At 37.8% G+C, this 72089-nt stretch overlaps 2 protein-coding genes across 2 annotated transcripts; one reads left to right on the top strand and one right to left on the bottom strand.

Annotated features, from left to right (window-relative positions):
- Positions 1–40785: 40785 nt before the first annotated feature.
- LOC131276299 (olfactory receptor 14C36-like) lies at positions 40786–41529 on the bottom strand. The gene has a single exon (XM_058289251.1). It carries the CDS (start codon positions 41527–41529, stop codon positions 40786–40788), a length of 744 nt encoding a protein of 247 aa, XP_058145234.1.
- A 5237-nt stretch (positions 41530–46766) lies between these two features.
- LOC131276298 (constitutive coactivator of peroxisome proliferator-activated receptor gamma-like) lies at positions 46767–69048 on the top strand. The gene is given in 8 exon segments (XM_058289250.1): positions 46767–46781; positions 49561–50759; positions 50828–51479; positions 53043–53223; positions 65513–65532; positions 66718–66721; positions 67441–67518; positions 69032–69048. Coding segments are annotated over 8 exon segments (2166 nt in total).
- Positions 69049–72089: the final 3041 nt, after the last annotated feature.

The raw sequence follows: 72089 nt of genomic DNA, 5'->3' as shown, positions 1-72089 counted from the left end.
GTCTACATATAATAACATGACTTTAAAATGCTGTTTGACCTAATGTAAGGGGGAAATGGAAAGGAGAAATGAGTTTATTTGGCTATGAGTCTCTAAAAAAGAGTCTGGAGGTTGTCAGAAGGATTGCCCTTATGCACACCTGAGCAGAGTCTCAGAGACAGATAAAGTAGATACAACCCCAGGTATTGGTTCTTTTGAGGGATAAAGAGACCCACGGGTTCTATGGTCATGGCAGATGGGGTTCACTGCCATGTCAGATGGCCCTTCTTTGGAGCTGGTGTTTCTGCATGATGGAACTGGACTCAGATGGGATCTCTTTTCACAAGACTTTCATGCTACTTAACTGGAATTGTAGTTGGTGTTGGGGTTTAAGATATATTTAGGGGATTTGAATCTCTGGACTGACAATATGATAGCTAGGCCCTGAGCCTCAATAGACTTCAACTCCTACACTCTGATTTATTGGACTTACCCCACTCAGCTAACATGGAGTTGAAGAATGTCAACCACCACACCATGGAGCCTAGAGTGCCTACAACTGAAAGCAGGAGGATTGCATCCAGTATCCATGTGGAATCTAAGCCCCTCTTGACACAGATGTGCAATGGACACAACCAATCCAATGTCCACAGAGAAAATGTGGCATTGGTGTGGGAAGGGTGGCCATGGTGGCTGCTGGGTGCAGGGAATGGAAGGAAGAGATGAGATGTGGAGGCGTTTTTGGGACTTGGAGTTGTCCTGGGTGGTGCTTCACGGACAACTATGGGACATTGTAGATCCCCCCAGGGCCCACTGGATGGAACATGGGAGAGTATGGGCTATGATGTGGACCATTGACTATGGGGTGCAGCAATGCCCAGAGATGTACTTACCAGGTGCAATGGATGTGTCATGATGATGGGAGAGAGTATTGCTGTGGGGGGAGTGGGGGGTGGGGGCGGTGGGGTTGAATGGGACTTCATATTTTTTGAATGTAATATTTTTTTTAAAAATGAATAAAAAATTTTTTAAAAAAGACAAGAAAAAATACTCTTGTAAGCCAGATGCAAAGGCATCAACAAAAAATTACAGTCCACACCAAGAAACAGGAAGCTATGGCCTAGTTAAAGGAACAAGATAAGCCTCCAAATGATATAAAGGAGTTGAGACAACTAACTATAGATGTTCAAACAAATCTCCTTAATAAATTCAATGTGATGGCTAAAGAGATTAAGGATATTAAGAAGACATTGGATGAGCACAAAAATGAATTTGAAAGCACACATAGAAAAAGAGATCTTATGGGAATGAAAGGTACAATCAAGGAAATTTAAAAAGCATTGGAATCATATAATAGCAGATTTGAGGAGGCAGGAGAAAGGATTGGTGAGCTTGAAGAAATGGCCTCTGAAAGTGAACATACAAAAGAAGAGATGAAGAAAATAAAGAAACAATTGAACAAGGTCTCAGGAAACTAAATGACAGCAAAAGGCATGCAAACATATGTCATGGGTGTCCCAGAAGGAGAAGAGAAGGGAAAAGGGGCAGAAGGAATATTTAAAGAAATAATGGTAGAAAATTTCCCAACCCTATTGAAGGACATAGATATCCCTGTCCAAAAAGCACAATGTACTCCCATCCGAAAAATCTAAATAGACCAACTCCAAGACACATACTCATCAAAATGTCAAAGGCCAAAGACAAAAAAAAAAAAAGCCCTAAAGAACTGGAAGAACATTCTATTATGCTCATGAATTGGAAGACTAAATATCATTAAGATGTCAATTCTACTCAAATTGATATACAGATTAAATTCACTCCTGATAAAAATTTCACCAACATTAAAGAACAAAATAAAGAATTAATTCATTAAAGAATAAATGAAGAAACATGATCATTAAATTTATTTGGAAGGGTAAGAAGTCCTAAATAGCCAGAAACATCATAAAATGGAAAAGTGAATCCTCATGTCCGGACTTTAAATCATAATACCTACCTATAGTGGTAAAAACAGCATGGTACTGCCTAAAGACAGACACAATAGACCAATGCAACCAAATTTATGGTTCAGAAACATACCCTTATAGGTACAATCAAGTGATTTTTGACTAGCCTGTCAAACTCACACAGCTCGGGCAGAGCAACCAATTCAACAAATGGTGCTGAAAGAATTGGACATTCAAAGCTGAAAGAAGGACAGAGGACCACTATCTCACACCTTATCCAAAATTTAACTCAAAATGGATAAAAAAACTAAAAATAAAAGCAAGAACCATGAAAGTTCTAGAAGAAATTATTGAAAAATATCTTCAAGACCTGGTGGTATGTGGTGGATTCTTAAAGGAGATAAGAGAAAGACTGAGTGGACTACTGATGTTTAATGTATGTAGAAGTTTTAATTAGCTTTACTGTAAAAGTGTGAAAATGGATAGAGTGGATGGTAACATACAGTGAGTAGCAGCTAGTTTATAAATGCAGATGTGACTGAAAATGGTAGTTTAGTTATGTAAATGCCAGTTGACAGAATGGTTGAGAATAATCTAGGAACTGGATAGCACAGTAAACCAAGAGGTGGGTGAGAATTGTGGTTGATGGTACTGATGCAAGAGTGTCCTTTGTGAGCTAGAACAAATGTATATCACTAGTGTAGGGTGTCGGAAATGTGGAGAAGCATGGAAAACTACAGCTGTAGTGACCTATGGACTGTGGTTAGTAGTAATAATATAATATTCTTGCATCTATGTGAAAGATGTACTGTGTTGATACTGAGGCAGTATGGAAAAATGAGCCAAATGTATGCTATGGACATGGCAATAATCAGATGATATTATTTTATCTGTAGGAAATGACACACCACTTTGTGCCACACACATTGTGGTATGTTGATGGAGGGGTGCTGTTTGGGAATTCCGCACATGTGCATGGTTGTTTTATAAGTTTACAACTTCTGTCATAAAAAATATTTTTAAAATATTTAAAAAATAATAATAGGCTGGGTTGGGGGAAAAACACACCAAATGTAAGATAAGAACTATCATTAGTAGTAAGATTTTTTTTTTAAAGATTTATTTATTTATTTAATTCCCCCTTCTCCCTGTTGTCTGTTCTCTGTGTCTATTTGTTGCGTCTTGTTTCTTTGTCCGCTTTTGTTGTCATCAGCAGCATGGGAAGTGTGGGCGGTGCCATTCCTGGGCAGGCTGCACCTTCCTTCACGCTGGGCGGCTCTCCTTATGGGTGCACTCCTAGCGCGTGGGGCTCCCCTACGCGGGGGACACCCCTGAGTGGCGTGGCACTCCTTGCTTGCATCAGCACTGCGCATGGGCCAGCTCCACACAGGTCAAGGAGGCCCAGGGTTTGAATTGCAGACCTCCCATGTGGTAGACAGACTCCCTAACCACTGGGTCAAGTCCGTTTCCCAGTAGTAAGATTTTGACAGCCTTCTTTCATAGTTTCATAGTTTTGACAAACATCTCATGACAATGCAATATATTGGTGGAGGGTTGATGTATGGGGCCCCTGTATGATGTTATGCATGTTTGTTTGTAAGTTCACAACCTTTACTATGCACTTAATTGTTTGTGTATGTTCATACATAATCAGATTGGTTAGGGGAAAAATACTTTGTTTAGTAGTAATATTTTGACAATGCTCTTTAACCATTAGTTAAAAAGGTTTAAAAACAATGCAAGTTATTGGTGGTAGGGTGAGATGTTTTATATGTTTGTTTTGTAAGTTCACAACTAGTATACATTTATTGTTTATGTATGTTTATGTATGAGTGATATGTTTCAATAAAAAAGTAAAAAAAAAATGACACTATTGGGATGTATGAAAAAGTGGAATAAAGATTGTAAGCTTAAAAAAAAAAAAAGCCTAGGACCAGATGGCTTCAAAAGTGAATATTACCAATTATTTTTAAAAGATCTAATACCAATCTTGCCCAAATCTTCCAAAAAATAGAACAGGCAGAAACACTACCAAACTTATTTTATCCAGCCAACACCACCTTAATACCAAAGCCTGATAAAGATAACATGAAAAAAGAAAATTATAGACCAAGTTTTCTAAGGAATAGAGATGCAAAAAATCCTCAACAAAATACTTGCTAATCAAATTCAACAGCACATTGCAAGAATTATACATCATGATCAAGTGGCTTTTATCTGAGGTATGTGAGGGTGGTTTAACATAAGGAAATAAATCATTGTAATACATCACATTACTAAATTGAGGAATAAAGATGACATGATCATCTTGATTGCTGTGGAAAAGGCATTTGACAAAATCCAACATCCTTTCTTGATAAGAAAAAAAAACTCTCTGAAAGATAGGAACAGATGGAAATTTTCTGAACATGATAGAGTGAATGTCTGAAAAATCCACAGCTAACAATGTACTCAATGAAGAGAGACGGAAACTGTTCCTGCTGATGGGAAACAAAACAAGGATGCCCAGTTTCACCAATGTTACTCAGTATGGTGCCAGAAACTCTAGATAGAGCAATTAGGCAAGAAATGGAAATAAAAGGCATGCAAATAGGAAGTGAAGAAGTAAAACTTTCACTATTTGTTAATGACATGTTCCCATATTTAGAAAATCATGAAAAATCCACAAGAAAGCCACTAGAAATAATAGATGAGTTCAGCAAATTGTCAGGATACAAGATTAATATGCAAAAATAAATTTCATTTCTATACACTAGTAATGAGACATCTGAGGAAGGAGTCAGGAAAAAATCCTATTTAAATAGAGATTAAGTAGTCAAATATTTAAGAATAAATTTAACCAAGGACATAAAAGACTTCTAGTCAGAAAACTACAAAACATTGCCTAAAGAAACCAAAGAAGACCAAAATAAATGGAAGGATATTCCATGTATATGGATTGAAAGACTAAATATCATAAAGATGTCAATTCACACAATCCCATTAAAACTTCCAACAGTCCTTTTTCCTTTGTTTTACAGAATTGGAATAGCCAAAGGCTAACTATCAAAGTTATTTGGAAGAGTAATATGTTCCAAGTACCAAAAACACCTTTTAAAAAAAGAACAGGAAAGCAGACTTGGCCCAGTGGTTAGGTCATTCGTCTACCACATGGGAGGTCTGTGGTTCAAACCTGAGTACCATGACATGCAGGGGTGTCCCCCATGTAGGGGAGCCCCACTTGCATGGAGTGTGCCCCAGAAGGAGAGCTACCCAGTGCAAAAGAAAGTGCAGCCTGCCTGAGAATGGTGCTGCCCACACAGAGAGCTGACACAAGATGATGCAACAAAAAGAAACACAGACACTGACAACAACAAAAGCGGACAAAGAAGAAGATGCAGCAAATAGACACAGAAAACAGACAACTGGGGTGGGGGCAAGGGGAGAGAAATAAGTAAAATAAATAAATCTTTTAAAAAAAAAGAACAAAGCTGACAGGCTCTCACTTCCTGAGTTTAAAGCAGAAATAAAAGTCATATAAATTACTGTGGTAAAAAAACAGTATGGTGCAGGCATAAAGATAGACATGTAGACCAATGGAATAGAATTGAGTGTACAGAAATAGATCCTCAAATTTATGGAGAAGTGAATTTTGGCAAGGATGTCAATCCCACCCAGCTGGGCCAGAGCAGTCCATTCAACAAATTGTGCTGGAGAACTGGATATCCACATTCTAAAGAAAGAAATAAGACCTGTATCTCACACCTTATACAAAAATTAACTCAAAATAATCAAAGACTTCAATATAAAACCTACAACCATGAAACTCCTAGGAGAAAATAAAGGGAAATATCTTCAGCATCTTATCTTAGGTGGTAGTTTCTTAAAACGTACACCCAAAGCATGACCAAAGGAAGAAAAAATAAAGGAATAGGACCTCCTCATGCTTAAATACTTTTGTGCTTCAAAAGACTTTGCCAAGAAAGTGAAAAGAGAACCTACTCAATGGGAGAAAATATTTGGTAACTACATATCTGATAAGGGTTTGATATCCATGTTATATAAAGAGATCCTACAACCCAATTTAAAAATGGGCAAAAACTTTAGATATTTCTCCAAAGAGAAAATACAAATGACCAAATATTACATGAAAAAATGTAAAACATGATTAGCTATTAGGGAAATGCAGATCAAAACTACACTGAGATATCATTTCACACCTATATAATGAGCATTATTACAAAAACAGAAAACTACAAGTGCTGGAGGGTATGTAGAGAAAGAGGAACACTCCTCCACAGTTGGTGGGAATGTAGAATGAGGCTGCCTTTGTGGAAGACATTGGCGGTTCCTCAACAAACTAAAAATAGAACTGCCTTATGATCTGGTAATCCCATTACTAGGAATATATTCAGAAAAACTGACATTTGCTTCATAGCAGTATTATTCACAATTCCTAAAAGATGAAAATAACCCAAGTGTCCATTAAATCATAAATGGATAAGCAAAATGTGGTGTTCACATACAATGGAATACTTTTCAAGTGTAAGAAAAATGAAATAAGGATGCATATGACAGCATGGATGAACCTTGAGGACATTATGTTGATTGAAATAATTCAGACACAAAAGAACAAATATTGTATGTTCTCACTAATATGAACTAAAATGATGAGTAAACTCCTGGAGTGTAGGTTACTAACAAATTGTACATTAAGAATGGGAGCTGATGCTTAACATACATAAAATTTTTAATATTTTATTCTAAATGTGTGGAAATGAATAGAGTTGATGGTAATACATTATAGTGAGTATAGCTAACATTGCTGATTTATAAATTGAATGTGGCTGAAAGAAGTAGTTAGTGGATGTAATATTTCAATTGAAAGGAAGCTAGAGAATATTGTAGGGACTATATTACAGTGATTTCAATGATGGATGAAGATTCCGGTTAACAGTATAAGAATGTTCTTTTTTTTACAAAGTATTAAAAATACATTGATACATGGAAAAATTACAACTAATGTAACTATTTGATGATAGCTAAGAGCAATATTTCTGCAGCAATGGCAAAGGAGATATATCAATTCTAAGGGACAAAAATATGGGGGTATAGGTGGGTATGAGATTTTTCCTTTTTGAGTAAAGAAAACGTTCTAAAATTGTCTGAGGTGATGGCAGCACAATTCTTTGATGAATATGAGAACCACTGAGAGTACACTTTGAATGGATTGTATAAAGCATATGACAGTATAACACAATTTAATCCTGTGGTAGACAAATGCACTGTGGTTAACAGAAAAAATATGAGAACATTCTCATTAACCATAATAAGTATGTAATACTAATACAGGGTGTCAATAACCAGTTGGGTTAAGACTTTGGTTATAGGTGGCGGACTTTGCCCAGTGGTTAGGGCATCCGTCTACCGCATGGGAGGTCCATGGTTCAAACCCCAGGCCTCCTTGACCCATGGAGCTGGCCCATGTGCAGTGCCAATGCATGCAAGGAGTGCCATGCCATGCAGGGTGTCCCCCCATAGGGGAGCCCCACATGCAAGGAGTGTGCCCTGTAAGGAGAGCTGCCCAGCACAAAAGAAAGTACAGCCTGCCCAGGAATGGTGCCACACACATGGAGAGCTGACACAACAAGATGATGCAACAAAAAGAAACACAGATTCCTGTGCTGCTGACAACAACAGAAGTGGACAAAGAAGATGCAGCAAATAAACACAGAGAACAAACAACCGGGGTGGGGGGGAAAGGGAGAGAAATAAATAAATAAATAAATCTTTTAAAAAAGACTTTGGTTATAGCTAGCAGTAATGTTTTGACTTGTTCTTTTATAGTTTGTAACAACTGTTTCATGACAATGCAAGGTGTTGTTGGTGGGAAAATATATGGGAGTCCTGTAGCATAATATGCATGTTTGTTTTGTAAGTTTACAAATTTTACTATAACTTATTGTTTATGGGTGTTCATGTATGAATGATAAACTTCAATTTTAAAAGCTAAAAAATGTAAATTTTTAGGACTAAAAAGGAATTCTGAAGCAGAGGAAGTACAAAATCATGTTTTACACATGGCACTGTACTCTGAACCTTTGGTTTGTAAAGAAAACAAAAAGTATATCCACATGGTACTGCCATATATTCAGTAAGTTCTAGAAAATATGTCTAGATTCACTACCTGTGGGTATGTGAAGGAAAGGATTTAAGGAAATAATGCGTGTGTGTGTTCATAAGTAGATAAAACTGCTTTAGAAAGCCATCTGATAAAATATTAGCAAACTAAGACTGTTTTAGTTTGCAGTAACCAAAAAAATCTTATACTCGGGTCTGAAAGCAACAAATATTTCCCACTTAAGTCACATGTCAATTTTGTGTTGGCTATGGCTTTGAAGCCCACTTTATGTGCAAATTCTCTACTTGCATGTGACCCACATTCTATGCCTAAGATTTTTTAACAGACTGCATAAGTGATGTTACCGGTTCTTATGGAAGAATGAAAAGACATTATAAAGAATTTCTCATATGTTCTTATATTTAAATCCACACTCATTAGCTCATTTATTCAATCATATTCTATTGTTCAAAAAATGTCACCTGACCTTGTTTGATTTTAATGAACTAGGATTCTATTCTCCTCATGTAAAAAGATACAGCATATAGGGCCATGACAGAAAGTACAGGATTATTTTGGATAATAATGAAAATGAGGCTTTATTTATTAAACTGTATAGATATGTGCTATGACCCAGCATTTCCTGCCAGGATAGTGATTGTCTGTAAGATGGAAGGTGAGAGAAACTTTAAACCTCTAATATTGTGGGGTGTATACATTAAGACTATTTTAATAATACTCACTGAAATCTAAAAGTGATTTTGAAAATAGTAGATTTTCCTTATCCAAGTAACAATATTAGCTAGGTTACCCTGAAGAGTACTGATTAAATTTGTATAGAAGCTTCATTGAAAAAAGTGATCAAATACCCATTGATATTTATTCATTTCCTTGAAGTTACTCCAAAAAAGTTCCATATGATTGAGTCTGATTTCTGAAATATATTGATTTGAATTTCATGATTATTGTTTTCCTAAAAAGCGTAAATTTTCCTCAATTCATAAGGCAATCATACAAAAAAAACTATCATTTGCCTTCACCTCTTCAGTAGATAACCAGATTGTAAGGCAAAGATTTCACTAGATATTTATTCCTCCTGAAGTCATACTCTATTAAATTAATAATATTTAATATTTAATTAATATATGGCATCCTGCAAAGAATTGTTTCCATTCAGCATTATCTCTTCTTTTAGGAATAAAGAATATCCACCAAAAAAATCCATATCATAAGTTCAACTATTTTCATGTGCTTTCATTGAAGTATATCAAGTCAAGAAAAAATATTTTTTCAATTTAAATTATGATTTCACCAATACTTAATTTTTATCAAATTCTTTTGAATTATGTGGTGTGAGTAAAGAAAAAAGAAACCAATGCAACAGAATAAAGGGCACAGATACAAATTTATTCATTTAGTAACACAAAATATGACAGAGGTAATATGTGGCAATATCCTTTCAATAATATGTCCTTTTCAGTTAATGGTGCTTGGACACTTGGGGATTCACAAGGGATAAAAATAAATTTCACTCTTACCTTCACTATGAACAAATGATATAGAATAATGACTATATATAAAAATCAAAACTATAAAATTTTTAACTAAAATTACAGCACTGAAGAAATTCATATGCAAATTGTAAATACTGAAAAATTAAAAACCAATATTTGACCAGCACCTACTAAACTAAAAATAAAGGAATGAGTGCAGGCAACATTCAAGAATCAATTATAAAAGGAGAAGAAATTTTTAAAAAAGAGGTTTGGCACAGATTAGACTTACCAAAAGTGGATTGAATGCATCCTCCAACATGGGAAGTGATCAAAAATCTTGGGTTGCATTCAACATGCCAAATTTTATGCTTCAAAAGACATTCTTAGAAAGGGAGACAATTTGTAGTTGTTCTGAAGTTTTTCATTAATGACTACCAATGTGGAAAGAACCTTTGGGAGGGGTTAAGAAGCACCAAAGAAATCTTGGAAATGAAGACTCAAATATAGAAGTCTACTTACACCTCCAGAATACCAACATAATTATAAAATTCAGCCAGCAAGTTTGGAGAGTGGAGCTAAGAAGTCAAACATTTGAAAGCCGAAATCCCCTTTTACATTTTGAAAGACTTCTTTAATGTTGATTAATAGAACAGGGCTGGATTCTAAATATTTTTTTTTTCTTTCAAGCTTTGCAACATGATTTTCTGGTTGAAAGATATGAAAAGAAATGTGGATTCACACAAAAGGAATGTTTACAAAAATATAGTTAAAAAAGGAAAGGAGAAAATAGGAAAAAAAGGTAAGGAGTATTTTAATAGCACTTTCAAATATATATCTTTATTCTTTCATGATTCTACAACAAAATTCAGCAATTTTTTTAAAGACTTGCAATTTGTAATCTATAACCATATTAATGAATTTTTCACACTTTGTTAATTTAGGCATTTGAATGACTCCTTCACACATGCCTGCTTTCATACATGAAGTTTCTCCTGGAAAATATTGGATCAAAGAGCTCTGTATATCATTCAAATTTGATATAATTCAAATATATAAAATTCATATATATTATATAATTATGTAATTACACAATACTAAAATAATTCAAATTTATTAATATCACCATGAATCCTATCAGAAAAGTCTTTAAGTTTTGAGAAGCCTTTTTTTTAAATTGTCCTTTTCTTTTTTAAGATAAGTAGATCACACAAAATATTGCATTAAAACATTGCATTTGGTGAATACACCCTGGAGCACTATAACACCATATGGATCATAGTTAACATTGTAGTTCACACTCTCCCCCAGTCCATCCAGTGGGTAATGGCAGGATATACAATGTCCTGCATCTGTTCTTGCAATGTCATTCAGGACAACTCCAAGTCCTGAAAATGTCCCATATCACACCTCTTCCTCCCTCTCCCTGCCCTCAGCCACTCTCATGACCACCATCTCCACATCAATGATATAATTTCTTCCATTGCTAGTCACAACAGTTCGATAGTAGAATAACAGCAAGTCCACTCCAATCCATAATATATTCCTCCATCCTGTGGACCCTGGGATGGTGATGTCCACTCCATCTGTAAGTTGAGAGGCTGGCTTAGATCCCTCTTGACTGATGGATGTGATTCTCCTGCTTGCAATTGTAGACACTCTCAGTTTCCTGGTGTGGTCATTGACCATTCTCATCTCCCTGTCAGTCCCTGGGTAAGTCCAACAATCTGGAGAGTAGGTGTTGTAACTCTGCTAAGGCTCAGGGCCCAGTTGGCACGTGGACAGTAGTTTTGGGAAACTTTCTTATGTGGAGGCCACAAGTTCTCTAAAATCCTAATTCATGAGAATCTCAATTTCTTACATTATTAAATAATTTTGTTAGGATTTTTTTACTATTCTTTTTTCTTCTTTTGAGAAATTGTGTGTTTATAGAACAAACATGCATAAAATACAGGATTCCCATATACCACCCTAGTATTAATGCCTTGTATTGGTGTAGAACATTTGTTGCAATTGATGGTAGTACATTTTTGTAATTGTACTCTTAACTATAGTCCATGGTTTATGGTAGGGGTCACTGTGTAGTGTAGTTCCTTGGATATATATTTTTAATTTTTATTCTGTTAGCATACATAAAATCTACCATTTCCTTTTTTAATCAAAATCAAATATATATTTCAGTGCTGGTAATTACTTCCACAAAGTTGTGATATTGTCACCACCATTCATTACCAAAACATTTTCATCATTCCAAATAGGTCCCTTGTGCATTTTAAGCCTTAACTTCACATTCCCTATCCAAACCTCACCACCTAATAACCTATATTTTAGATTCTGTCTCTGTAAGTTGCTTATTCTAATTGTTTCAAAGCAATGAAATCATACAATATTTGTCCTTTTGTGCCTGGTTTATTTCACTGAACTTGTCTTCCAGGTTCATCCCTGTTGTCATGTGTATCAGGACTTCATTCCTTCTTGCAGCTGAATAATATTACTTTGTGATATTATACACACACACACAAAGTAATAATATATATATATATACACACACACCACATTTTAAGTATTCACCAGTTGATACACACTGAGGTTTCTTCAGTCCTTTGGAAATCATGAATAATGCTGCTGTGAACACCGACGAGCAAATATCCAAATATTTTCTCCCATTGTGTTGTCATTTTATTTTCATGGTAAAGTCTTTAGAGGCACAGAAGTTTTAATTTTAATGAAATCCCATTTAATCTACTTTTTTTCTTTTGTTGCTTGTGCTCTGAAGTCCAAGAAACCATTGTCTAACATAGTGCTCTGAAGATTCTTCCATACATTTTCTTCTTAGAGGAGTTTAATAGTTCTGGCTCTTATATTTAATTCTTCCATCCATTTTGAGTCCTTAATCTTATCAAGTCTGAGACAAAGATCCTTCTTTATTATGTAAATGAAAATGCAGTTTTCCTAGCACCATCTGTTGAACATACATTTCCATACCAATTGAGTGGTTTTTGCCCCATTGTCAAAAATCATTCAGCCATAAAATTGACGTTAGATTTGTAATGTCTTAATTCCATTCCTTTGGTCTATATGTCTGTCCTCTGCCAGTATCATACTGGTTTGCTTACTGAGTTTTGTAAAAACATTATTTTTACTATTATTATTATTATTATTATTATTTTAAATTAGAAAAGTTGCAGTCTTATACAACAATCATGCATAATCAAGACTCCCATACATCACCACATGACCAGAACCTTGCTTGTTGTGGAACATTTGTTACAAATCATGAAAGAACATTATACAAATGATGGATAAATAGCAAATATTATCTATAGTATATAGATTATATTTGGTGTATTTTTTCCATAAATCACCCTACTTTTAGCACCATGTATTGGACATTTGTTATAATTCATGAGAGAACATTCTCACATTTGTTCTGTAAACTACAGCCCATCAACCATCACAGGGTTCTCTGTGTTATACAGTCCCATATCATGAATAACCATCCAAAGTGTACAGCTAGTGGCTCTCAATTACATCATAGGGTTGTGTTGTCATTTCTAGAATGCTTTCATCACTCCAAAAATAAAAATGCCATATACAAATTTACTCCTTTATTGTTAACCCGTAATACTGGTACAGTACCTTCTTTACCCCTAAAGCAAGAATATTAAAATATTTCCATAACCTGTAGTCCATAAATTATATTAGTTGTATTTTCCCATGAATCACCATATTTTAACACCTTGTAAGAATGACCAAAATTTGTTCCAGTTCACAAAAGAATATTCTTGTATTTGTACTATTAACCACACTCATCATCCACCGCTGAGTACATTATAAGACCCTAGGTTATACTACAGCTTTCTTTCTTTTATTTTTTTGCTTTCCTTTATTTTATTTTGCCTTTTTTAAAAAAAGATACATAGATCACAAAAAATGTTACATTAAAAATACATTAAAAAATATAAGAGGTTCCCATATATCCCACTCCCTACATCCCCCACTACTCCCACATCAACAACCTCTTTCATCATTATGGCACATTCATTGCATTTGGAGACTATATTTTGGAGCACTGCTGCAGAGCATGGATAATAGTTTACATTGTACTTTACACTGTCCCCCAGTCCATTCAGAGGGTTATGGCAGGGTACATAATGTCCAGCATCTGTCCCTACAATATCATTTAGGACAATTCCAAATTCCAAAAATGCCCCCATATTACACCTCTTCTTTCCTCTCCCTTCCCTCAGCAATCACTTGGCCTCTGTCTCCATATCAATGGTACAATTTATTCCATTGCTAGAGTCACAATAGTTCTATAGTAGAATACCAGTAACTCCACTCTAATCCATATTTTATTCCTCCATCCTGTGGAAACTGGGATAGTGATGTCCACTCCACTTCTAAATTGAGAGGGGGTTTAGATCCCACATGACTGATGGAGGCAATTCTCCTACTTGCAGCTGTAGGCACTCTCGGTTCCCTGGTGCGGTGATTGGCCATCTTCACCTCCCTGTTAGCTGACCTGGAGAGAAGGTTTTGCAACTCTGCTGAGGCTCAGAGCCCAGCTGGAACATGGCCAGTTTAGAGATTCAAGTCTCCTAAATATACACTAACCACAGCACCAACCACAGGTTCACTAAAAGTGAAGAGGCATGAGTAGAAAGGTCATACCTGAGTCCAACTCCATCACATGCAGGAGCACAAATTCCAAAGTAGGGCCCACTGATAAAGCACTGAACTCTAATGCCATCTGCCATGACTGTAGAACCTGTGCATCTCTATAGCCCTCAGGAGCACCAATACCTGGGGTTGTATCTACTTCGGCTATCTCTGGGATCCTGCTGAGACTTGCAGAGGCATGACCCCTCTGATGACCTCTCTACTCATTCTGAAGTCTCTTAGCCATATAAACTCATTTGTCTTTACCACCTCTCCCTTTTATTCAAGGTCTTTTTCTAGTTTCATCACCAGTTGGTGATTGGTAATAATCCCTCAATGCCAGGGAGTCTCAATCCTTGGAGTCGTATCACATGCTGGGAGAAAGGTAATACATTTACATGCTGAGTTTGGCTTAGAGAGCAACATGGAGGCTGTCAAGAGGTAACCCTGCAGCTCTAAGCCTAGTTGAAATTTCAAGCACACAGGCTCATAAGGATAGTCATCAGTATCAAGGGCTCATAACTGGATCATCCTTCTTCACTGATCTTTGCTCTTACACTTGGGGGAGTGTTGCTGTTCCATTGGGGAATGTGACAGAGCTCCCCTGCTAGGAACTCAGCACTCCCTCAGTTGTTGTTTGTAACTCTAACTACTATGAAAATACCCAATGGACATCCAAACACTTTTATATATTCTATATACATGCCCTGGAGAACTTCCTCCCAACCATGTGTCCCCCATCAAAACACCCCACACCAGTGTTCCTCCCATGCCATACTTGAACCCCTCTGTGATCCAAAACTTCTTCAAAAGTGAAGCCTAATATATTTATTATTGTAAATGGTATTTGTTTCTTGATTTTCTCCTGAGCTTGCTCATTACTGGTGTTCAGAAATGCCAATGATTTTTGGACATTGATCTTATAACCTGCAACTTTACTGAACTAATTTATAAGTTCTAGGAGCTTTGTTGTAGACTTCTTAGGGCTTTCTATGTATAGGACCATGTCATCTGCAAATAGTGAAATTTTAACTTCTTCCTTTCAAATTTGAATGCCTCTTATATCTGGTTCCTGCCTCAGTACTCAAGCAAGTACTTCTAGCACAATGTTAAATAGGAGGGGTGATAGTGGGCATCCTTGTCTTGTTCCTGATCTTAGAAGAAGGATTTTAGGATTTCACTATGGTAAATGATGTTAGCTGTGGGTTTTTCATATATATTCTTTATCATGTTCAGAAAGTTTTCTTCTATTCCAATATTTTGCAGTGTTTTTATCAGGAAAGGGTGCTATATATATTGTCAAATGCTTTTTCTGCATCTATAGATATGATCATGTGATTTTTTTCCTTTGATCTATTAATGTGGTGTATTCCATTGATTGATTTTCTTATGTTAAACCATCCCTGCATACTAGGGATGAAATCCAATTGGCCATGGTGTATAATTCATTTGATGTGCTGTTGAATATGATTAGCAAGTATTTTGTTGAGGATTTTAGCATCTAGTTTCATTAGAGAGATTGGCCTGTAATTTTCCTTTCTTGTTTTGTCTTTATTTGGTTTTGGTATTAGGGTAATGTTAGCATCCTATTATTACTTACACAATGTTCCTTCTATTTCAATTTTTTGAAAGAGTTTAAACAAGATTGGTGTTAGTTCTTTCCAGAACGTTCAATAAAGTTCACCTGTGAAACCATCTTGCCTAGGGGTCTTCTTGCTGGGAGGTTTCTTCTTGTGATTGGTTTGTTGAGATCATCAATTTCTACTTTAGTCAATGTCAGCTGCTTATGTGTTTCTAGGAATTTGTCCATTTCCTCTAAATTGTCCTGCTTCTTGCCATATACTTTTTCAAAGTATCCTCTTATGATAGTCTTTATTTCTTTGGGTTAGTGGTGATATCCCCTTTCTGATTTCTTATTTTGTGTATTTGCATCTTCTCTTCTTTTTTGTTAGCCTAGCTAAGGGTTTGTCAATTTTATTGATTTTCTCAAAGAACCAGCTCTTTATTATGTTTATTTTTTCTAGTACTTCCTTATTTTCTATTTCATTTAGTTCTGCTCTGATATTTGTTATGTCTTTCTTACCTCTTACTTTAAGGTTAGTTTGTTGCTTTTATACTAATTCCTCCAAGTATGCAGTTAGGTCTTCAATTTTAGCTCTTTCTTATTTTTTGATGTATGAATTTATGGCTATGAATTTCCCTCTCAGTACAGCTTTTGCTGCACCCTGTAAGTTATGACAGGATGTGACATATGTTGTGTCATCATTTTCATTAGTTTCAAGGTAGTTACTGATTTCTTTTGAGAGTTCCTCCTTTGACCCACTCTTTGTCTAAGAGTGTGCTGCTTAACTTCCATATCTTGGTGCCTAATCTGGGTCTCTGGTCCTTCAGATTTCCAGCCTCAAACAACTGTTATCAGAGAAGTTATTTTGTATGATTTCAATCTTTCTGAATTCATTGAGACTTTCTCTATGGCCTAGTATCTTGGAGATATCTTGGAGATATCTTGGAGAATGATCCATGTACACTTGAGAAGAATGTATATCCTGTTCTATTTGGGTGTAATATTCTGTCTACACCTATTAGGTCCAGCTCCTTTAATATATTGTTCAAAGTCTTTGTTTCTTTATTGATTCTCTGTTGAGATGTTCTGTCCAATGGTGATATTGATGTATTAAAGTTCTCCCACTATGATTGTAGAAGCATCTATTCCTTGACTTAGTTTTTCCAGTGTTTGTCTCATGTATTCAGAGGAACCCTGGATGGGAGCAAAAATGTTTATGGTTGCTCTTTTTTCTTGAACAATTACCCCTTTTACTAATATGTAGTGTCCATCTTTGTCTCTCAGAATAGTTTTGCATTTAAAGTCTATTTTGTCTGAAATTAATAGAACTACTCCTGTCGTTTTTTGGTTATTGTTTACTTGTAAGATGGTTTTCCAGCTGTTCACTTTCAACCTTTTTGAATCTCTGGGTCTAAGCTTATAGATGGATCATATTTCCTTATCCATTCTTCCAATTTGTGTCTCTTGGCAGGTGAGTTTAACCCATTGACATTCAGTGTTATTATTTTCAAGGAATTTCTTATATGAGCCATATTTTCTTTGGATTTGTGTTGTCATATGTTGTTTTTTTTTCTCTTTTTGTCTTTTCAGTTGTACTTACACTTCCCTCCAACTCTGTCTCTCCTGGTTTTTGTTTTTTTTTTCTCTTTCCTCTTGCAGAACTCCCTTTAATATTTCTTGAAGGGCAAATTTCTTGTTGGCATACCCTCTTAGTTTCTGTTTATATGTGGATATTTTGAACTCTCCATCATTTTTGAATGCTAGCTTTGCTGGATGGAGTATTCTTGGTTGGAAATTCTTTTCTTTTAGTACCTTGACTATGTCATACCACTGTTTTCTTGCCTCCATGGTTTCAGGTGAGAAATGATCACTTAATCTTATAGAGCCTCCTTTGTATGTGATGGTTCTCTTTTCTCTTGTTGCTTTTAGTATTTTCTCTTTGTCTTGTGCATTGGATAATTTGACAAGTATATGTCTTGGTGTATGTCTTGGGGTAGGCCTGTTTGGGTTTATGCTGTTTGGGGTGTATTGTGCTTCCTGGACATGTACATGCATGTCCCTCAATTGTTTTGGGAAGTTTTCAGCCATTATTTCCTCCAACACCCCTTCTGTCCCCTTTCCCTTCTGTTCTCCTTCTGGGATGCCTATAATGTGTATGTTTGCATGTTTTCTGTTCTCATTCATGTCCCTAAGTCCCTGCATGATTTTTTCTCTCTTTTTATTAATCAATTCTACTATCTGTTTGATTTTAGATGTACTGTCTTCCACATGACTAATTCTTTCCTCTGTCTTTTCAAATCATCCATCTCCCTCAATAAATTTGGAAAGTTTTCAACCATTATTTCCACCAACACCCTTTTCCCTACTCTTCTCCTTCTGGGATGCCTGTAATGCATATGTTTGTGCATTTTGTGTTGTCATTCAGGTCCCTAAGTCTCTGCTGGATTTTTCTATCTTTTTATCCATCAATTCTACTATCTGTTTGATTTCAGATGCACTTTCTTCCACATCACTAATTCTTCCCTCTGTCTCTTCAAATCTGCTGTTATTTGCTAAGAGTGTATTTTTGATTTCTTGGATTGTGCTGTTTATCACAATCATATCCATTATCTTTTTGTGTTATGTTTACAATTTCTTCTATATGTTCTCCACGTGTTTTCTTAATAAACTCAATATCTTTCTTGACTTCATTAAATTGGTCCATGATATTTGTTTGGAGAGCTTTGATTAGTGGTTTGATGTTCTGCTCCTCTTCCTGGTTTTTAATTTGTTCATTGTAGTGGGTCATTGGGTTTTCCTGATTATTGGTATGGTTTGTAATTTTTTGTTGCTGTTTGACTATCATTATATCTTGATGGGTTTGTTCAGTTGGTTAGCTTCTCTGTCAAGTCTCAGGATTTATTTAGGTGCCTTTTTTGTGTGTATGTTATGTCTTGTCTTTGTCACTTTGTTCTTATTCTATTTCCTTGTTGTTGTCTAAGTTCCCTTTAAGGAAAATATTAGGGCCAGGGAAAGCTAAATAGGTAAGAAAAGAAAAAGTATAATAGTAGTATTTATAGTAAATATTAACAGAAGAACCATGTGAGAAATAAGAGAATGAATATTAAATTCATGTAGGCTGTGTAGAGATATAATAATAAAAAAAGTGAGATGTAAACTGAATATGGAGAAGAATATAGTATGAATTAAAAGGCCAGTGTGTTCAGGAGAGAAGGAAAGAGAAAAGAAAGGAAAACAACATAAAGAGTGAATAAAAGATAGAAAACAGAATAGAGGTGTTAGAAATAAAAAGTTAGAAAAATTGGGGGCTAAACAAAGAAAGATGGAATGTAAGAGCAACAACAGAAGATGGAAGATAGAAAGATGTAAAGGAAAGGGGATAGCATTAGTTGCCAAAATCAGTCCACAGAGAAAAGAGAAAATCGAGGATGAAGAAGCACAGCAAACAAGAAACACTGCCTGCAGCACCTAATAGAAAAAAAGAAAAAAAAAATGGTGGTGGGGGGACAAAGAGGAAGGAAAGACAAGAAAACAAACAAACCAAAACCAGACAAGGCATCAAACAAGGATCCTCTTGTAATTGAATAAACTGCTTGGGAGTCTATCCTCCCCCTTTTTACCTTCCTCACTTCTCTCTCTCTCGGGGTAGCAGGAAGCCCATGTGAGACCTCCCCTCTGAGATTCAAAAGGGACCCTGGTGAACCAACTCACCACAGAAAATAATGATTCTTAGTCTCTTTGAGAGCGAGCACCCACACCTTGCCAGGATCCCTAAATATGCTATTGTAAGTCTATCAAGCACATTCTACTGTCCCCCTCCTTTAGATGTGTTGCACAGGACTAGTTAATTGCCTGACTCCACCTTTTCCCAGATGAGTTCTCCCTATCTCAGGGCATTTACATAAATCAGGCTGTCTCAGGAGATTCACTTCTCCTCTCTTGCAAGCCTCTCTGCAAGCCAGCTAGTATGCTCATCCAAGCTCAAAAAAGGGGGGGACCAGATAATTAAACCTCAACTCCTCAAGGCTCTCTGCACTCCTCACAAGAACCCTCCCACTCTCAGAGTTTGTCTGTGACCAGTGGGCTAGGGGAATGCTGGGGTTCAGGGAGTTCTAGGTTCAGGGAATGTGGGCTTTGGGAATGTGGGCTCGGAGAATGTAGGTCTGGGGAGCAAAGGTTATGGGGAGTGTGGGATTCAGGAATACGGGGTTCAGGTAATGTGGGTTTGGAGATTGCGGGTTTGGGGAACAAAGAGCTCAGGAGTGCCACTGTACAACCAGCAGTGTTGAGGGAATGCTGTGGCTAGCGGCCCTAGGGGAAGGATTTAGCCTTCTCACAGTTTCCAGCTCAAGTGCCAGAAACCCATAGTTTTACCTTGAGCAAGCACTCCTTTTGTCACACTCTCTCCAGATTGATGTCCAGAAACTTCCTACTTTGTGGTTCACAAAACAGCTCACTTAGGCAGGATTCTGTCCCCACTAAGCCAGGTTTTTTTGCAGGAGAGATGATGAGGGTGCACTCACTTGGATGCCATCTTGCCCCATCTCCTATAGCTTTCTTTCAATTGGCATTTATGTCCCTACCCCACCCTTTCACTCACAATTATATTTATAAAACATGAGTATTAGTTATACTCACTGTAATGTGTTAACATCCACTCTATTTAAAAACCTTTAAAATAACCTTATTAAATATTCTACATATATTAAACATCAGTTCCCCTTCTCTACCTTCATTCTATCTCTCAGAAACCTATATTCTAGATTTTAACTCCATGAGTTTATTCATTGTAATTAGTTCATATTTCTGATACTATACAATATTTGTCCTTTTGTTTCTGGCTTATTTTACTCACCATAGAGTCCTCTACTTTCATCCACATTGTCATTTTCATCATGATTTCATGTTATCTTATAGCTGAATAGTTTTCCATCTTATGTATATACCACATTTTATTTATCCATTCATTGATTGGTGAACACTTGGGTTTTATACACCTTTTAGCAATTGTGAATAATGCTGCTTTGAACACTGGTGTGCAAATGTCAATTCACATCCTTGTTTTCAGTTCATCTGAATTAATTCCTAGTAGTGGGATTGCTCAATCAAATAGCAGTTCTTTGTCAGATCACACAATAGTTCTACAATTTAGCTTCCTGAGGAACCACTAAACTGGATTCCACAATGGCTTCATCATTTTACATTCCCACAAACAATGAAAAAGTGTTCCTCTTTCTCCACATCCCCTACAGCACTTGTATTTTTCTCTTGTTTTTTTTTTTTTTTTTTTCAGACATGAGACCAATTTACTCAGAGAATTCACATTTCAGTTTGGCAAAGTATACCCAGGGGCAGAGAGTTTAGGATAAGCATTTCATGGAGGCACTCACATTTACTAGAGCTATGAAGTCATAGGTTAGTATCTGAATAAAAGAAAGCAAAACTCCTTTAAATGATTTAACAGGGGTGGTGGAAGATAACCGTAATTGAAATTTCACAGAATAAACAAATGAAACAATCAGCTTACACAAGTAAGGCCTGAAATATGTTAGTGCTAGTAGTACACTTTTAGTCAATTTAACTCAATGTACATTTAACATCTTATTAGTGTAAGGCACTGGACTAGGTGCTGGGGTTGAGATGGAAATACAAATCACAGTAAAATAAAAAATCTACAAGATGCAATCCTGTCCTTATAAGTGAGGTACACATAACTGCTCCAATAACAGGGAGGAGGGTTTACTTCCTGGTAAAGGTTAAAATTGGGAACTGCTTACATGTGCACACAATGCTGTGGGCCACAGTCCAACCACCCTGTGCACTGTTGGTTACCTATGGGGTGTAGGGACAGGTCAGACCTTGTGGGAGCCTTGGATCTGATGCTGAAAGGAATGGGAAATCTTTGGAGGGTTTTAAACCTGAAGGTGACAAAGTCTGTTTTTCACAGAATTTCAAGCCCCTCCTGGTGTGGACTGGGAAATGAAACCAAGGTGGTCATGATTTTCTCAAGATCATACTGCCAGAACTCAGCCCTGTTTCAAGTTGTTTCCTGCTGCTTCCATCCCATCTTGTACTTCTTCCTTCTCTTCATTTGTGCATTGAGACCATGCCTCAAGTTTACTAGTAATTTTCTCCCATCCACCTAATGGGAAGTGTAAGCTAGATTTCATCCCTTGTGTAGCAGGGGAAACTTGGGTGGCCCTGAGAGACACATAGACATGTCCAGAGTCACAGAACTGGTAGGAGGAGGAAGGTTGTGAATCCACTTGTCTCCTCAGATAGTTCTTGATGCCACTGGCCCTAGCGGGGCAGCCTGGAGGGCTGTATTTGGGAAATTCTGTACAGATGGGAATTGTCATGGGAAAGGAGGGCAGGGGGTAGGCATTCAGCAGCCCAGAGGGGACACTGAGGAGTTGTTGTCCATGGAGGGGTCACAAGAAGTGGATGCAAGAAGTTACCTCACTTCCTTGGAGATAGAACACAACAGAAGTTTGAACTCTGGTAACCAGGCACCCACATTCTAAAGTCTTCTCCTAACAGATCACTCAGGCATAGATGCTAAAGGGAAGATGTTTTCTTGTTGCTGTCTACCTGATTCCCATGGCATTGGCCACAGGAAAGCCCACAGCAAGAGCTTTATCCAATGCTGCAGGCATTGGCTCAACCCTCACCTTCAAAGATTCTGGCCATTTACTAAAAGGAAACCAAAGGTGATGCAGGGACCCCATGGAAGGATAGCAGGCCAGGCTAATCCTGTGATTCTTCCTGGGCAGCCTCAGCACTTCCCACTCCCAGTATGGATGTATGGAAAGAAGACATGATTGTGGACTAGGGCTGAGCAGAGAGAGGTGATTGGGGGTGAACACCTGGTAGGCTCGTCACATTTACATCCAGTTCATGGCTGGCAGTATTAGAAGGGGAGGCCTGGGGTTGGTGCCATCTACCCAGACATTGGTCCTGAGCTGTGGAGCTGTCATTTCCCTCCTGGAAGGAGATGTATACATCAGGGAGTAGAACTTCATGTAGGGCTATACCTCTGGATACTACCAGGCTGAGCCTTGAAACCTCGTGGCCCTGCTGATGACCCTGTCTTTGCAGCACTCCAAGCAGACCAGCTCAGAGCAGGATGATGGTGTCATCACCACCACCTCCCTGACCAGAACACCTGAACACATGGCCACCAACAGAGGCCAGAACAGCCCTGAAGTGAGATGAGATCTGAGGGTTCTCCACACACAGGTCCAAGACAGCCAGGAGACTCCAGAACTATCCCTATTCTGGGAGAATCTCTCGGCTCCCTGCCAGGGATTCCCCTTGTTGGAACTCAGTCCCATTCTCTGAGGAATCTGGAACTCCACCCCAACCCCAACACCCAGCCCCACTCGTGACCAGGTGCAATATGTGTTAGAATATCAGAAATGAGGCTTTTATAATGATTTATCTGCATGTTAAACCATGACAGTCTTTGTTTTTTATCCTGCCTTGGTGGTTTGATCTACCTGCCTCTAGGTGTTCCCATCCTCAGGTGTCCCATCTGCATTTAGATAGACTGTCTCTCAATACCTTCTCTATCTTTATGCATCCTCATGTTTCCTAGGTTGTTTTCATCCAAAAAGGGTGAAAAGATTATACTGTACTTCATATTTCTCTGGAACTTGCAAACTCATATAGTTCAATACATAACTCTTGCAGGCCAGGTGACAGGGCTACAATATGTTTTAAAGGTGAGGCCAGGAACCTCAAATGTCCAGCTTCACTGCCCTTGGAACTAGACAGGATTTCTTCCTCTTGCCATTTCAACAGGGCTGCAGGGAAAGTCATGTGATCATGAATATTCTAATGTTTCCAGTTCTCCCAGTATGGACTCCCAGGAATGGGATGGCTTGTTTGAACATTAGACATATTTAATGATTGAATGGCTGGGGCCAGATTCCATGAAACAATTCAGACATCCAAGAGCAGGCAATGAAGTGCTTGTTTCTCTTCAATCCAGTGTGACCTTGGTTGTGAAAGTCTGAAAATTTGCCCATCTGGTGTCAGCAAGGCACAATCATATTTGCAATTGCCCCTTTAGAAGGTGATCTACACTTGAATATTTTCAAGACTATTTGGAATTTCTCTTCCATGTGGTATCAGCTCATTTCCCTGGACAATCCAGGGTCTTCCTCCCTCTTGGAATCTCCAGAAATTTAGCCTTTACAGAATTTGGTAGCACCTTAGCTTCAGATCTTCAAAACTCCCTTTAATTTGAAAGTGAGGAGTGAAGGTTTTTGAGGTCTTTGAAATCAAATGCATGAACACAGGATGGGTCTCCCTATGTCCTGTCACCAACTTAGAGGGACCGGCAGTACCTGGACACATGCAACATCCTGGGGAACAGTCAAGCTTTCCCTCCCACCCAACAAACAGGGCTACAAAGGGTCAGCAGGTGAGCACAGCACCGCTTCCACAACCTTGACTCTGCCAATCTTCTCCATGGGACTTTGGAGGTCAATTAATTTCTCAGAGCCTCAGGCGGATCCTTAGAAGAGTACAGGGTTAGAGGACACACAGCAAAGGGTTACTGAGTGGATGGAATGGGATGAGACAGAGAAAGTGCTGACCAAGGCCAGGCCATGCATGATCAGCTATCATAGGGGCTGGGGATGGACAGAATTATTTTCCACTCACCTATAGAAAAGCCACTGACTAAGCCCTCAGTTACCCCAGGGCAAGGCACAGATGAATTTTCCTATTGTAAAGGAGATTGAAGATTCCATTCTGGAGGTCTTCAACCAAGGTCTAGTCAAAAGGCATTGTGGGGGCTGGAGAAGCAAAATGAGTGAAACCTGATACCTGGGAGTGTGATGATTGGGCTCAATCAACAAATAAAGAGTGGGTGACTGTGTTATTGCAAAATTTAGTAGTTGAAGCAATGAAGGAGCAAAAATGCCTGCCTCTCGGACTTCCATTCCATGGGAATTCAGATAAAAACAATGAACTCACAAGCATAGTGAGAACACAGCATGTTAGATGTGATGCACTATGCCTCTCTCTAGGTATGGGCAAATCCGCTAGGACTATGAAGACCAAGGAAGATTTCTGGACATAAAAACATTGTGAGTGGGCACTATGTCAAGAACGAGGGCACCAAATGACACAGTTGAGTAAGAAATCTGTGGCAGGGAAGTAGTTGGAAAGTTCTTGTCAGATCCCTATGTCCCATAAATTTTGTGCTTCTTATCTTAGATTAATTTCTCACCAACTGCTCCATCCTGCAACTGGAATCCATGGTCACAGGATAATACATGTGTTGAGCCTACTGCTACCCACTCCCCATGGATGCCCAAATAAGGGTGATGAGCATTAGGCAAGATGGGGTCATGCAGTGCCCATGCCAACAAAAAAAAAAAAACTGTATGAAGGGAATGAGAAAATCACAAACCCTCAAAGAATATGGCAGTTCTTGGTATCTTGGCCTCAGGCTGAACAAGAGTTAGGACCTGGAAGATGAGTAGGAGGTCCCCATTCTGCAGGTACTTAAGAGCACCTAATTTTTAAAAAAGAGTGTAATGAACAGGGCAGTCTCGGTCTTTCAATGTCTTTCTGCAGCCCAGATTCTTATGGAGGGGGGAGGGAAGACAGACAGAGATGTATCAAGGTCCCTGATATAGGTAAGAATTGATCAAATGTTGGACAGGAGCCTTCTATGATCAATTGTCCTCAGTCCTCAGTTAGGGGACAATCAGCCACTGCCAGGTCTGAGAGTTTGGGGAGTTGGTTCAGGGCCTGGGATGGGCACTGGCATGCACAGGAGCCCTTTGCAAATGCACACATGATTACCTTCAGAGGGAAAGTAGACTGAAAGGGAAGGCCTTTCTGATCTACTGTCTACAATCCTCTCACAGTACTATTGGCTCTATTCACAGAAATTGGGTGGGCCACCCCAGTAGGGACTTGATCTAGCCCCAGGGATGTCTTATACAAAAGGACCTGGTGGTGCCCATGGCAATGAATATTATGGGATTGTCATTTAAACGGAGGTTCATTCCTGCAATTGCCCAGCATGAGTTTCATCAACGAAAGGAATCCAGCCAGGACATGAGGATTTTTGGGAGTGAGTGCCTGTGAGCCTGGGCAGACTGCATGGATTGGAGAATCCAGGCAGGATCTCCAGGGCTGGGGCTGTCCATGAGTAAGAAGAAACTCAGAAGGGGCATCGCTTGAACCACTACTCAGGAAAGCTTCCTGGTTTGGGTGTGGTGAGTTTGGTTTTTTTCACCTGAAAGGTTTGGGGATATTTTCTGCCTTGGAGATGAAGGGTATTAACAAGACACAGGTGGTCATAAAGAACAATTTGAAAACATGAGAAGAAAAGTAACAGATGTTAAGGGAATGAAAGTCAAGTTGGATGAGATTAATAACATATTAGAGGTACATAACTGCAGATTGGAAATGTGCAAAGACAGAATTAGTGATTTTGAAGGCAGAACATCTGAACTGGAAAATACAGGAGAACAGAAAAAGAAGAAAAAGGAAACAATGGAAGAGATTTGAATGACAAAGCAAAATGCACAACGATACGCATTATTGATGTTCCAGAAGGGGTAGAAAGACTATTTTTGGAAATAATGACTGAGAACTTCCCAGTCCCTATGAAGAACATAAATATCAAATCCGAAAAGGGCATCTCACCTCAAACAGAATAAATCCAAACAGAACTGCCCCAAGACACCTTCTATTAAGTATTACAAATATCATAGATAAAGATAGCATGTTGAAAGGAGCAAGAGAAAATCAAAGAATCACATAAAGGGAAAACTCAACAAGATGAAGTGCCAGCCTCTCATCAGAAACCATGGAGAAGAGAAGAAAACTGATGTATTTAAGGTAATGAAAGAGAAAAACTGCCAGCCAAGAATTCTGTATCCAGTAAATCTGTACTTCAAAAATGAGGTGAGTTCAAAGTCTTCACCAACAAACAAAAATTGAGAGAGGTTTTCAAAATACAGATATACAAGAAATAAAAAGGGAGTGCTACAGTCTGAAAGGTAAAACAAGGGTGAGAGAGTTGGAGAAGTGTGTAGAAATGAAGATTATTAGGAAGGATAAATTACATGTTAAAAAAAAACAACAACAGACAATAGTATGATATGTAAACAGAAAGCCAAAGGACAAAATGGATGACGTATGTAATGCCTTTATAGTATTAGGTTGGTGTAAAAGGAACTGCAGTTTCAGGCAATGAATTTTAAATAATTTTAAATAGGCTCAAGCACATCTTTATTAACCAAAATAGGAACCATTACAATCAACACATTTTTGCCAACAAGAGATAAGTGTTTTTTATTCCTATAGGTCAAAATCCATGCTTTGGGGTTTGACAAACACTTGAAAAGCATTTTCTGCATCCTATTGGTTGTGGAAGCATACCATGCACTGCTACTCAGCTGAGAGAAGGAATATATATAGTACAAACACATAGGATTACATGGATGAATCTTGAGAACGTTATGCTGAGTGAAGCCAGGCATTGAAGGAAAAATACACCGTGACTTCTTTGATATGAAATAAGCAAACCAAGCTGTCTCAGAGAGCTAGAGACTGGATCTAGGCTTATAGGAAATTGGGGGGGGGGCGGGGAGAGGAAGGTTGTGAGCTGATGCCTAAATGGGTGAAATCTATGATAAAATGGAGATAAGCAGTTGTACAGGGAAGGGCAAGACATTGGGCATAGGGATACTATTGGGTGGGGCTTTGCTTGATGGGAGCTAGAGTTGGAAGGATGGGTCAGATTGGCCAAGGAATTGGGGGGAGGGTGGGGGGAAGCAGATGAACATGGGAGAATGTCATTATGTGATTGAAACTATAATATTGAGAAAATTCTTTAGAAAATATAATAAGGAAGAGTGACTTTTTTAAGGTGCTTAATGTGGGGCATCTGGCACAGGGGCAGGCTTCCAGGGAGTGTGTGAGTGCTCATCTTGTCATAGTGTGTTATATCATTGGATGGAGACCCATATAATGAGTGGGAAAGTGTACCCCCTTCCTGGAGAGGCCTGATATTCTCAAAAATAGGGAAGGGTGTCTCAAGAGAGAATTGATGGTTCTCAATGGGGGAGGACAGTCTAGTATGTCAAGCCCTCAGCATTGCTGCAAGTATCTGTGAATCTGGTCCTTCAAGCAGTGAAGCTTGGTTTTCATTGTGGGCCCAGAAGAGGAATAGAACAGATGAAAGCAGGGGTAACTGGGGGGCAATGGAAGTGTTGCACAAGATCATGCAATGATAGATATAGAACATGTTAAATTTCACCAAAAATTTATAAAAATTTATAGTCTAAAATGTAAATGATAATGTAAACCATAATGCAACTAAAATTTACAAAAGTGAACTGTCTAAAATATAAACCATAATGCAAACCAAAATGAAACCATTATTAGTAGCTATGTTTCCATATCTGTTCATCAGCTGCAGCAAATATAACATGAACATGTAAAGATCATTGCTGGAGAAGGAGGAAAAGGGTTTGATGTTGGATATATGGGAGTCTCTCTATTGTATAGGTGACTTTAATGTGATCTAAAACTTTTTTGAAGGCAAAATTAAAAATTAAAAATAAAGGATGTAGACACTGAGGAAGGAATGAAAGAAATTGGCTTGCCACTGTACATACAAGGCAACACCTATTAGAGTAATTAAAAAACAAAACATCAAAATCAAAGTTTTGTGATATTTTTTCATTTTAATACCCCAATTTATTTTTTACTTATTTTAGTTTTTCTAAATTAGTATGCATTCTATTTCTAATCTTTAAGGCTATCGTTAATATTTCATTTTCCTAATAATTGAATTTAGCAATATATTAGGCTTCATTTTTGAAGAAGTTTTGGACCACATAGGGGTTCATCTATGGTAGGGGTGGAATGCTTGTGTGGGGTGTTATTGATGGGGGAACACATGGTTGGGAGGGAGTTCTCCAGGGTATGCATATAGGGTACATAAAAATGTTTGGATATATGTTGGGTATTTTCATAGCAGTTAGAGTTACAAATGACTACTCAGGTACTGAGTTCCTAGCCAGGGGGGGCTCTGTCATGCTCCCCAAAGGAACAGCAACAATCCCCTAAGTGCAAGGGCAAAGACCAATGAAGAAGGAGGGTCCAATGATGAGCCCTTGATACTGATGACTATGCTTATGAGCCTGTGTGCCTGAAATTTCAACTAGGCCTAGAGCTGCAGGGTGCCTAAGAGTTACCTCCTGAGAGACTCCATGTTGCTCAAATGTAGCCAATTTCTAAGCCAAACTCAGCATGTAAATGTATTACCTTCCCCCAGCATGGGACATGATTCCTGGGATGAGTTTCCCTGGTGCCGAGGGATTACTACCAATCACCAGCTGATGATCAACTTAGAAAAAGACCTTGAATGAAAGGGGAAAATGGTAAATACAAATGAGTATATATGGCTAAGAGACTTCAAAATTAGTCAGGAGGTCACTGGAGGGGTCATGCTTACAAACATCTCAGCAGGATCCCAGAGACAGCCAAAGTAGATCCAATCCCAGGTACTGGTATTCCTGAGCGCTAAGGAGACACACAGGTTCTATGGTCATGGCAGATGGCTCTGGAGTTCACTGCCTTGTCAGTGGGCCCTACTTTGGAATTTGTGCTCCTGAGTGTGATTGGGTTGGACTCAGATGTAACCTTTCTGAACATGCCTCTTCTGTCACTTTTATTGAATCTGTGGTTGGTGCTGGGGTTGGTGTATACTCAGGAGACTTGAATCTCTGGACTAGCCATGTGCCAGCTGGGCTCTGAGCCTCAGCAGAATTCCAGATCTTACTCTCTGGTTCATTAGACTTACCCAAGTCAGGTAATATGGAGGGGAAGATGGCCAACCACCACACCAGATTACCAAGAGTGCCTACAACTTCAAGCAGGAAAATCGCATCCATAAGCCATGTGGGATCTAAGCCCCCTTTGATTTAGAGGTGCAGTGGACATAGCCATCCTAGGGTCCACAGAATGGAGGAATAAAATATGAATTAGAGCGAACTTACTGGTGTTCTACTATAGAAATATAGTGACTTTAGCAATGGAAGAAACTGTATCATTGGTGAGGAGACTGGCCACAGTAGTTGCTGAGGGCAGGGAGAGGGAAGAAAAGATGTGATGTGGGGGCATTTTTGAGACTTGGAGTAGTCCTAAATGATATTGCTGGGACAGGTCTTGGGCATTATATATCCTGCCATAACACACTGAATGGACTGGGGAAGAGTGTAAACCTCAATGTAAACTACAATCCATATGGTGCCGCAATGCTCCAAAATGTATTCACCAAATGCAGTTAATATGCCACAATGATGAAAGAAGTTGTTGATGTGGGAGGAGTGGGGAGGTGGGGTGTGGGGTATATAGGAACATCTTATATTTTTTAATGTAACATTTTTTGTAATCTATGTAACTTTAAACAAAAAAGACAATAAAAAATGAGTAGTAAAAACAGAAAAAATAGTTGTTGAGATGCTTGAAGAAGTGGTAGTCAGTTGACAAGAGGTCAGGTGAATATGGTGGGTCAGGCAAAACTTTTAAGCCCAATTCATTCATCTTTTGAAGCATTGGACGTGTTATGTGCAGTCAGGCATTGTCATGGAGAAGAATTGGGCCCTTTCTTTTGACCAATGCTGGCTGCCAGTGTTGCTGTTTTCAGTGTATCTCATTGGTTTGCTGAGCATAATTCTCAGATGTAATAGTTACACCAGGATTCAGAAAGTTATAGTAGATCAGAATGGCAGCAGACTACCAAACAGTGTCCATGAACTTTTTGTGTGTGCAAGTTTGGCTTTGGAAAGTGCTTTAGAGCTCCCACTCTGTCCATCCACTGAGCTGGTTGTCACTCACCAGTTGTACAAAATCCACTTTTCATGTCCCATCACAATCTGATCAAGAAATGGTTCATTGCTGCTGTGTAGAGGAGAAGACAACACTTTCAAACGATGATTTTTAAAATTTTCAGTCAACACATAAGACACCCACTTCTTGAGCTTTTTCACCTTTCCAATTTGATTCAAATGTGGGATGACCATAGAATGGTCAATGTTGAGCTTTTCAGCAACTTCTCATGTATTTACAGGAGTATCAGTTTCAATGATTACTGTCAATTAGTTGTTGTCAACTTCCAATGGCCAGCCTCTATGCTCCTCATCTTCAAGTTCTCGTCTCCTTTGGAAAACTTATTGCACTGTACATTCATTAGCAGTTCCTGGGCAAAATGATGTTATGAGTTGTCTCTGCTGCTTTATGACCCATTTTGAACTAAAAATAAGAAAATCACTTAAATTTGCTTTTTGTCTATCATCATTTCCATAGTCTAAAATAAATATAAAATAAACAGCAAGTAACAAAAATCATTAACAAAAAAACATAAAGCAAGAAATGCACATTAAAATTATGTTTAACAACCACATTTACCTAAAAATATATTCCAAAATCAAATGGCAAATTTCAACATACAAAACCACAATTCCTTTTGCACAAACCTAAATAAAAACACTGAATGTTAATGACTTAAACTTTCCAATCAAAAGACATGGACTAACAGAATGGATGAGAAAAGATGAACCATCTCTATGTTGTCTATAAGAGACTCACCTCAGATGTACCGACACAACCAGATTAAAAGTGAAAGACTAGAAAAAGATATTCCATGAAATAATAACCAAAAAAGAGCTGGAGTAATGATACTACTATCAGACAAAATAGTTTTTAAATATAAAACTGTTATAAGGGATGAAGAAGGCCATTATATATTAATAAAAGAGGCAATTCACCAAGAAGGAATAATTATACTAAATATTTATGCACCCAACCTGTGTGCCTCAAAATATATGAGGCACACACTGATAAAACTGAAGGGAGAAATAGATGTCTGTACAATAATAGTTGGAGTCTTCAATACACCATGCCTTCTATTGGATGGAGCATCTGGACAGAAGATAAATAAAGACACTGAAAGCTTAAATAATATAAGTGAACTAGACCTGAATGTTATCTATAGAGCATTGCCTCCCAAAACAGCAGGATATATATTCTTTTCAAGTTCTTATGGATACTTCTCTGAGATATAGCATATTTGGGTCACAAGGCAAATTTCAATAAATATAAAAAAATTAAAATTATACAAAAATCTTTCCCTGATCAATAATGAATGGAAAAAGAGAAAATTGATGAACTGATAATTATAAACCACACACTCTTAATCAGTAGGTCAAAGAAGAAATTCCAAGTGAATTCAGGAAATATTTTGATATGAATGAAAATGACAACACTACATATCAAATCCTATGGGACACCATAAAGGCATTGCTGAGATGGAAAATTATAGACCTCTCTTTTTACAATATAAAAGGAGAAAGAGCTAAATTTGAAGATCTAATTGCACACCTGGAGATACTAGAAAAAGAACAGCAAGCTAATTACAAATAAAGATGAAGGAAAGAAATAGTAAAGATCAGAATAGAAATAAATGAAATGTAGGACAAACAAGAAATAGAGTGAATCAACAAACCAAAAGTTGGCACTTTGAGAACATCATCAAATTCTACAAACACTTTGCTGTACTGACAAAGAAAAAAAGAAAGAAGATATAAATAAATAAAATCAGAAATGAGAGGGGGACATTACCACAGACCCAGCAGAAATAAGAAAGACACTATGAATAACTCTAAGCTAAAAGAACAGACTATGTAGATGAGATAGACAAATTACTGGCAACACAGGAACCACTGACCCTAGAAGTCCTCAACAAAACAATCACAAGTGAAGAGATTGAAATAGTCATCAAAAACCTCCTACAGTTAAAAAGTCTGGGACCAGATGGCTTCACAAGTGAATTCTACTCATCATTGAGAGATCATTGCCCAAGCTCTTCCAAAACGATGAACAGGAAACTATGGTACCAAATTCATTCTATGTAGCCAACATCACCCCAATATCAAAACCAGGTATAGATACTACAAAAGAAGAAAATTACAGACTATATCCCTAATGAATATAGATGCAAAAATCCTCAATGAAATACTTGCAAACTGTATCCAAAAGCACATTAAAAGAATTAAACGCCATGTTCAAGTGGATTTTACCTGGGTATGCAAGGATAGGTCAACACAAGGAAATCAATTAGTGTAATAAACCACAATGATAAATTGAAGAAGAAAAATCACATTATCCTCTTGACTGATGCAGAAAAAGCATTTGACAAAATACAGCACCCTGCCTTAAATAAAAAAATTTCAAAAGATAGGTATAGAAGGAGGTTTTCTCAACATGGTAAAGTACAAATATGAAAAAACTACAGCTAGCATTGTACTCAATGGTGAAAGAATGAAAACTTTCCTGCTGAGATCAGGAACAAGACCAGAATGCCCACTGTCCACACTGTTAATTAATATTGTGCTAGAAATTCTAGCTAGAGCAATTAGACCAGATAAAAATCAAAAAGGCACCCAAGTAGGAAAGGAAGAAAAAACTTGCACTATTTGCTGATGATATGATCGTCTATCTAGGAAATCCTGAAAAATCCACAAAAAGACCACTGGAACTAATAGATGAATTCAGCAATGTGGCAGGACACAAAATTAATACCCAAAAGTTGATAACATTTGGTAGCACTGATGTGCTTTCTGAGAATGGATAAGAAAAATAATTCCATTTATAATAGCAACTAAAAAAATTAAATATTTAGGAATAAACTTACCCAAGGCATAAAGGCCTTGTATTAGAAAACTACAAACCATGGTTAAAAGAAACAAAAGAAAACATAAATAAAGGAAGGGATATTCTGTGTTCATGGATTGGAAAATTAAATATATTTAAGACATCAATTCTATCCAAACTGATTTACAGATTCAACACAATCCCAATAAAAAATCCTAACAGCATTTTTGCAGAAATGGAAAAACCAATTATCAAACTTCTTTTGAAGGGTAAGGGCCCTGAATAGCCAAAAAGCCCTTAAAAAGGAACAAAGGTGGAAGATTCTCATTTCCAGACTTTAAAGCATATTACTTACCTACAGTGTTAAAAGCAGCTTGGTACTGGCATAAAGACAGGCACATTGACCATTGGAACCAAATTGAGAACTCAGAAATAGACCCTAACATCAAAGTCAAGGGATTTTGACAAGGCTGTCAAGCCCTCCCAAGAGGGTCAGAAAAGTCTAGTCAACAAATGGTGCTGGGAGTAATGGGTAGCCATATCTACAAGAAAGAGGACCAATATCTCACACATTATTTTTAAAATAACTCAAAATGGATAAAGGACCTAAATATACAAGTGACAGCCATAAAACTCCTGGAAGAAAATGTTGGAAAACATCTTCAAGATGTTCTAAAACCTTGCACTAAAAGCATGAACAACAAAGTAAAAAAAAAAAAAAAGGTAAATTGGACCTTCTGAAAATTAAACTCTTTTGTACCTCAAAGGACTTTGTCAAAAGGATTAAAAGGCTCCTGACTCAATTGTAGAAAATATTTGGGAATCACATATCCCATATGGGATTAGTATTGATATAAGGAGATCATACAATTCAACAATAAAAAGACAAAATACCTAATTAAAAAATGGGCCAAAGACTTGAAAAGATGGTTGCCCACAGAAGAAGAACAAATGGCAAAGAAACACATGAAAAAAAATATGCAACATCACTAGCAATTAGGGAAATGCAAATCAAAACTACAATAAGATATCATTTCACATCTATTAGGCTGACCACTATTAAAAAGTTGGAAAACTGTAAATGTTGGAGAGGATAGGAAAGGTGGAAATGTTTATTCATTGCTGTTGGGAATGTAAAATGGTACAGCCACTGTGGAAAACTGTTTGACAGTTCCTAAAGAAGTTAAATATAGACTTGTCATATGACCCAGAAATACCATAACTAGCTATATATTCAGAGAACTGAGAGCAGTGACATGAATAGACATCTGCACAACAATGTTCATAGTGGTGTTATTTACAATAGCCAAAAGTTGGAAACAACCCAGATTGTCCATCAACTGATGAATGGGTAAATAAATTGTGGTGTATACACATGATGGAATATTATTTAGCTGTCAGAAGAAATGACATCATGAAGCATTTGACAACATGGACTAACTTGAAGGTCAATATATTGAATGAAGCAAGCCAGACACGAAAGGGCAGATACCGTATGATTGCACTATTATGGAATAAATATATTATGCAAACTCATGGAGTTAATAATTAGAATATAGGTCACCAGCAAATTGAATGAGGTTAGAGAATGGAAGCTAATGGTTAATCTGTGCAGAACTGGTTTAAAGGTAGTTTGCAAATCTTTGAAAATGCATGGAAATGGCGAGAGCATATCATGTTGTTTGTGACTAGCAGAGATATTGTATGGTTATTAGAGTGGTTGAAAGGGAAAGCTTAAGTACATATGTATTACTAGAAGGAAAGCTAAAAAATGTAACTTGGGATTTTATAACACTGTGAAAACTCATGTAAAATATGAATGTGGGTGATATTGCATATATAAGATTTTTACAATTATGTGTATAAACTAGAGAGAAGAAAACAATATCAGCTATGTTAAAAGATGATCATTGAGCTATAAGAGAATTTTATATATTATATCAGTAAGTCAATGCCAGTGTATTTGTGTATTTTAGATTGAACTGTATTCTAGATATGACCTGCAATGTGTTCTACCTTTTATTTTATTTATTTATTTTTTTATTATTCATTTTTTAAAAGCATTACATCCAAAAAATATGAGGTCCCATTCAACCCCACCGCCCCCACCCCACCACTACCCCCACAGCAACACTCTCTCCCATCATCATGACACATCCATTGTATTTGGTAAGTATATCTCTGGGCATCGCTGCACCTCATGGTCAATGGTCCACATTATAGCCCATACTCTCCCACGTTCCATCCAGTGGGCCCTAGGAGGATCTACAATGTCCGGTAATTGTCCCTGAAGCACCACCCAGGACAACTCCAAGTCCTGAAAACGCCTCCACATCTCATCTCTTCCTCCCATTCCCCGCACCCAGCAGCCACCATGGCCACTTTTCCCACACCAATGCCACATTTTCTCTGTGGACATTGGATTGGTTGTGTCCATTGCACTTCTATGTCAAGAGGGGGCTTAGATTCCACATGGATACTGGATGCAATCCTCCTGCTTTCAGTTGTAGGCACTCTAGGCTCCATGGTGTGGTGGTTGACATTCTTCAACTCCATGCTGGCTGAGTGGGGTAAGTCCAATAAATCAGAATGTAGGAGTTGAAGTCTGTTGAGGTTCTGGGCCTGGGTGTCATATTATCAGTCCAGAGATTCAAATCCCCTAGATATATCTTAAACCCCAGCACCAACTACAATACCAGTAAAGTAGCATGAAAGTCTTGTGAAAAGAGATCCCATCTGAGTCCAGTTCCATCACCAGAAACACCAGCTCCAAAGAAGGGCCAACTGACATGGCAGTGAACCCCGTCTGCCATGACCATAGAACCCGTGGGTCTCTTTATCCCTCAAAAGAACCAATACCTGGGGTTGTATCTACTTTATCTGTCTCTGAGACTCTGCTCAGGTGTGCATAAGGGCAATCCTTCTGACAACCTCCAGACTCTTTTTTAGAGACTCATAGCCATATGAACTCATTTCTCCTTTCCAATTCCCCCTTACATTAGGTCAAACAGCATTTTAAACTCCTGTTACTATATGTAGACAGGGATACTCTGCTGGTCCACGTTGATCCTTTAATTCAAGGTCATTTTCTAGTTGCATCGTCAGCTGGTATTTGGTAGTGATCCCTCGGTGCCAGGGAGGCTCATCCCCAGGTGTCATGTCCCATGCTGGGGGGAATGCACTGCATTTACATGCTGAGTTTGGCTTCTAGACTGGCCACATTTGAGTAACATGAAGGCTGTCAGGAGGAAACTCCTAGGCACAGTGCTGCTCTAGGCCTTGTTCTTATTTCAGGCTTATAGGCTCACAAGCACAGTCATTAGTATCAGGGGCTCACTGTTGGACCCTCATTCCTTCCTGGTCCTTACGGTTGCACCTGGGGGACTGCCACTGCTCCCCTAGGGACCACGACAGAGCACCCCCGGCCAGGAACCCAGTACACCCCCAGCTGTTGTTTTGAATTGTTTCCACTATGAGTATATCCAAACATTACCATGCACCCTGGACATATGCCCTGTATAACTCCCTGTCAACCATATATCACCTGTCAATAACATCCTTTGTCACATTCTTGGTAATGTCATTTGACCATGAAAGTTTTATTTTGGTTTGATTCTAAAAGTTCTATTTTTGTTTTTGTTTCTTCTGCTTATGGTGTTATATCTAAGAATCCCATGGTTAATATGTGGTCATTAGATATCACTCTTACAACATTTCTAGTATTTCTAGTTGTATCCCATATACAGTGTTATGATCCATTTTCAGTTAATTTTTGTGTTGGATATGATAACAGGGAACAAATTATTTTGCTTGCCTTTAGATATCCATTTTTTCCAGCACCATTTGTTGAAAAGACTATTATTTTACCAATTGATTTGTCTTGGGCCCCTTGTGGAGAATAATTGTGTTAATTAATGGAACTATTTCTGCACTATCAATTGTTTTTAATGCTATTATAAAGGGAACTCATTATTTTAACTTTTTATTTGTTATTTATACATTTTTGCATTATGTTAAGGACATTACATCATCGTTGTGTGCTACCATCACCAGCATATATTAACAAAATGTTACCATCATTTTAAATAGATACCTTTCCCCTTTAAGCAAAAATATCCATTGTCCCCCTCCTGCCATGCCCAGGTTATCTCAAATCTACTTTCTGTCTCTATGAATGATTTTACTCTATATATTTAATATAAATAGAATAATACACTAATTGTGCTTTTTGTCTGCATTATTTTGCTTAGTGAACAGTTTTCAAGTTCCATTCATGCTAACCATTTATCAAATTTTACTCCTTTTACTAAGGAATAATATTCCATTGTTCATCCATTTATTTGTTGATGATATGAGTTATTTTTAACTTTTGGTTATTGCAAGTAATGCTTCTATAAACTTTGATACCCAAATATATGATTTTTGTTTTCAAATTTAGGAATATATATCTAGGAGTGGAAGGGACAGGTCATGTGGTAATTCTTTGTTTAGCTTGAGAAAATGCTGAACCATTTTCCTCAGTTATTCTATCATTTCACCTTTAAGCCAACAATGTAATGTATTTCAGTTTCTCAGCATCATCATCAAGACTTGTCATTTTGCATTTTGAAAGTAAAGCCATCTGAGTCATTGGAAAGGGGTATCTCTCTGCAGTTCTTATATGGCTAATTATATTGAGCATATTTTCATGTCTTAGTAAAGACCATTTGTATATGTTCTCTGGAGAAATGTCTGTTAAAGTCCTTTGCCCACATTTTAATTTGGTACTTTGTTCTTTTGTGTGGAATTGTAGGGATTTTTAATTTTTTTTGTTAAAGAAGTTGTGAGCTCACAAAACAATCATGCATATTGTGCAGCACTCCCATACATCACCCCTTCACCTTCACCTTGCAATGTTCTGGAAAATTTGTTGCAGATTTTGAAAGAACATCATCAAAATATTACTTCTAACTATGGTCCACAGGTTACATTTGGTGTATTTTTTCCATAAACTTCCCTATTATTAACATCATGTTATTAGTATTATACATATGTTGTATTTCAGGAGAGAACTCTCTCATATTTGTGCTAGTAACTGTAGTCTGTCACTGACCACATGGTTCACTCTGTGATACAGTTCCATGCCTTGTACAATTCATCAAAAATATATACTCAGTGGAATTTGTGTTCCTGAGTGTGATGGAGTTGGACTCACATATGACCTTTCTACACATGCCTCTTCTGTTACTTTTACCAGACCTGTGGTTGGTGTTTGGGTTGGTGTATACTCAGAAGAACTGAATTTCTGGACTGTCCATGTGAGAGCCAGGCTCTGAGCCTCAGCAGACTTGCAACTCCTACCCTCTGTTTTATTGGATTTACCCTGGCCAGATAACAAGGAGGTGAAGAAGATCAGCCACCACACCAGGGAGCCAAGAGTGCCTACAACCGCAAGCAGGAGAATTGCATCCATCATCCATGTGGAATCTAAGCCCCCTCTTGATGTAGAGGGGGACTGGACATAACCATCCCACGGTCCACAGGATGGAGGAATAGAATATAGATTAGAGTGGACTTACTGGTGTTCTGCTGGGGAACTATTGTGATTCATAAGGGAAGAAATTGTAATATCATGTGGAGAAAGTGGCCACGGTAGCTGCTGAGGGTAGGAAGAGGGAAGAAGAGATATGATATGGGTGCATTTCCAGGATTTGGAGTTGTCCTGGGTGGAGCTGCAGAGACAGATGCTGGACATTGTGTGTCCTACCATGGCCCACTGGGTGGACTGGGGGAGAGTGTAGACTACAATGTGAACCACTATCCATGTGGTGCAGCAGAGCTCCAAAATGTATTCACCAGGTGCAGTGAATGTGCCACGATGATGGAAGAGGTTGTTGATATGGTAGGAGTGGGGTGGGGGAGTGGGGGGTGATATATGGGTCCTCATATTTTTTTAATGTAACATTTAATAGAAAACAAAGGAGAAAAAAAGAAATAAATGTATAATCAGGGGAAATTTGTAGCATGAGTAGAATAATTGTAAGTGTAACTTATCAAGCTCCTTAGGGCAGACATAAAGTTTCTGTAGAAAAGTGCATAGTCCTGCCTACTATGATATTAACCAGATCTTTTCATACTTCTTTGTAAAGAAAAATGTATGATTCAAGAAACTATATATATATATATACACTCAGTGGCTCTCAGTTTCATCACAGACTTGTGCTATCATCCTTTCAGATAATGTTTCCATTACTCCAAAAAGAGAGGGATATATATTTGTGGTGTTTATTTTATTAACCTTCTTATTTAACATTTCTGATTACCTGCATTTGTTCCTGTGAATTTTTGTTTCCATTTATTGCCATTTTTTTATTCTAATGCAGTTTCGCTCCTACATCCTGATATTGTCAAATATATTTCAATTTCATATGTGGTGAACTAATTCTCTATATCTCTAGAAATAATGGACCTATAAATTGCATCAACAATGAGATGGTTTGCCCATAATTTTAATAAGAATTAGTAAATAACCATATCATATACAGGTAAGTAGGTATGTGAATAGAATTTTGTTGGCAGAAGTATAAATTTGCCATCATTTTGATAAAGCTGATTGGTGATATTTACAAATATGTAAAATCTATTTTCAGTTTTTATCAAATTATTTATTTTAGAAACATTTTCATATGTGAACAAAAATTCAGGTACAATAATATTGAAATTATTCTTGAAACTTAAGAAGAAGGTTTTTATTGAGAACTGTCTGTTATTTTATTTCATATAAAAGTTGCATTGAAAGAAGAGGATGAAATTCAAGCAGACTTGATTTGCACACATTTGGCAAGTCTCACATGATTCAACCTCATTGACAATATTTTTGATTTATGATACTTATTTAAAGCCTCATACTGAAGCCCAGTATGCATCCAACCCAGACAACAAATGTGAAAATGTATATGCAAAGCAACATCTGGAGATGAGTGTCTCCTAGGTCATCCACTATATGTGTTTTGTTCCTCTGGTTGTCACACAGCTCACACAGTTCTTCAGTGACTGATTCCATTTCAAAACATCACACAAAAGAAAAGACTTAAAAAAATGACACAACTTTCTTTACTTGGCTACTGACTATCTATTAAGTCCCTTTGTGATAATTCATCAACAGTGGTACATACCCTGATTAGGTTAGAGTTCAGATTGCTTTACAAAAAGTGTTTTTAAAAAGATCAAAGATAAACAGACATAAACACTGGGAGGGAAAGACCTTCTTTGTGATCAAGGGGGAGCACTAATGAATCCCAGGTAAACAGAAATTCCCTGAAATGCTAGTTTGAGAATTGATTTTTTTTATGATTGAAAAATTCAGCTTCAAACAATTATGCTTTTTCCTGAGTAAAGCTTTCTCCTCATAACTCTCTTTACAGCTTCCTTTATCTGCTTGTTTCTAAGACTATAGATGATTGGATTCAAGAAAGGAGGGACTAGAGAATAGAACACAGAAGAGAGTGTATCCTGAAATGTGGGTGAGCTGGAGACTGGCTTCACATGCACAGGAGTACCTGAGCTGACAAAAATTGTTAACACAACGATGTGAGGGACACAGGTGGAAAAAGCCTTTCCTCGCTCACTCCTGGTTGGAAACTTGAGCACAGTAGAAAATATGTGAATATAAGACATGAGGATGAAGGCAAAGCAGCCACCAGCAATCACCACTGAAGAAATGAAAATTATAATTTCATCATTTAAAGTATCAGTGCAGGAGAGCTTCAGAAGAGAGGACAGGTCACAGAAGAACTGATGGACCACATTGGACTGACAGAAGGACAGCCTGAATGTGTTGCCAGTTTGGAGTCCAGAGTGGACCAGACCACTGAGTACAGAGGCCAGAGTCATCTGAACACAGACCCAAGGGTTCATGATCACAGAGTAGTGCAGGGGCTGGCAGATGACCACATAGCGGTCACGAGCCATGATTGTAACGAACAGCAGCTCTACTGTCACAAATGCGACCACAAGGAAGATCTGAGCTGCACATCCAGCCATGGAGATTGCCGTGCTGTCAAGCAGGAAGATGACACATGCCTTGGGGACTGTGACAGAAATGTAGCACATGTCTAAAACAGACAGATTCCTAATGAAGAAATACATGGGGGTGTGAAGTTTCCAATCGAAGGTGATTACTATGACAATGAGAAGATTCCCTACCAGGGCTGCCAAGTAATAACAGCAAGGCATGTAAGACTCTGAGCTCCCACACATCAGAAAACCTTGTAAGCAGGAATTCGGTCACTGTGGTGGAGTTGGGCATCTTAGGAAAATTTCCCTTGGCCATGAAGAGTCAGGCAAATAATCCCTAAGAAACATGAAAGATTCACATGTGGAAGGAATTAATCTAAGCTCATATACTGCCTCACATTAATACACTTATATTCTATTAAAATGTTTTGTCAAGGTTATAACATACTTCCCATTCTCCTTTGGGCTCCCTGCTTTTTACACTTGTCTTCAGAATTGGGCTAGCAGTAAAATGTAATATTTACTAGCTTGTGCATATGTTTGCATCGATTTCTATCATTTACTAGTTATAAAATGTATCTACTGGAAGTTATATATTTGCCCAGAAGATTAAAAGATTTAATATAAGTAATTTCTATTCTTCCCCATCTCATTAGTCAGGTTTTGTGTATGTTAATATTTATGACAATGTGATAACCTTGTAGAATCTGAGTAGAGATTGGAGGGTACTATTTATTCAGAGCTTATCAATATATTATAATCAATTATAATCCATTCCATGGCCACTAAATCATTCCCATTAAATGCCACCATACATTTCTCATGCTTCTCCATGTACTCCTTGAATGTACATAGGTGCTTAGTTTTCTCTGTTCAAAAGAATCACTTACAACTCTTGATATGTAGATATTACCTGTGGTGAAAACTATTTATATATTGATACTATCAGGGTCTCTAAATTTAAAATGTTTATTCTTCTGTTTTTTGTCAAATACTGTTATGTTTTTTTCAATAAAACCTGAACATACTTCAGAACTTGAAGAAGCTAATATGGAAAGACATTGCTTGAGTGTGAGTCATTACTTGTTGTTGTACTCACACATGATTCCTTCATAAAGTTCTTCTTCATAGTCACTCTCAGCACTCAGCAATCCTTACTCAACCCTCAAGTGCAGAATGATTTCTTCTGAAGTTCCTTCAGCTTTGAGTCATATTTTAACTCATGCCATCGAAATGGGAATGGCTTTCCTTGTTGCCTTGAAACGGCAGAATGTACCTTTCAGACTTGCTTATCCAGCCTCTCTAATCCTCAGGGCTAATGCACTTCACCTTCCTGCTCTGTGTCCCTTTTTCTCCTGACAAATGTAACTACTTCTAGAGAAACTCTGCTCACTGTAAGAAGACAGGACACCTGTCACTTTCAGACTGACCTTCTGAGCTCAAGAGTAAAAGCTTTCTATCTCTGCTCCTCTTTATTTCAGAATTCTTCAAAAAACTACTTCAATAAGTAGTTGTTCTTGTTTTATACCAACAAGTTTACTGAAAACTTACGATAGTATTGTATGATGACCCTGATTGAAAATTGCTAACTTCAACTATTTATAAGTAGTTCTAACCTATTTAAACTAGCCTCATGCAGAATTGAGATTATTAAAAATAATTGCTTAATTTTTTCCTCACTAAATTCCGTATCAGACTTCTACTTTATTACAAAAATACAACGGGATCTCACAGTTGAAACATAAAGTGAACATATTTTATTATTTCACAATCACCAATTATACATTTCTAGCTTAAATTTATAACATGTCAGCAGGACAGAGGTGAATTTTTGCAGACTTCAGAAGAAGATATATTTTATATCTTGACTCTGCCATTTATTTCTATGTATGTAGATCTTCATATATATCTTTGATTTTCAGTTTCTTTTTTGATAAAATTTGTAAAAATGCCAAGTTCATGAATTTAATATTTTTAAAAGTAATTAAAGATTCTCATAATGGTAGCAATGTTAATGAAAAATGAATGAATATGTATTAAAATTTCTAAAAGGGGGTTTAAGCACTACATTTCTTCCATCTCCAATTCATAGTACTCTTATTTTTTTCAGAAGCAAACAAAGAAGCAAAGGAATGCTAGCACTCTGAATTTGATAAAGCAATTTTCTTTTAAAAGAAGTACATCATAAAGGTTATGCACATGTAAATACAGATTTTCAACCATGACTATTCTTAAGTAGTATACAGACTACAGGAAGATTACTCACAAAGTAATATCTCCTGGGATAACTAAGCTATTGCAGAGATGTTCCTATACATAAAATTGTAAAAGCAAATGACTGCTTGCCTTTTCTGCAAAGACCTAAAAAATTTAGATGACATATTTTGGTAATTAATATATTAATTTGTGTATTTATTGATTTAGACAATCCTTGTAATGTTCGTTTACAATATCTACCTTTAAACATATTTTGGGGTGAATTATGTGCAGGCATTTGTCTGGAAGCTGTGGAACTCAACTATGAACAATGCTTACATGGTTTTCACAATATGTTATTAGAAACTCCCAGAATTACACGTGAAGTATAAGGAGTCATGTGCACTATTTATTTTTATGACAAGGACTGACTTACTCATTATGTACTACCAAATGAATATAACAGAGTGCTGGGGAAAAAGAAAGTAATGTGAAAATAATCATTGAAATTAATTGATTTGCAATAATACACATAAATCAAAGTTTATATTCTTTTAAGATAAAACACGTCAATCAGAATTAGATCTGTTTAAGTATAAACTTAAATTAGCATTCTGCGTACTGAAGCTGTAGTCAGTGTGCCGAGCAGCTCCTGCCCCTGCTCCTCTGGTGCTGCAACCAGCTCACTCTTTGCTTCCATGAACAGCTATCAATTCTGCTAAAACTGCTTGAACTGTGAGTTTATTTCATTGAATAAAAAAGAAGTGGTTTATTTCACTGTGTGAGTACCTTTCATAGACCCCTTGACAGCTTCTCTTAAAAAATCAACTAAGCAGTGCGGGAAAGAAATGCAGGCGATTTTTGGAGGGAACAGAAGGAAGAAAGAAAGAAAAGAGTTAACATCAAAGTCTCAAAAATTGATTTTGTTTATTACTTACACTGGATAGCCATGTCAAGACTTCTGATAAGGGTCCACCTGGGGACAAGACTGAATGGGCATATTTGGTAGAGGTCACTGACATCTTGTCTGGAAACTTTCTTTTGTAATAAGAGCTTTTGTGTAAAGTTTTATATCCAAACAAGGGTCTCCAATGGCATCATAGAAAACCCCAGGAGCCCAGGCTTTGGCACCAATAATAGCCAGTGCCCACGGGTAATTTCCAAGAGATAATTGGTTGTAAAGGTTAGGGAATAGGACCCAAGTAAAATCTGTCCATGAACAGCACTTGTGTAGAAGACATAGTAGTGTATTTGAATGTAGAAAATGGTGTAGATTAAATGGCTAATCATAAAGAAAACCACAGTTCTCCTAATATTCTCAGTGCTCTTAGGGTGAAATGCCTGCGGATCTGAGGGACCAAGGAGCAGGGAAGACCCAGAGCCTGGCCCCGGCCCAGTCCCAGGACACCGAGGTTTCCTGCTCCTCCTGAGGGTTTTCCTCTTAGGAACAGAGTGATTTTCTCTAGTCCAAACAAACCCATGGTATTATTAAGGATGACAAAACAGTGTTTCTGAAATTGTCCAAAGCACATAGGAGCCTGGTGCCAAAGCCCAGCACAGCGGCCTGTGAGCTGGATGATCCTCATCACGTTGTTTTATCTCTGATGACTCAGTAGCTCAACAGGTGAGCATATTAACAACGGTGTCCACCCTCATGTGCCATTGGAGGGTAGGACTAAATGGAGAATGTAACCACTTAGACTAGTGCCCAGCACAAAGTGCAAACATATTAGGAAGCACTACAATAACTGTTCAGTCTTCACAATCATGAAATAAGTGGGTCGTTTTTATCGTGTTAGGGAAGTAGAAAGTCTCAATATGTTTCTTAGAAGTGCTATGAACCTTTCTGTCATTGATTTCCAGTATAATTCAAATGTAAGTAAACAATATACACTTTTTAATTTCAAACTACTTAACATACACTTGAATGCACTTTCTACACCATTAGGAGTTAGTCAACTACACTTTTCAAGACTTTTATACCTTTCCTGATGGCTGTCTCATGGTGATTACACTGTCTGAATTGTTTTTACATATCCAGGTACAATATGGGATATTTTAAGTTGTCCTTTGTGATACAATGTGTTGGGCATTATGTATTTGGAAGCCATGATAATAGGTGAATATAAATTTAGCATTGTTCGTCTACCATGATGCAAAATAATCTTAATCTTGAGCCATACATCTTGCCTTCAGGTGTACGCTGTTTGATAAGAAGGTAGCCTTTGATGTTTTCAACTTATATGCACCCCAGAAAATCATGTTCTTATAGCTAACCCATTCCTCTGCATGTAGACCTATTGTAAATAGGATATTTTGATTAGGTTGCTTCAGTTCAGGCTTGGTCCAATGTGAGTCTTAATCCTTTTAATGGAGTCCTTCATAAAGTACGAATATGATTCAGGATGAATATGAAGTCAAAGGTGAAAAAACACAGAATCAAGAAACTGGAAGGAATTACACCTGGAAAAGAAGGGAGACACCAGCAGATACTGACGTGTGCCGTGTCACACGGCCTAGTCCAAGCTGGCTGGCAGTCAAGCTTCCCAGAGAAACATCTCTCCATGATGCCTTGATTTGGACATTTTTCTCAGCCTCAGAACTGCAAGCTTGTGAACTAATAATGTTCTATTGTTAACGGCCAACCCCATTTTATGGTGTCTGCCTGAGCAGCTTAGCAAGCTAAAATGCAGCAGTAGAGCCACAGCAGCTTTTGGTTTGTGCTATATCTATATCATCTATCTATAGACCTTTATCTATATCTATATTGTTTTAAATTTACTATCAATGTATATAATTTACATATATTTCAAATAATCTTTCTTATCCACAGAAAGGTCTTGTATATACTTCAAGTCTTATATAGGTAAATAATAATATGAATGTGATATTTACTATCTACTAAGTAAATATTACTACTAAGTAATATCTACTAAGTGATATTACTAAGTGCAGTTACTTTAAGTTTCTTCACATGGTGTAGGTTCAATGTTGTCATCAGGATGCAAGATTTAAAATTGGGAAAATCAATCACTGACATCTCATCCCTCCAAACATCAACATCTTCAACAATATATTTATTTGATCGTTGCTCTATAGTGCCTGCAGGTAGGCATTCATATTTTCTAGAGTTTATAATGATTAGAGAGTTGGTCCTGTAATAATATACTCAGCATCCAGAAATAGAATGGTTTTGTTTGTGTGTTTTAGTAGATGCTTCCTATCATATTAAAGAAATCCCATTCACTTATTTTCCCCGAGGTGGCTCCCTTGTCTGTCTGCTCCCCCTGTCCCCTCGTCTTCTTTCTTAGGAAGCACCAGGAATGGAACTGGGCCCTTCCGTGTGGGAGGTCAGCACCAGCTGCCTGAGCCACATCCACTCCATCCATTCACTTTTAATTCGATGAAAGTTTTCAGCCTGAATAAGCTTTGGCATTTATTGTTTTATCTACAGTTAATGTGAAAGTTACATAAATTTTCTCCTTTATTGTTGCATCCTCACTCCAAGAGTCTTAAATGAGATATAACAGCCACCTACAGAATCTCACTTTAATCAAGAAAGGAACCTCCATCAGTCCCTCCCGAAAAATAAAAAAATAAAAAAAGGATCAAGTAACTGACAAGGCCTAATCAACTGATAAAACAAGGAATCAATGAGGTGATGGAGTGTTTTGGTCAACTTTCCATTGAGATCATTGGAACAAGGTTCAAATTGGGATCATAATTAAGTAAAATAAAATGGCCAGATGCTTTGATATTGCTGGGGGGTCACTGCCGCAGACTGCCAAGGCTGCTGACGCGGGGACCTGAGCGGCGGGCGGCAGCGGCGGGCGGGCGGGCAGAGCCTGGGATCCAAGAACTCCCGGGAGCCCAGAGAAACCTCGGCGGGAAAAGGGGCCTGAGCGCAGCGGGGCGCTCACTACCGCCGCCCCCGGCGGGGCCCCGCACTGCGCTTAAATCCGGGACGAGCTGCCGGCAGCTGCTCTCTGGCCCGCGCGGCCTAGTTTAAAATAAAAAACACAAAATAAGACAGGATCTCTCTATGAGTAAATCTCTGGCACAGCATCATAAATGTGAAGTTGCTTATCCAAACACTTGAAGTTATGTGAAGATTTGCAGCACTAGGAAGAAGTGGTCCCTGCAAAGGAAAGGGGTAGATACAAAGAGAGTGTGCTTCCTGGGGGATGCCTGCCCAGGGGACCAAACTGTAGAACCACGTAGAACATTGTTGAAATAACCGTGTTATGAGGTCTGGTTTCTGTTTCAAAAACTGAAACACCTTGGCTATGTTTCCAAGTTAAATGGTATGTAACAATAACTCTGTATAATTTGGGGGCGGTGTGTTCATGTATTTAATTGTACTTAATAACAAGACTTCTCCAAATTTCAACATAAAATGTGTGCTATTTATATCCATACAACTTTCCTATCTTTTCCTTATCAATGGCTATTAAACATATTATATCTATTAGGTGCCCATTAACAATTCAGTGAATTCTTAAAGATAATCCTGTGAGGGTGCCTTTTCTCAATCTGGTAACTTATTTACAGTTTTTTTCATTTGTCAAAATAGAGCGAACGATACTTACTTGTCAGGGTTGTAGGGGTTTTTGGCAGTACCAGGGACTGAATCCAGGACCTCGTTCCTGCAGAGCAGGCACTCAGCTCCCGAGCTACAGCAGCTCCACACTGTCAGCCTTGTTTTTAAGACAAATAGATGATGTCTTTAAAGTGCCTAGTTCTGCCTGGTAGGTAGTCAGTTCACTCTTAATGTAATAGCTGTTTTTAATTTTATGATTTTCCTAACTGATGACTACTGTTATCAGTGCTAATTCTGGGAGAGGTATCATTTGTTCTTGTGTTCCTCTCGGATAGTAGGGATTTTTTTGTTTGTTTTATTTTCTCAAAAAGACATCCTTTTTTAAAACCCTGAAGATAAGAGTGAAATGAACAGACCACTAACATAAAGGGTGTCATCACTGTAAGGGAGTGGGATTTTTTCTGATCGTTGATGGATGTTGTTACCTACTTGAAGAATGGCCATAGAATAAATACTTAGCTTAGGTTTTCCCCAAATTTCAAAATCCAGCTCTTTGAACTACTTTGATCTGTTTAAATTGGAAAATGGGCTGTTTTCCAGTCAGCCACTGTCTCCAATGTTAGAAATATCTGGCATAGTGAATTTTTATGTATGCTTTTTGGGATATCTTTGAGGTATACACGACATAAAGTAAACTATACAGATTTAAAGTGTGCAGTTTGATAAACATAACATACATCTACACCTGTGAAATTATCACCACAATCAAGGTAGTGCACATATCCATGACCCCCCAAAGTTTCCCTTTTATAAGTCCCACCTTCCATTCACCCCTCTCACCCCAGACAACCATTCATCTGCTACAGATTAGCTTAATTTTAGATTAACTAGAGTTTTATAAAAATGAAATTATATAATATAGACTATTAGATTTGATCTGGCTTCTTTCAGCAAATTATTTTGAGAATCGTCCATGTTGCATGTATCAATTTATGTCTTAGGATTTTAAATTTCACTTCTATTTGAGTTCCTAGATGGGAAATATTAATTCTTTGAAAACTGTTACCTAGATTTTTAATTTGGTTCAGGAATCATTTGAATCTTAGTCTTAGTGAAAATCTTAAGATTGCTACTCTATATTGTCCTTGTGCAAGTCTCATTCACCTTATATTTAGATTAACTTCCTCATGTATTTTAATTGAAAACTTTTTAGGCATTTTACTTGAAAACTTTTTAGGCATTTTACTGGCATATCATGTTACCTTGTTGGCAAGAGTTTCTTGGGAAATAGAGAGTGCATTTAAATATTGTCATGTGTTTACTTTGAAAAAGTGCCATATGTCTAGTGCTAATACCATCATTACTAATTCCAGATTTATTTTTCTTTTCAGATCCTTTCCAGGAGTTCAGTTATGGGTGTGAGAGGCTTGCAGGGATTTGTGGGAAGTACCTGTCCACATATATGCACAGTAGTAAATTTCAAAGAATTGGCAGAACAACACCGAAGCAAGTATCCTGGATGTACTCTGACCATAGTGGTTGATGCCATGTGTTGTCTCAGATACTGGTATACTCCAGAATCTTGGATCTGTGGTGGCCAATGGCAAGAATACTATTCTGCTTTGAGAGATTTTGTTAAAACTTTCACAGCAGTTGGCATCAAGTTGATATTCTTTTTTGATGGCTTGGTGGAGCAGGATAAGAGAGATGAATGGGTGAAACGAAGACTCAAGAACAGCAGGGAGATATCCAGGATTTTTCATTATATCAAGTCACACAGGGAGCAGCCAGGCAGAAATATGTTTTTCATTCCCTCAGGGCTGGCCATATTTACACGATTTGCTTTAAAGACACTGGGTCAGAAAACTTTGTGTACATTACAGGAAGTAAACTATGAGGTGGCTTCTTATGGGCTCCAAAATAACCGTCTTGGAATTCTTGGAGAAGATACTGATTATTTAATTTATGACACTTGTCCCTATTTTTCAATTAGTGAGCTCTGCTTGGAAAGTCTAGATACTGTTATGCTCCATAGAGAGAAATTTTGCGAGAGTCTGAATCTCAATATAACAGATCTTCCTCTTTTGGCTTGCCTACTTGGCAATGATATAATCCCAGAAGGCATGTTTGAAAGTTTTCGGTACAAATGCTATACCTCTATAAGAGACAGCCTTGACAAAAAAGGTAGCCTTATCCTAGCTGTAGTAGATCATATATCTAAAGTTCTTCACTTGCATCAAGGTGAGAAAAAATTAAAGGAGATGTTACCTTTGGGACCAAACAAAGCTCTTTTTTATAAAGGAGTGGCATCATATCTTTAGCCAGGACAGAAATCTCCATGGTTTTTCCAGAAACTCAGAGGTACAGTAACTTTGGACAAGCAAGTAGTATCCATGAGTTCAGAGCCTGAATCCAAGCAAGTTCCCATGTGTACAGACCCTAATTCGAAGCAAGAAGTTCCCATGCATACTGATCCTAAATCCAAGCATGAAATTCCCACACGCCCTTTCCCTAAATCTAAGCTAGAACTTCCTGTGCGTCCTAACATTAAATCCAAGATAGTTCTCATGTGTACTGACCCTAAATCCAGACTAGGACTTCCAATGCATCCTAACATAAAATCCAAGATAGTTCCCATACGTATGGACCCTAATCCAAGCATGAAGTTCCCATGCATTTGGACCCCGCGTCCAAGCGCGAAGTTCCCGTGTGTACAGACCCTGAATCCAAGCAAGATGTGCCCATGCATACAGAACCTGAATCTAAGCAAGAAGTTCTCACATATACAGACCCTGCCTCCAAGCATGAAGTTCACGTGTGTACAGACCCTGAATACAAGCAAGTTGTTCCCACATGTACAGATGCTGAATACAAGCATGAAGTTCCCATGCATACAGATCCTGAAACCAAGCAAGAAGATTCCAGGTGTGTAGACCCTGAATCTGAGCAAGAAGTTCCCATGTGCACAGAGCCTGAATCCAAGCAAGAAGTATCCATGTGTACAGATCCTGACTCCAAACAAGAAGTTCGCATGTGCACAGACCCTGAATCCAAGCAAGAAGTAACCATGAGATCAGGCCCTGAAGTTAAACAAAAATTACCCATAGATTCAGACCCTGAATCTAAGCTAGAAGCACTCATGCTTATACACCCTGAAATTAAACAAGTAGAATCCATGAATGTGGAGCCTGAAACTAACCAAAGAGTAACCAAGAGTTCAGACCCTGAAATCCAGAAACAAGTAGTTATTTATTTAGCCCCTGAAATCAAGCAAGAAGTAACCATGATTTCAGACCCTGAAATCTTAAAGGTATTTAGATATGCTCACCCAAATTTAATATGTCATGATTGAGAATGTGTCAAATGATGGGTTTGTCAGTGAATATTTATTGAATACATTCAGTGAATATTGAATATATTCAGTGAATATTTATCTCTGCAGTGGCTAAGGACCACAAGAATGGGAATCTATGAGACTAATTAGGGGGTATGGCATAATTGCATGTGAAAATTAAAAATAGAAACTCTATTTGCTATTGTTAACATGAATATTACAGGTAAGAGTTCTAGGAATTAGGAGAGAGATCACTGTGGGTTAAGATAATTAGGGAAGTTATCCAAAGAGGTAGAACTGGAGCCAGACCTTAATGGGACCAAAAGTTGCTTTGAAAAGGCAGAGTCTTAGGGCATGGGAGAGCACTAAGGGTGTAAAGTTGGGAATCTTTTTGTCTCTTTGAGGAACATAATGGTCAGGCTGGGGCATGGGGTTTAAGGGGAGAAAAATTTGGAAAGCTGCAAAGCTTACCTTTAATTACAGATTGGGAATTCGAATTTATCTGCAAGTAATATAGACTCTCAGCAGAGCTTCAGAAGTAACATTAGATATTGAACTTGCAAACTAGGTAGCAGTTTGCCAAAAGGACAGGGTGGGGAAAGGATGCCAGATAGAGCTAACAGCAAAAATCTGGAGATAAGAGAGTATGCCTGAGGCAAAGAGATAGTACCTGCCTTGACTTGGTATCCGTGAGCAAACCCAGTGCATGCTTAGTTACACATGAACCATAATTCCCTACCGGCGTGTAAGGCAATCATTCTGGACCCTTTGGATTCTGGCTGAATCACAGTGGTTTTATAAGGATAAAAATGATGTATAATGCTAGAAAAGTAAACGGAAGCCTTAGAACAGGAGGCCTTGAAAGTTATGGTGAAGAATTTGAGGAGCCATTCAAATGTTCCAAGGAGGATGGTGACTGGCCCTCTCTTTCCAAGAAAATAATATGACACTGGTGCAAAGGATAGGTTGGAGTCAGGGAGAAAAGGAGGAAGAGGGTTCAGTTAAGAGAGTTCAGTAGTTTTATAGGAGAAAAGCAATGAACACTTGATTAGTACGAGAGTATCAAGTAGACCAGGGGTTCTTAACCTTTTCTTGTTGCATGGACTCCTTTGCCAGTCAGGTGAAAAGCACAGACTCCTTACTAAGTCCACCCTATGCTGTGTATTATTTAATAAATATGCCATACCAGCACCAACATGTCCCCACAAGAATTTTTTTTTTATTCAAGCTCCTTTACCCCTTGTTAAGAACCCCTGAAGTAGACAAACTGATGAGCTACTGCAGAGGTAAATCTGGTAAGACTGATAGATGATAGGAGCAAGGAGGAGCGAGAGTCATAGAGATGAAGTTTGGAGGCTGGAAGCCCAGAGGAAAGGAAACAAATACCAGCTTGCCATCATGAGTTCGAATGGCAATTATTCCATTTCTGAGTGCCTTAAGAAAAAACGCATAGGATACGGGGGTGGGTATTTTTTATTTGAAGGTTACTAGTTTGTTTTCAAGGAAACCTCAGTTGAACTGTATTTAAATTTTGAACAGATTGCTAAAGCACATCATGTCCAAGCTGAAAGCTATCTGGTGTACAATATTATGTGCAATGGAGAGATTGAGTGCAGCAATACCTTGGAAGATGAGCTCGATCAAGCTCTACCGAGCCAGGCCTTCATTTACCGTCCTGTTCGACAGCGTGTTTACTCACTCATTTTGGGAGAATGTAGAGGTACGAATTAGTCTCTCTCGGTAATGGTTCTACATGGAGCCGAAGCCAGAGAAGCTGGCCAGATGAAACAGTGCATTCTTCCAGGACCCCAAGACAATTAAAGGGGATTTGGTTCTCCATCAAATCTATAATTGAGAATACCATTCACATCTGTAAAAAATTAAGGATAAATGCCATGGGACGTTTATATATAATTAGCAAGCAGTTGATCAGTATTCATTAAATGGAGAGTGCATTGTTTCTATAAAATGTCATATTTTTAGGCTTTAAAAGAATTTGTGTTTTTAAAAAAAAAGTAAGGATTCTTTCCTGCTATAGGAGTGGAAGGTATGTCTATTATTAGAAGACAATGCGTACTTAGTCTCCCCTCAAAATGTGATTTTCATAAAATAATTTTGCAGAATCTAGTATATCATATTTTTAAACATAAACAAAAAATGTTTTGTGGAAAAGAAAATACTGCTTTATGTCTTTGAAATTAAGTTTGTGTTTTTTACCCATCTGTATTTCCATTGTGCGCTAGCAGTAAGAGTAGAGGAAGAATCCTCCATGGCCAGAGCAGTGAAAAAGGAGAAGACCTTCAATACCAAGTATAAAGTTAATCAGTGCTCTACTGCCTTCTACTAGAATAGTTTAGGGGGATAAGGAATGTAGAAGAACACTGCATAATTAGAAAGCAGGGATGCTTAATGCATTTACTCACCTCTTGGGTAAGGCCTAGCTCATGTCACAGACTGACTGGTACTTCATAGTCTGATCGGAGAATGCTTTGATAAGAAATGTGGTCTAACAAACTATTACCAGTACCAGAGGGAGAAACATTCAAATCCTGCTGAAAGAACACCTGTGACCTGTTTGTGTAAACACCATTATTTCCAAATATATCAATATTAATATTATTCTAGAAAGTAAATATTTAAATAATCTAGAGGTGATAATAGAATCATCAGAATAAAATGTTGTAATTATTTCTTTTTTGGGGTGTGGGGGTATTCACTGAATTCCAGTTTTCATTAGCTTCAGCACTAACTATCATGTAGTACTTTCTCCCATATGTACTGCAAGAGGTCAAACACTTATGTGATCAATGGACAACATAAGAAATATGTTTAAGATGATTTTTAAAAACCAACAAAAACAGAAGCAAAAGAACCTATGTAATAAACTTTGAGGCCAAATATTGTGTAAATTTTTTTTCTTTTTCTTTTGTGGCTCTGTGCCCATTCCTTATTTGTTAACTTGAATGGTGGCAAATTTACACTAATGAATTAAAAATATATATCTTCAACATGAAAATTTTTTCACATTATACAATCGTATTGACCTGGAATTGTTTTAGAGTATGTCATTAAATGAGATAAAGATATATAAATTTTTATACTTTATTTTTCAATTTCATATTTTGTTCATTCATTTCTAGCCATATAGATACCTTTATTACATCACTACATAAACAGTAAAAACTATTCAAATTGAGCTCACCTTCACAGTTGATCTTTGTTTTCCTTCATTCTTAATATTTTGAAGTTTTACAATATTAGTATGTAAATTTTATTATGAAAATAAAATGCTGCTTTTGCTGTTTTATTTACAATGTTAGTAATGAAACTTATTCTGTGTTACTTGCTTGGCCTAGTTTATTCCATGTGCATTAAACAGTTGTTAATTGTAGTGTTCGATAAATATCAAGTGTTAATAGAGTTATTCAAGTCTTATGTCCTTACTGATTTTCTGTCTACTTTCCTTAGTTCCTGAGAGAAGAGTGTTGAAATCTCCAGATGTTATTGTGGATTTGTCTATTTCTTCCTTCAATTCTATCAGTTTTTGCTTCAGGTATTTTGAAGCTCTGTTATTAGGTGCATATACATTGAGGATTGTTATGTTTCTGAATGAACTGACCTTTGTAACCTTATACAATTTCCCTCTTTTTATCTGGTAATACTCTGTGTTCCAAAGTTGGTTATGTCTGATATTAATGCATGCATTCTACTTTTCTCAAGATTAATGTTTGCATGGTGTATCTATTTCCTATCCTTTTACTTTAAACTGTTTCTTTATAAGTTCATCTCTTTTAAACAGCATATCTCTTCTTTTGATTGGACAATCAACCCTTTTGATTGTCAATCTTTCTTTTGATTGGACTGTCTATATCATTTACATTTAATATAATTATTGACATGGTTGGGTTTTGGTCTTTTTTTTTCTTATATTTTTCCTTATTTTCCCCTTTTCTGACTTTATTTTGAATTAGTTGAATATTTTTAAAAAATATTTTGTTTTATCTCCCTTACTAGGTGATTTCAATTAGCTATTTATTTTTAATGCTTGCAGCATTTACAATGTGCATTTTTAACTTACTGAAATTTGCTTTCAAATAATATTGCCACATATAATGGTAATATAAAAAAACCTTACAACAGTGTACTTTGATTCTCTCCTCACTTTTGCTGTTGTCTATGTTTCCTGTATTTTTAAAAACTATTTATTGTGAAACAATTAGACTCCCAGGGGGTTGCAAAAATAGTGCATGGAGTCCTATGTACACTTTACCTAGCTTGCCCCAAAGGTGGCATCTTATATAACTGCAATATTATATCAAAATCAGGACACTGATATTGGTACAATACTGTTAAGTAGACTACAGACCTTATTCACTTTTCACCATTTTTATATGCATTTGTGTGTGTACGTGTGCATGTGTGTGTGTGTAGTTCTTTGCAATTTTATTGTATGTATGGATTCACGTACCACCACTGCAATCACAATACAGAACTCTTTGGTTATCACAGAGGAAATTCCTCATACTACCCTTTTGTACTTGCCTCCCTCTCCCTGCCATCCCTATTCCCTGGCAACCACTAACCTGTTTTCCATATTTATACTTTCGCAATTTCAAGGTTGTTATATAAATGGAAGCATATCATTTGTAACACATGTTTTAAGCTCCATAATACATTGTTTTTAATGTTACTTTACATAAACTTTCTGTGAAGGGCCAGATGATAGTCTCTGTTGCTACTACTCAATCTGCTCCTTTAGTGCAAAAGTGGCCATAGACAATACAAAGATAAATCAGTGTGGCTGTATTCCAATAAAACTTTATGTAATTTTCCCATACCATGAAATTGGAGTTTTATATAATCTTCCTGCATCACAAAATATTATGATTTTGATTTTTTTTCAACCATTTAAAAATGTGAAAACCATTTTTAGCTTACAAGCTCTACTAAAACAAGAGGCAAGCTGGATTTGGCCTATGGACTATAGTTTGCCAACCCCTGCTTTAAACAATTATCTTTTTAAGAAATGTGGTGTGGGTGTTAATTTTGAGTTTTTTCCTAATGAAAGTCTTATTTCACATTTATTTCAGAAGTTCCGTATGGATATGATAGTTTTGTGGGGGGTTTTTTCTTCCCAGTGCTTTAAAGATGTCATTATATTGTCTCCTGGCTTTTATTGTTAATTATAAGATGGCAGCAGTCATTCTTATTGTTGTTGCCTTTATGTAATGTTTCTTTTTTTTCTCTGTTTTCAAGATTTTATTTTCTTAATCACGTTTTTTTTTTAGCAATTTGATTAAGATATACTTTGGAGTGGTGTATGTTGTATTTATCCTGCTTGGGGTTCTTGAGAGTCTTGGATCTGTGGTTTATATTTCCTGTCAAATTTGAAAAAAAAGGAGGCATTATTTCATCAAATATTTGCTTCTGCTTCAACCTCTTTCATATCTCTGTCTGGGCCTCTAATTACTTATATATGTTATGTGTTAGATTGAATTATATACCCTAATTTAGACATGTCCTTAATATTAATCCACATCCCTGTGGTTGTGAACCCATTGTAAATAGGACCTTTTGAAGATATTATTTTTAGGTAAGCTGTATCCAGCTAAACCAGGGTGGGTCTTCAACCACATTACTGGTGGTCTTATAAGAGAAGGCCCCAGGGAGAAGCCAGTCAGCAGGAACCCTTAAGAGGAAAGAGAGGACATCGCCACATGACAGGGAAGCCAAGGAACCCAAGAATTGCTCGCCAGCCGGAACACTACCAACCCTGGGAGGAAGCAAGCCTTTAAGCCTCTGAAACCGTGAGACAATACATTCCCATGGTTTAAGCAAACCCATTGTGTGGTATTTGTCATGGTAGCCTGGCAATCAAAGACATGGTATGTGACTTCTTAATGTCCCTCAGGTCATAGAGGCTTTCCTGTTAAGACTCTTTTTTTCTCTGTGCTTTGATATGAATAGGTTTTATTGCCTTGATTTCAAGTTTACCAATTTCTTCTTCCACAATGTCTAATCTGCTATTAACCCTGTCCAGTGAAGTTGTCATTTCAGATATTGTATTTTTCACCAGTTTTTTTCTTTCATGTCTCTTTCCTGTCTTCATGTTTTTCTTTAAATCCTTAAGTATATTCAAAACATAATAGCTCTGTAAAGTCCTTATCTCCTAATTCTATCATCTCTGTCATTTTTGGGTCTATGTCTGTTTATTGACTTCTCTCCTCTAATGTATCCAGACATTTTTGGTTATTCTTATGTGTAATATTTTTGTGTTATATACTAAAACATTTTGGATGCAATAAAGAGCATTGGGATTTGTTCTGTAAGGCATTTTATTTACCTTATCCTTTTGGGGTTTGTTTTACAGCATTAGTAGGGCCAGTCTATAGTAACCATTACCTTAGACCTAAAGAGGCCCTATTTTTTTTTTTTAAGATTTATTTTATTTATTTATCCCACCACCACCCCTTGCCGTTTGCTTGCTGTCTGCGCTCTGTATCCTTTCACTGTGCATTCTTCCGTGTTTGCTTGTCTCCCTTTGTTGTATCATCTTGCTGCACTAGCTCTCCTCAGGTGCAGCCCATCAGCTCTCCACAGGTGCGGGCTAGCTTGCCTTCACAAGAGGCCCTGGGAAGTGAACCCAGGGTTTCCCATATGGTAGACAGGAGCCCAGTCATTTGAGCCACACCTGCTTCCCAAGAGACCCTACTTCTAATACATGAGCTATCAACTGAGTGCTCAGGGTGTTTGACAAGGTTTCTTACTTTGGCTGGTGGGAAATCCAATGTCTTCAAGCCCTGTGCAAGCACTATTAGTTGTTCAGCTCATGGCTTCCAGAAGTTATTCTTTGCCTGACCTCACTGAGTCTTGCCCTATGCATGTATAACTTATTATTCATCCAACATCTCAAAGGCACTTCTAGGAAGATTTCTGGAATACTGTTTCTGCCTAGCTTGCTCACTCTCTGTCTAGCTTGCCCTCCCCTCTCTTCCCCTTCCCTCCTCTTCCCCTCCCCCCCCCCCCACCATACTCTACCCTGCAAGTCCCAGCTATCTCAATAGCCTTGATCTCCATCTCTGTTCCTTCATCCTGGAGAGACTGTCTTGGTCTACTAGGCATCACTTTCTTTAAGCTGCAGTCTGGAAAGTGCCTTTGGTTGGAAAACTGGAGTGATTGTGGATTTTGCATTGTTTTTCTTCTCCCAGGATCATAATCCTTGCCCATTGTCCAACTTTTTAATGCGGTTACTTCAAAAGTTTGTCCAGCTTTATAGTTATGATAGGAAGACCAATCTGATAGCACTACTCCCTCATGGCCAAAAGCAGAGTCTATCTACAGGATTTTCAGTCATTGTTCCATTGTCATTTGGCATCAAGTGTGGCTAATGAAGTCTAGTGCTAGATTGATTAATGTCCCTTTTTTGGTGACATTTTTCTCTTGGAAAATTTTGAGCTATTATCTTTATCCTTTATGTTTAGAAATTTTCCTCTTCTATACTACCTCTGTTTTCTGTTACTAGACTTGCAGTTAGATGGATGTTGGACTTCCTAGATTGATAGTCTATGATTCTTCATATTTTAATTCCAGTTTTTGCCTTTTTGTTCTACATTATGGGACAATTTGTCAACCTCACTTTTCAGTTGAGGAAAAATACCCCTCTTTCCAGCTAGACCTGCTTTTCCCAGTGCCCTCAACTGAATGTACTGCTCTTTGCTTTTCTCTGTTAAAGCAGCTCTGCTGAAATTTTTTGGCTTCTGTGTGACACCACCTTCTCCTGGTTATCTTCCTTTCCTTCCTTGGCTTCTGCATCTTTGTCTGGCACCTGCATTTCCTTGATTGACTTCTACATGTTGTAGTTTCTAGGAGCTGGGTCTTTGGGGTCCTCTTATGCCCATTCACTCACGTTGCTTAAACTTTATCCATGTTGGCAGAAGCCACATTTATATTTCTGGCTCAGGCCATTCTTCTGAACTCCAGGCATGTACCTGATTAACGCTCTTCAATCCCCCAAGTCCCACCTTAAAGTTAACTTTCTCCAGTTCTTCCCATATTCCCAAGTCAAAAGTAAGTTCCTCTCTCAAAGCACCTTATGCTTTTCATTCTCAGACCTATAAAAGTTTGTAATTACATATTTATTTGTGCAGCTGTTGGTCTAATATATCCCTTCCCCTCTGGGCTGCAAGCTGAATTGCTAGGGGATGTTTTTGTTTGTTTGTTTGTTTTTGGAATATGGTTTTACATCCTTTAGCCTTAATGATGAACCTGCCTCTAGGTGTACTGTGGGCCTTCAAAAGAGAGTAGTTCCGGGAGCGTTTGTAGCTCAGTGGTTGAGCACCTGCTTCCCACGTACAAGGTCCCAGGTTCAGGGAGTGTTTATAGTGTTATTTGCTGCACTTGGCAGATTTCTTGGTGTGAATTAGGTAATCAATATGTGTTTGTAGAATGTAGGTTTAAAATATGACCTTTTCAGGAATATTTGCATTTAAGGAGCCATTCCTTAGAAAAGAATGACTAACAACTGAATTTCAGACACATGTGGGAGAAATTTGTGACTCTCATATCCCATTAGGTAAGCAGCTCTCTCCAAGTGAAGCTAGCAGGTGGGAGCTCACTACTAGAAAGTGAGATTTAAAATCAAAAGTCCCTTTAAACTATATCGTATGGGCTGTAAGCACTAGAGCCAGTCTTTTAAATATGCACAACGAGCTCTGAACCAAAAGGTTTTAAGTCACAGACATTGAATTGATACGTTAATACATCAAAATTCCTAATTATGGGTGCAATTTGGATAACTGACCTATTGGACACACCAGTTCATCTAATTATATTATAGTATCACTTCCTACATTTTTAATATAGTTGAGTACACAATGTTTAGCTTTACTAGATGGCTTAGTGGTCAAAAAGGGGAAAAGAAAACTTGAAATGGCATACACATCCACAGCCCTGAATCTGGCTTTTAACTCTTTTTGTATTCTCTCTGAATGATATTCTTAGCTTAAAGCACTTCATAAAACTTTACAAATTTGAGGAAATAGAAGAGATTCAGGAAGGTATAAGAAGCAGAATCTATTCTCTTCTCTCTTACCACTCACACAGTTGTGGGCAGCCTTTAACAATGACTCCAGTTCCTTTAAGGCAAGGGTCCTTGTCATTCTCTCCTTCTCACCTAGCTGAACTTCTAAAAAATCCATAGATAATTTGGAGAAATCAGGTAGCATTGTTATGGAGATACACATTAGCCTTCTGAGTAAACAGTCACTGCCCAGTTGGTTTAACACTTTACAGAGCTGCCACAAGGCTATCAATCCATTAAAATCCTAAATATTTACTTAAAAGTTGACTTTTTCCCCCCCCACATGTGTATACAAAAAAGAATTCTGGGGTGCTTTTCTGTTATGTTTTTTTTTTTTAAGGACTAAGGCCACACACAATTTAGAATAAACCAACAGTATAAAAATACTACAGAACCGTAAGGACAAGATATACATTTTTTATAAGTCTGGAGAACTGTTATCAAATTTTTAAATCCCAGTAATTAAAAGGTTAAACTCAACATTGCTTCTCCTCATCCTCTTTCTCCCTGCCCAGTGCCAACCCTCCCACCCCCGTACATCCTCACATACCCCTCATACTTGAGCAAAATCGGCCTCCTCTCAAGCTGCTTTGAGTCTGTTCAACCCTTTCGAGACCTTGTGTATTTGCCTAATCTAGTCAGAGTTTTTTGGGGACAGAGTTGGGAAGTATAGACAGTTCCACAGTTTTGCTCCCAGGGGGAAATGTCTTAGTTATATATAGAAGCTTTTACAAAGTTGAATAACATGTCCTTTGGGGATACCAATAGAGCAATTTGATTATTTTTCCATTTTCCTTGTGAAATGTCATAGGCAAGAAGTAGAGTTAAACTAACAAAGGATTTTTATTTAGTTAAGGACTTAGTTTCAGTTCAAACAAACACCTTTCTATTTCTTCTAGTATTGAAATAAATAAATCAAAAAGTATAAACTATGCTTAATATAGTTTTCAAACTGCTACTTAATTTCAATTTTTTGAATAGTGCTGTCAGAATTTGATTCTTCTCTACTTTTTTAGAGCCCTTGAATTAAACTTCACCTAGTTTTATTTTATTTTATTTCTTATTTCGTTTCTTTGAATCTGCAGTGCTTGCTATGTTGGTATAACTTTATTTGTTCTCTTGAACTCAGAGCCCAGCAAAGTGAAAGCTCCGATGAGAAAAACCAGTCTTTCCTTTTAGGATTTCCCAGACTTAATTTCCTCTTCTTTTTTCTTGATATATCAGACATTTAAAATGAGTATTTCATTTTTAATTCAGACAAATCAAATTGTTGCAAATGTTGCTGCTATGGTTTTAAAAATGAGTGTAAGATTAAAATCTGAAATGATAAGACATACAAGAGTATTTGCTAAACTTTAGGATTTTCCTATACATCATGTTTATTTTTTATTTCAAGATGTAGTCTCTGATATTGCTTTGCATCCACTTCAAGTTTTTTAAAGTAACACCGGCAATTGTAAGTCTAACTATAAGAATGATAATCTGAATTAAAAATGAAAAACAATTCTCCGCTGAAGATTTAGATTTGAATAGACATTATCCAGACTTCCAACATTATCCTTTATTAACATCAGTTATATTTTCTAGCCACTACATGCTAGCATTTTATCCTTTTTTGATAAAAGAATGAAACTAAAGCATATAGGTCTCATAATTTACATGTCCACTGTTGAAGAATTAGTCACAAAATTAAGGCTAGAATGTAGAACCTGACAACACTGCTCTATTGTTTCACTATTGTGATTTAATTAGGCTACTGCTACCTCAGAGAAAATACTGAATTTTGATCTCCCTTTCTTTTAGCTACCCAATTCCTTTCTGGTATTCTACCCCATAATTTACCAAAATTTCAGATGAAATTTCATTTAGACAATGAAACAAGGCATCAACAGAGTTGAGTTTAACTTTTATTCTTGGGTAAATTAATTTTATATGTGAATGAATAGTTTTTCATGTTAATTCTCCATCTAGTAAATAGCTTTGAGTACTGAGTTTTACGAAGCATAGTTTACTTTTGTTCTGTGACCATCTTGCTTGGTCAGTAAAAGTCATCAGAAGTAAATCAGTTAAAAAAATAAAAGCTTTAGTTAATCTCTTCGTTTAAGAATGCAGTGTATTCTTGCTTTTTGCTGTAGTTATAGTCTCTAGAGTTGCTGCAAATGCTGAATTAGCAAATACTGAACCAAAGGAGATACATAGTGTTAGGTTCCTTTGAACCTCTGGTCACAAAATTTCATCAACCAGTTAATAAATTATCTTGTTTTATGTGCTTTTCTGTAACAACACCTTATTTAACATATGTGTTTGATTCATTAGCATTTAACTCATGGCCAATAGCACTGTAATTGTGCCTCAGTGAAGCTTATGTAAACATCTATATTTACCCTATAAGACACATCACAGCCTTCTTGCATTTAGGACCACTGGACAGCCCTTCAGCACTACACTTGGGGATTATTTTAAACAGTGAAATCACACACACACACAAAAGTACAAAAATGTGAAAAATGTGGCACTAAATATACCACAAAAAAGACACTTGTTTACTCTGTGAAAACGGAAACAAAAGAGTCAGGGCACTATAGTTACTAGTAATAATTTGATGATGCTCTTTCATAATTTGTTGCAAATGTTTCACAGCAATGCAAGGTGTTTGTGGTGGGGTGATGCATAGGAGCCCAGTATGATGATATGCATGTTTGTTTCGTAAGTTCACAACTTTTACTATATACTTATTGTTTATTAGGTTCATGTATGAGTGATATACTTCAATAAATTCTTTTTAAAATGAAAAAATAAAAAATAAATAAAGGGCAGAGCATCACCTTGTTCAACCACAGCTGGGAATGTGCACATCAGATGATTCAAAATTTTCACTGCTTGCACATGTCTTGAATGACTATAAAAGTACCACAAGGATTGATTCTGGGGTTACAAATAAGTTTTAGTGAGTAGACAAATTCGCAAATATGGAATCCCGTACAGTGGGGAGTGTACTTTATAATTAAATATGGACATTAACCCTAGTTCACCTAATACCGATTATTGAGGAAAGAGGGAATCTGGTCTTTGTGCTTCCCTCCAGTCTTGTTTTGCTTGCTGAGTCTTGTACAGAATCATGGTTTTACAGATTTTATGGTTCAACTGCTCTAGATGACCAACTGTTTCATTCTGGACTGTAGCTGAATTACTGACTCAGTTGTGTGGCATTTCTCTTGGAATTTTTGTTCATAAAACTGACTTACTTAGGTTTTAACAAGAAAGGAAGTAATAGAAAATCTGCTTTTTTTTTTTTTAATAAAGAATACCAGTGCCTAACACAAAATTCTTCACTCTCTCTGTATAAGTTATTTAGACTTAAAACTATTTGGGAAGTCAACTCTAAACCTCCGTGTTGTGAACAGTTTAGGATAAAGCATCACTTTCTGCATCGGTGATATAATTATGGCTTTGTATATATTTTAGTAATTTCCCAAGAAGGACATTTGGCAAACTGAGCATTGACAGTTGTGGAACGTTCTTACCCAGTGAGTTACTAAAGCCTAGTAATATCTTTTGGCATGAGAGACTAAATTCTTTCTGAAATAGCAATTTAGGATACAGTTCACTGAGTTGACCAATTTTTTTTTATTAGAGCAGCTTTAAGTTTACAGAAAAATTGTTCAGAACATTCCCTTATACCTCCCACTCACATGCAGTTTTCCCTATTACCATTTTGCGTTAGTGTGGTACTGAAGGCGGCCAGTCGGCTGCAGCTCGTGGACCTGTTCCGCGGGGGGAGAGGGCCTTCCTCACACTGCCAGTGTGAGATACGGGTTGTCGGGGCGACCTCTCTTGCCTCGCTCAGGGAACCACCGCTGGGGCCACAAACCAGCTGCAGCAAAGAGGACCAGGCTACGAACTCACACGAACACCGGTCGGAAGAAACAGGAGACTTTATTAGGAGGGCCAGCACGTGTGGGCTCATGCGCACGTCTGGGCTCATGCGCAATCTGCAGATGGTTAGGGGAAGAGGAGGAGAAGGGGGAATATATAGGGATATGGTAATTTAGGGGAGGTGCATGGGCCTTGGCCTTGCCCCATGACTCAGCATTCCTGACTCATCATGACTCAGCACTCCTGACTCACCATGACTCAGCACTCCTGACTCATCATGACTCAGCACCTATGACTCAGCACTGTGATGGCACCCAGGCCCACAACACGGCCTATTCTCCCTACATGGTACTTTTGTTACAATGGATAAAACAATATCATGACCATGCTATTAATTTAAGCCCACTGTTTACATTAGCGTTCACTCTTTGTGTTGTACAGTTCTATGGTTTGTGTGTGTGTGTGAGGTAATTTATATACAACCTAAAATTTTCCCGAGTTGACTATTTTTTAACATAGTGAAACCCTAGGCCAGGACGATTACATAGGAAATGGTTTGTTTTGTTTTGTTTTGTTTTTCAACTATAAGAATACTTTCTCAGACTTTCTCCGTATGTGTGAATTTAGGCTGAGTTGAATTTGTTCATTCAACTTATTTTAACGAGCATTGTTCTGTGCTGGAAAATGGAGATACCATATGAAGAAGACATAGTTCTTGTCCTCAAGGAGCTCACAGTTAGGAGGGGTTGGTTCGCATTTACATTCCATTAGCCAAAGTACCGTGATGGATGTAGGATGCTTCAGGAATTCACAGGAAGGGCATTAGATCCCATCTTTGAGGAGCTGACATCGAAGCTTAACAGAAAAGTAGAAATGACTGAGTGAAAAGCAAGGGAGGTGAACCACAGAGGAGAAGGGTTGGGGGACCAGGGGGTCCCACACCAAAGAAACACCACATCCAAACCCTGATGTATGAGAAGGTATGAGTTGGAGGAGCTGGAGGTAGATCAGCACAGCTGGACCCCGAAGCGTGAGCCAGAGGCTTGGTTCCCAGAGGCCAGCAGCACCTGCGCTGTCTGAGAACTCATTAGAAATGCGACTTTGTGAGTCCCACCTGCATCTGCTAAGGGAGGGGGGCCAGGAAACTGCTTCAACACGACCTCCGGGGGTTCTGATGCTCGGTCGGTCGCATGAGAACTACTGGGGAAGAGGACAGTGAGCAGTGAGCTAGGGAGGAAGCAGCCACCAAATCGTGAGGGCCTTAGGCCGTCTGCCCTCCTGTGTTCAGACTTTTACCCTGGGGGCATTGGGGAGATTTTAATTAGGGAGCAACCTGATGAAATTTTCATTCCAAGCATTGGATTAGAGAGGGATGAGACTGAAGTCTGAAAGAGTTATAACCAGGAGACTGTTATAACTAATCCAGGCGAAAGATAGTCATGGCCAGAACTAGGGTGGGAGTGGTGGGGATAAAGGGATAAATTGCCGAGATAGTTCCATTTATAGGACTTGATTTTATTGGCTGTGAAGGGCACAGGCAAGGGTAGTCAAAAGCATTTTAGTTTGGGTGCCCAGGAAGTTCAAAGTGTCATTCACTAAGATAGGGAATATGACAGGAAAAAGAAGTTTGGGCTGGAAGATGGTCACTTTAGCCGCGGGCGTGTTGAGCTGGAGGTACCCATGGGAGGGTATAGCATGACGGGTGGCAGCAGAGGTCCTGGGCTCAGGCCCCTCAGAGCCTTGGTTTCCTTTTCTGTATCTTTAGAGTTGTTACAAGGATGAAATGAGAAAATGCATGGTAAATGCCTAGCACATAGTAAACAAAAGCGTTAGCTGCTGCTGTCATCCCTAGTACAGGTGCCTGGGGCTTAGGAGAGAGCCAGGCGGACACTCAGGTGAAAGTGTCAGTGTAAGTGTGGAAGCCTTGGGAGGAGAGGAGTAGCTGGAGCAGAGCAGGAGAGGAGAGCCCTGAGCAGGGAAGGGATGGGCCAGAAAACTGCAGCCTTACAAAGGAATTAAGGAGGAGACCTGAGGGGTGGGAAAGAAACCAGGGGAAGGGGATGCAACAGAATCCTAAGGAAGTGGAAATGCTGATGAGAAGGCTGTGTGGCTAGCGGTGTAAGACAGAAGTGAGATCTGAAGGGAGGCAGCAGCCGAGGGGGGCCTTGCCGTCCAGGGAAGAGGCTTCCAAGAGGAAAGGCGGGCCTAGTGAGTAGAGAAACGCCAAGAGGGTGGGATCCAGAGCCCAGATGGAGCGAGGCGGGTGTTAGGGGCACGAGGGGGTGCCGTGGAAGCTGTAATAGAGCTCCAAGGCTGCCCTTACCCGATGGCCCCTGTGTTCTAACTTTAAGATAGGCTAGTTGAGAACACGGAGTCGGAGAGCTTTGATTTCACTTTAACTGTGTCGCATAAGCGAAGAGAATTGAAATGGAAAGCATATAGAAGTACATTTGTACTAGATTATTTCCCTCACTTTTGGAATAGTCGCACGAAATATTAGTTTTGACAGTTGTTTAAAATAGTGTAAGACAGAACAGCCTTGTCTTATTTCAGCAAGTTGTCCTCAGTGTTTTATGGAGCACGTGGGAGGGAAGGCAGGAAGGCCATTTTAGTAATCGTTGATCAGCTCTCTGCTCTCCTTCAGACCTAGATTATACCCCCTTTGCTTTTTAGACTTTTGCTTCCAAGAGTACCTTGTTTCCTCAGGCACCTAGATTTTAGTCAGAGCCAGAGATTATTGTCCTTTCTGGAATGAATGAATGAGCCCCAGAGCTGATGAGGGTAGGAAACCAACTGTTGGATCACTGAAATCACTTTAATCACCCTTGGCCATGAGAACACACTTGCGCTGATGGATTTTGAGTTGGTTAAATGCAGGCAAATTTGGGTTTGTTACACTCTTAACCTGGTAGCAGAAGTTGGCATTGGTGTGCATTCCTTGACCCAGCTGTCTTTGTTTAGGTGGTGGTAGCTCCTCCACAGTGAAGGAGTGGTTTGTGTACTCTGGGAACCCGCTGAAGCGCCCGGATCTGGTGAAGCCTCTACAGATGAACATCCCAGGTACAGGCAAACTGGACTACATTAAAACACAGATCTGTGTATTATATCTTCTAAGTCCCCAAAAGGATCAGGCAAGGATATGTACTTTTTCCAGATCTACATATACGCTCATTTTCGTTTCAAACCTTAGCCCAAGATGAATATATTTATCTAGTATTGTTTTGAAAAGACAGAGGCAAGGACATTGTAGCAGACTCATCCTAGACCTGCTGCAATTCTGCCTCTCCTGGACAATCTGCCATATTGCTTTGCTCCTATCTTCTGCCTCCACCCCTGCTCAAGGTCCACACCAATGGGAAGAGAAGAGAACCCTTGAGAAAACCCCACGCCCCAAAGGTCAGTGTTGTTGTGGTTTAGAGCTCTTTGCTCCTGTACACCCAGTGTCTGAAGCATAGTGGGCTCCCAGTAAAGAGACACCAAATAAGCAAAACTGGATTCTTGGTGTTCTGTTTCAGTCAACTCTGGTCGTCTCCCACTACTGAAAGTTTACTTTGGGGAGTGGATGTGGCTCAGTGGTTAAGCTCCTGCTTCCCACATATGAGCTACCAGGTTCAATCCCCAGTACCTCCTAAAATAAGAAAGTGTATTTTAATGAGTTCTAGAATTGAAGGGAGAGATAAAAAGAACAACTTAAACTGAAGAAACAAGTTTTATTTTCATTAAAACATGTCAAGAGAGAGGAAGAAAAACAAAGTTCACTTAAAACTTGGCAGCTTTTCTTCCTAAGAGTTCTTAGTATCTGAAAAATGCCAAGAATTTATACTATAAGGGATAATATTCTACATACAGATAGTTAAAAAAAGAGAGTGGATTTTAGAGTTTATTTTTAGTGGCCCTTTTCATTCTTTCAGAGAAACAAATATTTTTCTAAAACTTTGATATTCCATTTTTGTGTGCATTAAGTTCTCTCATCCCACTATTATTTTCCATCACATGAGCCTGTAAGTTACCAAATAAAAATTTGATTACAGCAAAATGTTTTTATAAAATGGAATTGAATTTGGAGAGAAGTTGAAAAACTTTATTCTAGGGAAATGTTCCCTATTCTATCAATCAGTGATAGACTCAAGCTAAAAAAGTACTTGTCTTGAAAGGAGATACACTGAAATTTATTTTTACTGCAAGAAGTATTTTTAAATAATAGCAAAAATAATTTTTTAAAACTAATGTATATAATTACTACCCTATAATCTCTTTCCAAAAAGAATAAAAGAATTATTATAGTTCTCTTCATGGTTTGAGTTAAAGAGAATATTTGACTATCCATCATTATATTTTCAATTAATTTTAAAAGTTACTCTATATAATATTTTAATAAACTCTAGAAATAGTGTAATAATCAGAGCTACTGCTCCTAGAGTTTATTAAAACATTCTCTTTGGCCCTAAAAGAACTGCAAAGCTTATGCATATAGTACTACATCACAGAATTTTGCTTCTGGAAGGACCTTTGAAAGCCTATTCATATTTCATATCTAATAAACTAGTGATGTGATTTTGAATTTTTATTGCAGATAATTTAACTGAATGAATCTCATTGTGTATGCTTATGTTAATAATGATAAAGTAACATTTTAAAATTTAAAACTTTCCTGTATCCATGAGGAATAACGCCAAATGGTTTTAAAACTAAAATAGAAGCTTTTCTGTTACAGGTATTCTCCATTACTTACAAAAGCAATATTATTAAGAACAACAGAATCCTACTGATTGATCCTCTGCTTCCACCTCTGTCAGGAAAATCTGAAATTGGCAATTCACCTTTCCCATAGGTGCTAAATACTGTTACATGAATAGTCAGTTGTTTCCAAGTAAAAGAAGCAACAAGGTCATCAAAGAGTTGAGCATCACCATAAGAGTACTCATTTCAGATTTTACTTGTTCTTCTGAGATCATTTCAGTTAAGTTGATCTCATAAATGCTACATTTTTCAAGGAGTTTCCTAATATTGTGGCTGGAAATGTTCTCTTTTTTTCTTTCTTTTTTTTTTTTAAAGACCCTTTCCTTTAGCAGCACATATGATTTAGTGCTTGCTTTCTTAAATGGTAGAAATGAAAATTTTCTCTTTAAATTTTAGATAGCTTATTTACATGCATATATTTCCATCTCTGTTCATAAAGTATGTGTATGTATGATATATACACCCATCATATGTATATTACATTTCACTTATCTACAATATATCATGAAAGATGTTTCTGATAACACAAGAAGGGTATACATTTTGAATTTTAGCTTCCTTAATCCAAACACAACTCTTAAAAACTCCTTGTGTTGCATATGTGTTTGTTTATTCACTTTCAACACACGTTACCCCTACTCTCATTTTTCTTCCCCAGTTTACTAGTAGCATGCATTGTGTGGGAATGAATCTTAGGCCAAACAAAAGGCAAATATTTGAAATAGCTTTTTCTACAGAAATTAGAACTGCTTCTTTAAACAAAGTACAGGGATTTTTTTCTCTTCTCAGTGTCATTTTTTTGGTTGTCTTAAGACATCTTTATTTTAGAAATCTAGAAAAGCTCATTTCACACATCTAATTGATAATTATCCATCCTGAATGATTTTTGAAGTGTTGTTTGGTTCAAGAAACAATAAGTAACCTTAATATTTGACTCACCAGAAGCTTGCAGAGCATCTTAGAAGACTTTCCGAAAACAGAATGGGGTGAAGTGTTATATTTCATGAGAAAAAAGTTTCTGCATTTGGTACATTCATTCTGTCATTTGCTATTATACAATTTTAGTGAAGTTTTCTCGGTTCACTTTTACATATACTGTTGAAGGTTTTCATCCTGACACTTGTTGTATACAAGTCAACAAAATCTTGTCAAATCTTAGAGGTTTCTATGGCTGGTGAATAGAAGACTTAAAGTCACCAACTGTTAGATGTACACATGTATATGCAATTGGCACTGCAGGATGTGTATTCCAACAGATGCTAACATTGCTGCCATCATAAATCAAGCTAAATGAATTTAAAAGCTCAATAGTGACCTTTCTTCCACTTGTAAAATATAGTTTGAAAATTTGTCAAATAAATGTAATACAAATACACATTAGAGTGACAAGCCAAGAATTCAGTTTTGCATTGAATATTTTTATAGCCACATTAATTATATTTTGAATGCATTAGATAGAAGTAGTGTAACAATATCATTTTGCAGACATGAAATTATACAGCTTACCCATGTAAATGTAGAGTTCAATGTCTTGAGATGTTAATATGTTCTCCATTTATATCTCAATTGTTTGTTTATTGTAAATAGGCTGTTGAAATTTATCACTTCATTGAAAAGGAAAGATTTAGTTTGCATGTGAGTAGTCAGGGTTTTTTTGGTTGTTGTTTCATTTTGGCCAAGAATGTGCTACCAACAGAGATTGTTAAATAAATAGCTATTTGAATTGAACGTATGAATTAAAACCATCACTGATGAACTTGAGATGTAAGAATCTCTGCAGGGTAATTCCAGAAGTTTCACCTCTCACATTCTGAGAGTGGACTCAAGCCAGACAGTTTTATCGTTTTTCTCACCCTAAGAATATGCAAGAAAAATAACCATATGCTAACTCTAAAATCCAGTTATTAGAATACTTCTTTCCCTATAAAAAGCACATAGAAATACCAAAGCTTAGGGTCTAGGAGTCTGTATTCATTCACTTGTGTTCATAGCTGTAAAAATACGAATGGGACACTTGCTTTGTTACTAATGAGGCAAGTCCAGCAACCCTCCCCCAGGGTTTGAGTCCTCCCCTGCATCTCTCAAGACAGTCCTCAAAGCTGTCAGTCATAGAAATGACCTTCCTCCTGCCCTCTGCTTGATCCTCTGGGGTCTGTCCAGCCTGAAAAATCCCTTGGCTGCCTTGTCCATCTATTCTCACAAAAACTTTGACCAATTTATATAATTAGGTTTTGAAGTTGGTGCATTTTAGATGCAATGCTAGTGAGTGACCTAGAGACCAAAGTGCCTGTTCAGCACTCTAGATTATTCTTTGAAATATTTCGTATGCCCATGGAACCTGGGTGAAATGTGAGGGCACCTTGATCTTTATTGGAAGAACCTGCTTTTCTCATGATCTGGAGAGGTATGTGTTGGGGCAGGGGGGACTTGCCAGATGGTTTGGAAGTTTGAGCTTCTCTTCCTCTGATAGTTTCAGGCCTCTTAGAGTTAAAAACCATTTTTCTTAGAGTAAGTTTATCAATTAAAGAGAACCTAAATGGTCCTTCAAAGTAATTCATATCCTTTCTTGATTAAGATGATTGGAAATCTATCAACTAAGATGCACATCTTGGGAAGTGTATTTGGCTCAATGGAGAGAGCATCTGCCTACCACATGGGAGGTCCAGGGTTCAAACCCAGGGCCTCCTGCCCATGTGGTGAGCTGGCCCACGCACAGTGCTGATGCATGCAAGGAGTGCTGTGCCACACAGGGGTGTCTGCCGCGTAGGGGAGCCCCATGTGCAAGGAGAGCACCTCACAAGGAGAGCTGCCCTACGTGAAAAAAGTGCAGCCTGCCCAGGAGTGGCACCGCACACATGGAGAGCTGACACAGCAAAATGATACAACAAAAA

This window comes from Dasypus novemcinctus, chromosome 27 (assembly GCF_030445035.2).
Source record: "Dasypus novemcinctus isolate mDasNov1 chromosome 27, mDasNov1.1.hap2, whole genome shotgun sequence".
In the NCBI taxonomy this organism is placed as follows: domain Eukaryota; kingdom Metazoa; phylum Chordata; class Mammalia; order Cingulata; family Dasypodidae; genus Dasypus; species Dasypus novemcinctus.
This window is presented reverse-complemented; position numbering and strand designations above follow the sequence as displayed.

Bases quoted from the DNA above. Each gene is read 5' to 3' on its own strand.
- LOC131276299 (XM_058289251.1), bottom strand. From the start codon at position 41,529: ATGTGCTACATTTCTGTCACAGTCCCCAAGGCATGTGTCATCTTCCTG.